The sequence below is a fragment of the Bombyx mandarina genome, chromosome 04, assembly GCF_030267445.1.
Source record: "Bombyx mandarina strain Sakado chromosome 04, ASM3026744v2".
Classification (NCBI taxonomy): Eukaryota; Metazoa; Arthropoda; class Insecta; order Lepidoptera; family Bombycidae; genus Bombyx; species Bombyx mandarina.
Window position 1 is genome coordinate 12,500,878 of NC_143211.1, and position 57,579 is coordinate 12,558,456.

Here is a 57,579-nt window from a genome sequence, read left to right on the forward strand (position 1 = left end):
TTCTTTTTTGTTTTACCCTCCACCTTGAGAATCGTAACCATATATGATTTATCTCCATTTGCTTCTGTCCAGCTTCTGTTCAGTTCTGCTTCTGTTTAGTAGGTATATGGTTGTAGAGTTTTCCTGTTGTCTGTACAATATCTTTATACTACATTTCATTACGCTAGAAACCGACCCCTAAAGAAAAAAATAAATAAACTAACAGATACCTAATTATTTGGGTACCTAAATACAAAGTAGTAATCAATCAATCCACATTTATTTCGTTAGTCCTTACTTTAAATCAGAAACCATCTTATGAATCTTAGATAATATATAAATGTATAATATAGTACATATATGATATTTGCTATGAACATAATCTACACATACTCTATACAATATTATAAATGGGTGTTTGTGTGTTTGGAGGTTTGTTACACAATCGCGAAAATTGCGTGAACAGATTTCTATGAAATTCCGCAAAAATTAGTTGAAGTATATCTTGAATTAACACATAAGATCATGAACATGACCCGGACAACGCCGTGTGGGTATATCTGCTGTAATAAACACGACAGTGTCTTCGCTGATTCGTGATTTTACTTAAGTACCTGCCAATAAAACGACGCGACTGGTAATGGACAAGAAAGTGACACAATCCCGATAAAATGCAATGTAGAACACATTACATTGTATAAGTGATAAATAATATTCTATTATACTCGTAATATTCTATTGCTCGTGAAAATCATCAACAAAGATATTTCGGTTTTTCATATAGTCTTCTTTAATTTAAGGTACCATACGTACCTACATACCATATGTACCATTCCGTTGTTATGTACCTACCATAACAATCAATCAATACCTATGAACTTACGTAGGTCGCGAATACGGTTCGAGAGGAATATAATACTAACTTTAAAAGTAATTAGGTATATTATTATTTTAGTATTATCATAAAAATATGTAGGTAAGTAAAATGTTAATGATTAAAATTATAACAGAATCTACTTGCGTTATTACTTATTAAAAAATCGTAGGTACTCTAGTAATTAAATACCTAAATACTATGTCTAAAAATCAGAAGTAAGAAGTAATAATTCTGTATTTGTGTTTGTATTAAAACCTGTCACCACAAACACGGTAGGTAGACGGTACGCGTCGCGTTTTGTTGAAGGTTGGATGGAATGTCATAGCTGGATGTGTGCGGTGTGAAGGAGATGGGGTGGGGCAAGCGGTAGCGTCGACACGTGGAGGCCCACCGCGGTTTCGAAGCGCGCGTGTGAACTCTCAACAACAGAGCGCGTGCGTAGACTCAACTCCTCTCGCCGTCTCCCCACACTTGATTCTTTGGTAATGTCTGTCTACCGTAACATAACAACAACTATGTTAAGCAAGTTTAAGTCTACCTATAAATAATGTCGATTTATGTAAGTTATTGAAGTGTAAACAATACTAAATCGAGATTCAAGTAACTATGTAGTAAACAACTTACTAAGGTACACAGTGCCTACCCCAGGGTGTAACTAAATTGGAGAAATATAATTAAACATTCAAAGCAGTTTCCAAATTTTGTATAATAAATGAATTCGATAAAACGAAACTATGTAACAAAATACATATTACGTAACATGACATAGTGTATGTAGGTAACAAAATAGGTACATACTAAAAATATCTTCTCTGAACGGTATCTATAAAACAATGATGCTGTCTGTTTGTCCGCTTACTTTAACCTGCAGTCGATTCTTTCGATCGATTCATTAATAAAAATAGGATAATCGAGGAAACTTTGAGTGCACATTATACAAAATTTTGTTCAAAATGGCTGAACTATAACTGTATTGTATTAAAAAACTAACTAAAGTAGGTACAGGTTGATTTCCTTCCTAATATTGTTTTAGTTCACTGAGATACAGAGGCAGACGAACTCACGGTAAACTTGGTGTTAACTGGTTACCACAGCTCAAAAAACACCACAACGAGGCAACATCAATATCGTAACTACACGGACCCATCTTAACGCTAATTAAGTCAAAGTGTAATGTAGTACATATATCCCATGAAGGGAGTTTCTAGTTCGAATGAAAACAACTGTCTTGTCCAAGCGTTGGTTTAATACTACCTACTTCCTTTCTTATTACAAATGACATGACTTATAATTATGTAGGTACTACACTACAAAAGTCTTCAAATATCTTAGAATATAGTAATGTGATTTTATATGGAAACTAGCTTTTGCCCGCGACTCCGTCCGCGTGGAATAGTTACTTTGGCATAATGCTAAATTTTATCCCCCACTTCTTTATGTAGAAAGTGAAAATATTTTTGAATTATAGAATGTTAAGGAGTTATTTAAACCCCTATTTTGAAACATCCTTTATTGGTACTCCACTTACCGTGTCCGGTCTTACCATAATGCTATATAGCCTATAGCCTTCCTCAATAAATGGGCTATCTAACACTGAAAGAATTTTTCAAATCCGACCCGTAGTTCCTGAGATTAGCGCGTTCAAACAAACAAACAAACACTTCAGCTTATAATATTAGTATAGACCAGCGGTGTAGTATATCTAAATGTATAAAAAAAACAATTAGCGTAGACTACCTCGCGTATCGTACGTTGTTGATACTAATAAGAGAGAAACCTCCTTGAACTACCAACAACAAATAACTAAAGTTTCATCACAATCTTATGAGCGATTTAGGAATGCATAAGGCATAAGTACATGATACTGTAATAAACAATTACATATTCGAATCTGATTATAATTCATACATCAAGAAATTTGTTTGTGGACAAGTACCTAGTATGTGTACAATAAAAGTTACATACTTACCTATGCGTCTAATTGCGGTATTTCGATTCGGGGATTTCGAAAATTTAAAACCTTTTCTCGGGATTTAAACTGAGGCATCCGAGCATGTCCTGAGATGAAACTTCAAGAAATTCACAAAACTAACCGCATACTTTTTTGTTCTGTTTTGATGAGTGAAAGAGCTCCAACTAATATTATGTGGTTTCAGAAGATACGATATCAATGCCGAAATCCACCTATAGACATGAAATCAAAGTCTCCTCAATATAATTATGTAAAATTGTTACAGTTATGCTACCTTCAAAAACCGGAGCGCATGTCAACTTCTTGATAGAAAGACCGACTGGTGGTACCTACCAATGCGGGCTTACTACACTTCTTACCACCAGTAAATACGCTCTTCATTACTGATCGTAGAGCGTATTGAGTGGTAATCGCAAAATTGTAATAATATGAGCGGTGAATGTGGATCATGAAGACAAGTCGTCGTGACCTAAAGGATAAGACGTCCGGTGCATTCGTATCTAGCGATGCAACGGTGTTCGAATCCCGCAGGTGGGTACATATTTTTCTAACGAAATACGTACTTAACAAATGTTCACGATTGATTTCCACGGTGAAGGAATAATATCGTGTAATAAAAATCAAACCTGAAAATTATAATTTGCATAATTACTGGTGGTTAGGACCTCTTTTGAGTCCGCACGGGTAGGTACCACCACTATGCCTATTTCTGCCGTGAAGCAGTAATGCGTTTTGGTTTGAAGGGTGGGGCAGCCGTTGTAACTATACTGAGACCTTAGAACTTATATCTCAAGGTGGGTGGTGCATTTACGTCATAGATGTCTATGGGCTCCAGTAGCCACTTAACACCAGGTGGTCTGTGAACTCGTCTACGCACCTAAGCAATAAATAAATAAAGGATCGTGCTGGAACCACCAATAGAGACGTCCAATATGTGTGTGTAGGTCTGTGGGATTTTTTTTTCCTTTTTTCAATTGGTAAATCGACTTCTTGCGATTTCATTGTTGCCAGTATCGAGTCTATAAAAAATTTCAATTCTTAAATTATTTATTATTATATTATACATACATATGCTGTAAACCATATGTACTGTAATCGATTGGAACTGAATGTAACAGTCCCAGTAAAATAGTGGTTTTATCTATTTATCTATCTATCAGCCCACAGATAAAATGGTGATTAGTGACTGAGAATTCAGTGGACTTTTTGGGAGTACCCAAGAAGGCCAGTCCAGCGGCTTTGTTTAATTTCCCCCCATTGGTACACTTTTACAGATGCAAAACGGTTAATAAGCCACCGTTATTACGTTTAAGCTTGAAGAAACTAATATAGTACAATAACACAATTCGCACAATTTCGCTCCTCGCGTTCCCGCAAAAAGTCTGGGATTTGTTTATGCGCGTACTAAGCCACCGATGCAATAGTACTGTGAAGTAGTACGTACTTACAAAAAAACAGGGGTGTTTTGATTATGCAGCTTTATTTAACAATCTATCACAAAATATTTCATGTATATGTCGATTTTATACCGATTCTAAAATATAAAGAGAGCGTGTTCTTTTAAAAAAATAAGTTATAACTTACGTTAAGTTAGAACTTAGAAAAACTTAACTTAACTTAGAAAAATTTTAGGAAACAATTGTAGATTTTTTCTGACTAATCCGTAGTAGAATATAACATTCACCGTTTTTAAGGATGTTTTCAATCAATTAGGTCCGAGTGCTTATCCTTCACTCACACTAGTTTTTTTTTTTATTGCCCTTGCAGGCAGACGAGCATACGGCCCACCTGATAGTGCGTGGTTACCATCATCCTTGGACTTCAGTAATGCCAGGGACAGAGCCAAGCCACGGCCCATCGTTAAGAACTTTTCACAAGCCTCGTTTGAAGAAGGACATTTTCTCTTTAAAAGGAGTGTTTCACATTTTGAAACAAAGTAAATCGATTTCCTGAACAGACTACTTATCTTATGAATAACATTGGTTTAGTCCCGCATAAGTACAATAGTATAAAGGTTCGGTTTCGGGTTCAAAGTCCTTTGACTGCGTTTAGCTAACAGTGTCTTGTGCTAGTGAAATTAGCTCAGTTTTTACTCGAGACAATAAAACCAAATATCCTTTATAGATTTTGATAGAATTATGTGACGCTTCCACAAATAGATAAACGTTACACTATATTGGCTTAGCGACGACATAGGAAACACACTTATCAAGCGTTGATTTTTGTTATTATTGATGGCAAGGGGCGGTACTGTAAATCAGTCGTCTAAGATCAAAGGTGGCAATCTGTGCATTTGGACAAAAAAATGTTATTGATATGTCAATACAGATTGATTTGAATATAATCGTCTCCTTCAAAGAATACGGTTCAAAACCTGCATTAAATAAAGGTTAATACTTAACCTGTTATTTATCTAAGATGTCGTTCAGGAGAGTTTTGTGACTGCCAATGGAATACGAAGTCAATAATTCGTTTTTCTGATTTACCAATAATTGTCCAAAAGTCACATTGCCGGCTTTGATAATGGTCGACTCACATATACTATATTTTATAGTAATTAAGTATTAAATATCTTACTTACTTAGTATTAATACCTTCTCGGGGCAGAGAGTGTGCTCTTCAAATAGTGAGTTTATTTTAGCGAAGTCCCACCTTTCATATGTAATTTTTCTGCTGATCTGTTTTCTATGCAAATCCTGGAGTTCAATTTGGAGGTTAATGAGCTCTTGGAAAACTACTGATTTTATTAGTTCAGAGCTATTTCTCTACTGGTTCAGTAAGACTTTTTAAATTAATTTATAAATTACAAATTAATTCAGAACCGCAAATATTCTATCCATCATAGGGCCAATCAATTATTTCGGCCAAGCTTCGTAAGATTTGTCGTACATTAATTACATTCCTGTTTGGGTCTGCGCAAAGTTTAAAAAAAAAGAGCTCGGTCCGTGAGAATATCAGAATGATAATCAATTTTCTTTGTCTTCTAAGATAGACGAGCTAACCACTAACCAAGTGGATATTGTCACACCTACTTTCAATAATGCTAGGGATACTCTAATCTAGTTTCTACTATAATTTGTATACAGTAAGGGCACACAATTTAGTCGTCATAATATCTTCAGTATTACTAACAAGCTATCGTACCGCTACCTCCACTTCGATAAAGCGGCACGACACGAGAACCCTCTCATCGTGGCCGCCGGTAACTACATTCCCGATCCTGCGGACAGAATGGAAAGCAGTCGACGTCGCCCAAAACACGTCATCTCGGATCCTCCCGATCCACTAACGGTGCTTTTAGGTACTTCAAGCACCGGTCACCGTTCTCGTCGAATAGCCGCTCCAGGCTACCAGCTTAGGTAGGAAAAAAAACAAAAAACTAGTTTCTACTATAATTTCTATACATTAAGGGCACACAATTTAGTCGTGATATCTTCAGTATTACTAACAAGCTATCGTACCGCTACCATACCATCTGTAGTGGCACGATAATTGTTACAGTCCTTTAAATCGCGTATACTGACGACTCAAAGTTTTAGCAACCAGTACAAGGTCACCAAATTCAAAAAATCCACACGATCTTAGCAATTTATTTATACAATTTTGTTGTTCCGTAACGTTACCGAGCTAACAAGCACGCTGAGATTAGATTATAAAAAGTTACGAACTTAAAATTTAATATTATAAATAAGTACGTATTGTTATCGCTGCACTGGCTTTTTATTTGTGATGACAAACGTATGTATGCGTATATTGCTAACGCCGTGTCTTAAAAGGTCGTTTTGACGGATACGATGATTATGAAGACAGTTGCCGGGTGAATTTTTTCCCTGTCCTCGGCTCGATGGCGGCGGATCAGTACGGAACAAGGTGTAGGTACTCTTTCATTTTCACTTCGCTGCATCCTTGTAGTGGACTGGAAAAATCGCTAATGACTTTTCATCACTATCGAGCATCTCATCCGTGGTTTAAATAGTAGGATAGCCGTGCAGCACTAACTCCGTGAAGTCTTTGGCCACCGGTTACCACTAAAACCACGTGAACCATGAGCTACCTACTTTTCCCAGATACTGTAAAACATTATTTTTTTTATTCAAAGGTTCATACATATAACATTTGTCAAAATTTATATAAGGTAATTTCTTATATTAGGTTAGTGCCTTGCGAAAAGTTAAGTATGTATTACTAAACTACATATGTTTTACAACAAAATTTTCATCATATTAAGTAGTAAACGATCGAATTAATATTTCGAAATATTCAAATCTAGATTATAATAATATGTATTTCTTGTTATGTTTATGTGGACTACCTAAGGAAGAAGCTCACGGCCCCTCCAATGTTAAATGGTTACTTTAACAATAAACATCACACCCAGAATGCCTACATTTAGATAGATATTAATTAGGTCGAAATTTAGACTAGGCCTCAGTTGCATTAAAATAAAGGTATTTAACGCTCTTCAAATCGAAAGGGATTTTGCGCTAAAATAGTCTGGATGATGGGAGCAAAATGTGTGGGTTCGCTAGTATTGAAGCAGGAACGCGACGAGGCGGGGATTTTAAATCCATAACTATGTAGTCTTTCATAACTTGTGAATAACATTCGTATTATTAATTTAAGAAGCTAATTTAGTAATTAATACGCATATAGGTACGTACTGACTGCCAGTCGGTACATAATGTGCACTAAGTTCACAGTTCACTTAAATCATTTTTAGAAACAGCTTGAAAAACGAGGAGGGTGCAAGGAAGAGAGCAAATGGCGTGAGCGGTGTGCGGGGCGAGGGAGGAAGCACCGACACGCGTTGCACGGTCACCGAACGAACGAAACCGTGGTAGTTGAGGCCGGCGGCTCGTGCACCCGATTCAACCTTCCTCAACGCGACCGCAACTGACCCGCGCTACAGAACTCCCCGCCCCCCTCACTTCCTCTCCAACGTCTCCGACTCTGAAGTAGTCTGACTGACTGAAGTAAATATGCGCACTCCTCCTTATACATGGACATACTTTTAGTGTAGGTATATAAGTAATAATATTTAGTTGAATTATATTAAATGGCTATTAGTAATTTAATCGTAACTTGTAATTTCTTTTTTTTTTAACGTAAACGTTTTGTAGGTATTCATAGTGGGTTATCGCAACCCAACTTTTTAAAAGACTCAAGAAGTATCTGTATAAGTAGGTAAAAAAACATAAGTTCAGATAACATTTTATCCTCTATTTCTCAACCGATTTTCTTTGTTTTTTTAATTATTTAATGGAAATGAGGTTCAGTGCTACCAATAAAAAAATGGTAGGTTTTTTTTCAAAATTACTATGGCAATGTAATTGAGAAAATTTAGGTAATACCATTAATGTAAATGTTGAGCTATTAGTGAATAAGGTCGTATTCCGATTATTGGGCGGAAACTAGACTTTTTAAAATCGTAGTTAACAGTTTAATATGTAACAAACATTCGGACTATCCTAAATCTATTCGGACCCTACTGGTTCTAAATAGAACGCTCCACAACGAAAATGGCCAACTTTGGTCAGCTGTATGTTAATCGCGGTTTATTTCGGTTGCCTTATTAAATTTCAACCCTCATAGTTTTTATTTTTTCTTATTTAATTAGGCCGATTATGTGGCAAAGAAAACGATGCCTGTACAATTTAATTTTATAACAGCGGCCGGACTTATATCTGGTAAATGTAAAAAGAAAAATGAAAAGGATTAAACTAAAGAACATTAGTTTGTAAAAATGTTAAAAAAATATTGTAAAAGCAAAAATGTGTAAATATATTTGATTCTAAACATCCTTGACGAACATCGATACTGATGTGGTAACTATTAGACAAAATACAATCGGCACCGATGTAGTTCCATCCTCGTACAGTTTTCTTATAAAACATAGTAAATATTTTGGTATTTTCATTACCACTAAAGTTACCCAGAGCTTAAACCATTTTGCGGGGTCAACTACTTTAGTAAGCTCTATCTACAAAGCACACGTAGATTGGCTTGTTGAATTATCTCACTTTTTCAATGATTTGGCATTGCACAGTTGCAGCATTTTGCATTTAAATAGACAAATTTTATACAATTGAATGAAGGCGGTTCCTGATTGCCATGTTTCATTACATGTAACATGTAATACGTCTACGCCATACTCCCCGGTTGCTCAAACGGGATGGCATCTTTCCCAGAGTCTATGCCGCTTATCATGGCTGTTTATAATGGCTCTAACCTTCTCTCTTACTTCTCAAGCTCTCTTCTCCTTTGCACAATTAACAAACTTCGTTATTTGGAAGCATTGTGACTGGGAGTCTTGAGACACTGACAGTATTCTGAGAGAGAGAGACTGACAGTATTCTCTATACGATGACCGACCTAGTTTCCCCGTCTGAGTTGATAGTGTCCCATGACCTTGATTTTCTAGTAAAGTATTAGATCCAAAGTTCTAGTAGGGGTAGAGTCATTTTGGAAAGAATTATTGACTCATACTTATCTGCATTTCTTCGTGCAGATTCCTCGAAGGTGGGTCAAGTCTTGCCTGCGCTCTTATCAGATAAGATATAGGCTGTGTTCTAGGTGTTTTCGAGGTACGTTAATCCTCTATTAATTGTAAAGTAGCATCCGTAAGCCAATATTGTTTTTTCCAGAATTGCAATCGTAGCTAATGTCTTGACTTCGATCTCTCTGTTTTTCCTTGCTTATTGATACAATTAATCCAGAGAGTCGGTGCCGTTGCAGATTTTGTTACACTAGTTCCAGTTTCATTTAAGATTTGGTTTTATTCAAAACGTCAAATCGATGTTAGTGCAAGATTTTTCTTTCAGTTCTCAAATTTAGTTTGACCTTGGAGATCAGTAGGTGATGGTCAGATTCACAATCGGCCCCAGGCAATGTATGACCATTTGTTACGGAAGTTTTCCATCTAGTTCTTAACAAAATGTTATCAAACGTGTCTTCAGTATGTTCCCTCAAGTAATGTCCAAGTATAGACTCTGCAAGGATTCAAAGAGTATTTGTTATTATCAAATTGTTATTGTCTGAAAACTATAAAATATAATCACCTCTCTCATTCTCATGACAAAGTTCATATTTGCCTGCACTTTGATTACATGCTTAGTTTCCGATCCTGTTTTATAAATTAAGTTGAGAACCCACATGCATCGATTTTATTTCACTTTCCCACACCTGAGGACTTTCCTTAATGTTCGACTTTTATTCCAAACTTTTAACCAAACTAATCACAGAAACAGTAACTTAACAATTAAAAAAATACATTATATCACTCCTCACACCTAAAAGTCTTTAAAGCTTTGGAATCAGAATTGATTTTTTTCACACCTGTACTTTCACAGTATAGAAGGTAGAAGTAAGGAGCACCATGAACATTAAATCATCATCATCATCAGTGCATTAAAAAGTGTCGGCTGAAAGGAGCCAATTGAAGTGGCACTATAGTAGCAATTGGAAAGATTTTTAAAAAACAGCGCTATACACTCTTAGAGTAGGATATTAAATTAAAAAGGCAAGTAATACTTCTTACTTGAATAGAAATAAAAATAAATAGTCGGGATTTTAAATACTGCATATTTTTTAAGTTCACAACTCACGAAAAATATTAAATTATCAACCCACCACACTTCCCTCTGTTTAAAACTGCTATGTTTATATCATTTCCATTTCCCACACTAACGCTACTTCGGCGAGTCTTCCAATAATAGCTTGCTGGTTACAGGTGAACTCTTTTTCAACTTGTCTCTTTTAAAAAATGGTACTTATTACTTCTACCCTACCCCATATAACCCATATTTCACAGATTGTAAACGTTCATTAAGCCACCATTATTGTCCGTATGGTATGGACTTAAGTGTTTAATTTATGGTATGGACATGTGATGAGACGAAATGAAAATGAGGTTGGTAAGAGAATGTTAACTATGAATGTGGAATGATATAGAGAAAGAGATAGACCTAAGAAGAAATGGATAAATGGACGATATGGGTAAAGGGGAGTGAGCGAAGAAATGGTATATGATAAAAGAGTATTGGAGGAGAAAACATGTTGCGCTGACCCCAGGTGACTGGGAGAACGGCAGGAGAATGATGATGATGAAGATATTGTCCGTTTATATTTGAGAAAATATTAACAAAGTAAAGCTATTTGCAAGACTTCGCTTCTCGCACTTGCCTTAAAAGGTCAAATCGAAGTCTTTATTTGTGTGGCTGTTTAGTTTAAGCATATTGCAATCAAGGTAGCTTAACCATTTATGTGTATTAACTATGAGCTTACATACAGCTTAATATATATGCAAGTGCGTCTTGGAAAATAACACACAAATTCCCAGTCGTGGCTGATCAAACTCCTCCAAAAAATCTACTGAAGTTTCAGCAAACTCATTTTGTTTCATTCAATTTCTTTCATTAAAAATTATTACATGTTCAATTAAACGTCGTTTTATACAAATTCACATTTCGTAAAACAAACATGGAGTAGGCTTTAATTCAAAAGATTTTTGTTGAATGAATATAGAGTACCTATGCTCTTTTTTCTTTTGCCTGATTTTGGGGAGAAATCGTGGAGTTATACTAAACTCTATGGGAGATTTTTTTAAAGGGATTTTATGACCTGGTAACTAAGACTTTTAGGTCGTCTTATTTTAACTTATATTCTTAGTTTTATGAAAAATGATAATATGGAGTAAAATGAAATGAAGATGATTAATTTGAGACATTAATCAACTGAGCTGAAATTAAATGAAATGAGATGAGATGATATGGGATGAAATATAATCTCAGTAAAATGGTGGTTATTTACTGAGACTTTTTCAGAGGGCTTTTTCTCAGGATCCTCCGATCCCGAGAAGTTACATCCAGCGGATTTTCCCACATTTGTGCACAGATATTAAACAATTAATAAACCACCGTTATTACACATTTAAACCTAAAGAAACACTAAATAGACAAAATAAAACAAATCTCACAACTTCACTCCTCGCGTTCCCGCCAAAAAGTCTATGGGAGAAATCAACTTTGACAGCCATAGATTACAGTAGGCTGATAGCTGGCAACCCTTAATTGTCACTGTTTTGATGTTTTGCTGCGTCCCGCGTCGCGCCTTCAGCTTTTGTATCCTACTCTGCGCGTCTCTGTGTACTGCATAGATTATACACTTAATGGTGTACTGTGCTCAAGGCTCAAAGGCAACTGTCAAGTGAATATCGCTGAAGCAAATTGAAGCTTTCCATATATCTAATAATATCTTCCTAATCACTCCGATAAAATGGTATGATATATAATTTAAAATATTATTTACATTACTTAAATCTTTCAATGTGTTTATTATCAACAACAACAAACATATCTTTATAGAACAGGAAACTCAAGGGACGCCGACTTCATTTTTACCCAGACCGGCTTTTCCGCTTATATATTATAAATATTTTTATAATGTATAAGAACAAAGTATATTTAGATCTTAAATTTGTTTCAGACGATCGGCAAAAACAATAAGATGCAACAGCATATTAATTATAGAGTAAGGGTTATATTACAAGACTCTCGTACATTTATTGGAACTTTTAAAGCTTTTGATAAACACATGAATTTAATATTAGGTGATTGCGAAGAATTCAGAAAAATTAAATCTAAAAATAGTAAAACTGCAGACAGAGAAGAAAAAAGAACTTTGGGTTTTGTTCTTTTACGTGGAGAAAATATAGTTTCATTAACAATCGAAGGACCTCCTCCACCAGAAGAAGGATTGCCTCGTGTTCCCTTACCGGGAGCTATGGGCGGGCCTGGAAGTGCTCGTGCTGCTGGTAGAGGCACTGGCCCGGGCGGAGTACCTCCGGGTCTTCAAGGTCCTGCCAGAGGAGTAGGCGGGCCATCTCAACAACACATGGCACCAGGAAATCGTGGTCAACTTTCTGCTCCTCCTCAAATGCGAGGAGGCCCCATGATGGGTGGCCCTCCTCCAGGAATGATGGGAGCTCCTCCTGGCATGGGTCGTGGTGGGCCAGGACGGGGTCCTCCAGGAATGCGACGCTATTAGTTTAAGTGCAGTGCAGTGATTTGTGATTTATATTATTAAAAACAGTGCTGTATCAAAAGTTGAGAATATCCTCTGATTTTGTGTATGAAACATGAAATTTGTACTATGGTGGACATGCTGTCTTGTAAAGTGAGTCCAGGTCAAAATAAACAAACTACTGATTTAAATTGCCAGTCTATTTTCTCTTTTTTTATTGTGTTAATTGGAAAGCTTTTACATTAATGAAATTTGTTGATGATTACTGATGCTGCAGCTACTAGTGTAGGGATTCAGACTTCGAACTTGTATCTCAAAGTAGGTGGTGGCATTTACATTGTTGGTGTCAGGTTCCAGTAATTGCTTTACACCAGGTAGACTGTGACCTTGTTTACCAGTCTAAGCAATAAAAAATAAACTGATCTTTATCAACTCAAGGAAAATTATACAATATATGAGGCTTAATATGAAATTGTTTTACACATTCGCTCCCTATTTTTCAAACCAGTTAATCATTCCATAAGGCTTGCAGGATTGTTGTATATAGAGGCCCAAGACATTCGTTACTGCCAATAGTAATATATAAAACAAATTACTAATTTTGTAACTTTTGTTATGTTTATAAGATGTTTCAAATGTAATTGAGATCTATAACTATGAATATTGACACTTGCCCACTGATATTTGCTACTGAATATAGGCTTTTCCTCAAGTTCTCTGCCTATTTAATGAGACTAATATAAATTTACTGCAGGCCATCTGAGATATGAAGTCCTTCAGCAACTGAAGTTGTATTTTCATAATGCTGGTCTTACAAAATTAACAAATATCTATTCCCAATAGAGCAGTGCTATGTTCTACGACTGCCAATTTTCAGTTTCATAACATTTATCTTTAAATCAAACTTTCTAGTAATGCTTTCAAATCTGTAAATATAATAATGCCATAGATACTATTATGAAAATTTTAAATTGGTGCACAATAGAATTACTATATTAAATAATTTTTAGTTTATTTTAGATCTTGAATTCCTGAGTTACTGCTGCTAAACAATTCACCCTCAATGTTGAGAGTTGGGCGTTCTGAATTGAAGAGTGGTAACAGACAGTGAAAGAAACTAAAAGAACTTGTTCATTCTAAAAGAAAAACCATTTGGAATTCTGGAGGGAAAATCACACTCTTGCATCCTGCATATCATTGTACTTGATTTTAAGTGATTAGATACCAAAGCCCATAGACATACCAACCTAAAAACTTGTGCTCTAAGTCCCAATTCTATAGTATAATGGCTTTGCTACCTTTTGAACTGAAATGCTAAGCTGCATTGATTTAGAATTGGGAGTGATGGCTATATCTGTGTGCAAACTCAATATGTAATGCATATTATTCATTATACCCCTACCAATGATGTTATAGTAAAAAGAGGTAGATAAGTTACTTGAGTACGTAAAGTGGCGCCGTAAAACTGAGCTAATTAGCGCACTCAAGCTTAGTCTCGTGAAAGCATTGGCAATGTTGACTGTGTTTTTTGTTCCGCGAAATTTCTTTAAAATGACGTCCTGTGTTATGCGACACTGTAGAAACTATACAAGTAAGCCTCCCAAAAGTCTAGGGATGCCATGTCATGCGTAAGTATTAATTTTAAATTGATTTGCTTTTATATTGTTTAAGAAATCCAAAATAGCTTAAATTTATTAAAAAAGGCTCGAGTGCGACGGCATATACTCCGGTCACCAAGTGTAAGAGAGATGTCTGTCAAGATTAAAAAGAGTAATGTAACAGAAAGGACATTTCCATGATATTGCCTACACATTAGCTCACAACAACCGAAAAATGAATTAACAAATTTGATTTTATTTTTAAAGGTTTCGGGCAAATGAATTAAGGTGTAACCAATTGATAAATATTGTACGTAGACAAAGACATGAAGAGGATTGGCGGCCAAATAATAATGAACTAAATGAAAATAAAAAAATAAAATTATTTGTCCTTTGCTGTTTTATTTCTTAAAAGAATAGTCAGGAGTTAATTTTAAATATATCAATTCTGCTTACTAAACCGTAGGCATCAAACAATTTTATGTTCGTTCTGTGACATTTTAATTATTAATCTATGAAGTAAGTCGTGACATCGCAACGACAATGCGTAATATATATCCGTCTTATTTACGATCTTGCTAGTTAGCATGCTATCTTTTTCACACATTACAACCTTGTCAAGTTAACTTTGTTCACGCGGCTATATGATATTATCATCAACTAATTGTCGATTTAATTCGTCCGCATAATATCGTATAGCTTAGTGTGTTTATAAATATATATAGGTACATACGCCGCGGACAAGCTTGACTTCGTATTAGTACTAATATAACGTATCTACCTCTTTTTACTATAACATCATTGACCCCTACCCCTACAACTAAAACTACATAATACACATGAAATATCCTGTCAAAGTACTATTCGAAATGAAAACAATTCTTATGAACGACCAGGACTGCATAGCAAAACTTTTAGTATAGAAAATTACAAAGTATTTAGTGAATATCTAGTTTTAGAGACTCAGTGTTCCATCATACTGCAGTAAGTGCGTGAACTTTTTTAATTGCAATAATAAAACATTTAATTTTAATTATTTATTAAATAGTCATAAATTACATTATGATGGTAGAAAATATTTGATGATTGATATATGTAAGGCAGCTACCTAGCTAGCCTAGTTACAAAAACTAACAATAGGCAAATGGTAACAATATTTTTCCTGTTTTATGTGTGCCGCAGTTACAAAATAAGTAGCTTAAATTTACTTCCTAATCTAAAATTTTTTCATCTTAGAGAGTCCGATAATCATGATTCTTCTATGGGTTTTGATGCACAAATTATTTTTACTACTTGCTTCTATATAATCCGTTAGTAAAATCACAGTTACTTTATCTCACACTGCTTCCATTTGGCCCCCGTTCTATTAAATTGAACAAATGAAGTCCATCGAACGCAAGTTGTTACATTCTAAAAATTATCTATTTTATTTCAATTATAGCTTTAACACTTACAATTTCATTTTCAAATAATAACGTTCATTATAATTATGTATATTGTTTATTTTTATTTACTACTGTTCGTCCATCGATCAACATCCGCATTATCATTTATCACTTCTACATCCCCAATAATTTAACTCATTTTATGTATTGCAATGTTCTCTCTGTAGTTTAAAGACTAAAAAAAAACTGATTTTCTTTAAATTTTATTTCGTTGATAGTACTAAGTTCGTGTAGCAAAAGATCGTAAATGAAATCGTTGATAAAAATATGATTTCAGAAGATAGCTTAAAGACGAAATGCAATTGATTCATATCATAACAGATTTGATTGTGATAATTTGCTAGATGAACTATTTATACCATAAAAGTCGTTACCCAACAGTGCCCAACACGCTTGGCTCGCAGTGAGCGGTGAGCAGTATTGCTCCAACTGATATATGAGCACAAGCTCCATATAACAGTTTATTGAAACCGGTGAATAAAAGTTTTTGCAATTACACAAATTAATAAAAAACGTAAAAAAGATATAAATTTAGCCATTTCATAGTTGATATAGATATATGAGATAGATACATATATCCCTATATGTATAGAACAGTATAAAATACTCAAAACAATTTAGGGCCCACCATGTTTTTTAAATGAATTTTACAGATTCTTTTTCTTTTTTCAGTTTTTATGATTAGGAATGAATAAATTAAGGTTTCCGAAAGTGTGTGAACACTTTCGAAAGTAAGTAAGTTTTGATAATTTTATGGACTTTAGTCAAAATTTACAGTTTTTAGGAAAGTTGACAGAAATTATTGATTTAAGTAAAGTTTGATTTTGATTTTTATTATTGACTAAATCAATGAGTTTGATGGTGCTTAATAGCGAGTAGGTCCTCCTCTATTCCATATGCACTCTCTGAATCTGTCTGGGACACTTTCAATCGAATGGGTGAGGTTTCCTCGGGTATTCGCTCCCAACACAATTTTAGGGCGTTTATGAGCTCTTGTCGATTAGTCACATTACTGAAGTTCGATTTGAGGCTTTTTTTCAATTGGTCCCATAAATGTTCAATAGGGTTAACACCGGGACTCATGGCCGGCCATGGTAAAACCGTAATATTGGCTTCAGAGAAAGCTCTCTGTGTTGTTGTGTATGCGGGCGAGCATTGCCTTGCATAAAGACGAAGTTTTCACCCACTCTTGTGAAAATGGGATGACATGGGGCCAAATTATTCGATCGACATACAGGGAGGCAGGAGCCTTCTTCCAGAATTACCAGCTCAGTTTTACCGAGCAAGCTTATTCCAGCCCACACCATAACATTTGGAACCTCCAAAACGATCCCTTTCGCGTATGCAAGGTTCTGAAAAACGTTCTCCTTCTCTTCTCCACATGCGCACTCGACGATCATCGCAGAAAAACTTCACTTTACTTTCGTCCGTAAAGAGTATATTTCTCCAGTTGTCCATTGTCCACTTCGCATGCTCGCGAGCAAACCTCAAACGTGCTGCACGATGCGCTCTTGTCAATTTTAGACGAATAACACGAAATCTGGAACGTTGTCCGTCTTCATGGAGCCGATTTCGAATGGTTTGATCACCGATTCGTGTGCCAGTCGATTTTGTAAGACGCGGGCGGGAATCGTACGCTCTCGACGTGCAGTCAATCTGATATACCGATCTTCCTGGACGGTTGTAGCTCGCGTTCGTCCTGATCCAGGTCTCCTCGTGATACTACCTGTCTCTAAAAAACGTTCCCACGCGTTTCGAATAGCTGGTCGCGACACACCAAGACGTCTTGCCACTGATCTCTGAGATTATCCCTCCTAAAGCATAAACACTGCTCTTGTTGCTGTTTCCACATCCATATGACGCCGAGAACCACGCATAATGATCAAGAGTAACACCGAAATCAACTCAAAATGAAAAAAGTAGACGTGCGACTGTAACACTCAGAATGTGACTGAGGGTACAAGTGACTGAGAATTTGAGTAATAAATGTTTTTTGGAGTACTTCTCTTTTTTTGTCTACACACCATTGAATTCCTGACTTGAAACATTGATAACGTTAGATAAACATGTCAACAATACTTCAAAATGTTTAACTTCACTATTTACTACCCAACAATTTTTTTTAGACGAAATACGAGATTAACTTAAAGTGGGCCCTATTTTGTTTTGAGTAGTTTACTTTAATAGTATATATCTAATAAGTATAATTTAACTTTTTTTTACTAATTAGTAACTAAAATTGGTTTTTTTATTGCTTAGATGGGTGGGCGAGCTCACAGCCCACCTGGTGCTAAGTGGTTACTGAAGCCCATAGACATCTACAATGTAAATGCGCCATCCACCTTGAGATATAAGTTCTAAGATCTCAGTATAGTTACAACGGCTGCCCCACCCTTCAAACCGAAACGCATTACTGCTTCACGGCAGAAACAGGCAGGGCGGTGGTACCCACCCGCGCGGATTCACAAGAGGTCCTGCCACCAGTAATTACGCAAGTTATGATTTTGCGGGTTTCATTTTTATTACACGATGTTATTCCTTCATCGTGGAAGTCAATCGTGAACATTTGCTGAATACGTAATTCAATAGAAAAATTGGTACCCGCCTGGGATTCGAATACCGTTGCATCGCTCAACACGAATGCACCGAATATCTTATCCCTTAGGCCACGACGACTTCAAAAGACAAGTAGGTATCGTAATATATAGTATTCGCTAACAACCAAGTAGATTAGATTTTGAGTTTATTTTAGTATTGTGTTATTGAGAGAGGAATGAGGTCGACCGAAGAAGACGTGGATGGAGTGTGTGAATGACGATAAGAGAGAGGAGTGAGTGTTGAGATGACTGCTGATAGAGAAAGCGAATGGAATAAAAAAATTCGCTGTGCCGACCTTACCTAGTGGGATAAGGTGGAGACAAAGAAGAAGATTATTGTGTTATTGTGTAATTTATGTACCTATATTAATGTTGTACCGAATAAACTGGGATGAAAAAGCATGAGCATGTGCTCTAGGCCTTTAGGTGGGCAGACGAAGTCGCCCAGTGTTCATGAAGTCTTGTAATTTTTAAAAGCTGAAGTAAATAATATTTTGATTGATGGAAATATGTTCTGGGATTTGAATGTTTATGTATAATGTATACGTTATTTTGTACATAATCATCAATGTACATTTTTTTATAAGCGAGCCGCGATGCATGAGCTTAGCTGAAGTCAAGAACTGGGGTATTAACATCAACCCGGCCGCGTGTACTTCAGCGGAAACATAGACACGAAGGCAGGCAAATAGAGTTACACAACAATAGCGGCTTTAATACGAGCCACAGATGTCCTAATTAGCACTAGTAGAGCGAGCCGAGGCAGCATACCACACATCCTAATTAATAATCGGACAGACTGTTATGATCAACATTTAATGACAATATCCACATGAGGGATGGCATCTTTTCCCATCAACGCCACAACGGCAGCCGCCGCTTGTGTCGCCACGCCCCGCCTGGCCCCACCGTCGGCCGCGAGTTACCCAACATATTTCTGTTTTGCATGCTGAACACTTGACCCAATCGCATCCCCATTTCTTCGTAATAATAGCCTTGCATTCCGGACATTCCAAAGCTTCGCCTTTCTTTATTAAATTTAAAAGTAAAGCTCTTGTACTGTCGTCTGTGTGGTCAGGATTGGCATTCGATATAGACTCCAGCTTGACTCGATGTTGTTCGCATGTCTCGCCTTCATGAATACTCTGCAAATATGTAAAAATTGAAAAGTTCATTGAGATGTTTTTTTTTTGCAGAAGAGTGGTTTCTTGTTAGATTTACACAATATAGAATATGAATAACAAAGTTCTGAGCTGAGCATTTCATAATTGAACGTACCTGACAGGGTACGCAGTTGATTTTTTTGCAGACAGGACACGGAAAATGCCGCACGCCCGGCTCGCAGAGAGCCCATCCCGTGCAGTCTCTTGTACGACAGTGGAATGAGTTCCGCGTGCCATTCTCTGCCGCGGCTAGACCGCGAGCCAACCACTTTTCATAATCTTCCGAGGATACTAACGTGCGGATTTCACGCTCTTGTAGTAAACTGCGACAGGCCACCGCCGGACATGAAACGTCCGGTTCTTCGCTATGACGTACGATGTCTGTTAAGCATTCTCGACAAAACGAGTGTACACACTCTCGCAATATTACACCATTCCCCGGAGCACATTCTTCCAAACAAACACCACATTCGAATGTTTCTGTGTTCGCTATCAACGCCTGTTGTTCGAGTTGCACTAACTCATTGTATACATTGACTGATTCGTGAACTTCTTTCTTGGTTGTGGAAGTTTCAGTCTTATCGTTTTTTAATTCTGTTGATGTTTTCGTTTCTGAAATTATATTTACCGGAATTATCGGAGATGGCTTGAAAACTGACGCAACTTGTCGAAGTTGTGATTCTCAATAAGATAGCACAATAGCAAATCACGTTCTAAAAATTATTATTTACTAATGATTTTTTCAATTTTATACTGACTTTTAGTTCCCGAATGAACACGGGACTGTCGTGCTAGATACTAACTAATATATACGACGTATTTTTTATGATTGGTTCAGTACATGAATATTGATTTCCATTTACGTTAGGATAGTAGTTTATACTCGTTTGGTGTCCGTGATGTTCTCTATATTCAAGAAGAAATCAATATTCGTGTTAGGCAGTTGTAATTATTAAACCCGTGACTGAGCCGTCATCTTTGAATTTTTAAATATATTTTTTTTCAGAACATAGTTCTATTTTACTTTATTAATATCACCAAGATATTCATTTATGCATATACATGGTCATTGATGATGGGTATAAACGAAACAACAACTGAACAAGGAAGTAAGCTTTATTTCTGCATAAATTCAAGGGGTAATTATTATTTTAAACATATCACTCCACTAATCATGTATTATAAAGCAGCCTTTACCATAAATTCCGTAATTTATTTTACGTTTGTAATTCATTTGTAAATACTACGTGTCTACTGAGTTTATGAAAAAATATCATTCAATGTTACCTAACTGAAGTTTTAAGGTTACTTGCACGAGGATTCTACAGAAGCAGACACGATAAAATTTAGTTCGACAAATGAAGACAAAATCACTCACCTGACTTTACTAAACATAAATAAAAAGGAGCCTTGAGCTCTGGGCCAGCTAAAGTGTAAAGCGGAGTATTATTATCGCTGCATAGGGTCCGTCCAATGATCCAACGTTGCAAATTAGTAGGGATACCGAGGGACCTCTCAGCTTCTCGACGCAAATCAGCCAAAACATTTCTCTTTCCGATGTTTAAGTTAATTGGTCCACGGGTTGCTTCTCGGTCTTCAACCCACACCTTTATTCTAAAAATGATAAAAATCCCGTAACCACCTAATTGGACTGAATTTTCACTGCCAATCTCGGTACTAAAGGTTAATAGGTTTTTTTTACGTTTTTTAGTCTTCATTCGTAACGTAATTATCTTACCTCACCTCACATGCAATTAATATTAATATCACAGGTCATTTGTACAACATCTACTTAATGCAAGGTCAATCGTCACATATATATTTTTTAATTTTTTGTAGTTTAAATCAAAATGCTTACTTACATAACTTTGCTTTCGTTGGGATTTGCTGCTGTACATAATGGCTTTTCAATTCCTTTTCCAACATTTTGCGTGTTTCGTGCAGTTGTCTCATCAACGGGTTCGGATTGTTTTTCTTTAATTAATTGTTTGTTGTTGGCGACTGTAGATTTAAGTTCGAATGGAGAGGGCAGATTATCCTTTTTATCTTGCCCATTGGCATCATTAACAACAGGAATTGTTACTACTCCGGTGCAGTTTGGATTTAAGTTTCTGGTCTCACTAAATATTTGAGAAGAAAAAGATAAAACAGAGCACGATAGTCGTAACTGAGCTAATTTGGCTGCAGCATCCGCCGCTGCTTGTTCGTCTCCGTTCGCTATTGATTTTTCGAGTTGATTAATAAGTTCACGCCGCTTCAAATGGTGATTTATATTTTCAACGTGTTTAATATTATTACTAAAGTTACTGGATGTTGAAGCGACCGCACTGGTTGAAGGAACTGGAGTTTCTTTATCATTTTCATTGATAGTTTTCTGAATATTTTTTTTATTTGAACCGTGCAATCCTTTTTCAATATTTTTCATATCATTACGAAAAATTTTGGGCTCTATCAACGTTTCTTTTGAAATTTTTAAATGATTTCGAGTGCCCTCTACTTTTACAGATTCAGAGCGTTGTTCCAAAGCTGATTTTACGTCCTCTTTAGCTGCATTATTTGGTGTTTCCAGGAGTATTTCGCTCTGTGTACTTTTTGTAACTTTATCATTTTGTAACTCTTTTGATGTTACCGCAATGTTCTCAGATTTTGTTACATTTACAGGATTTAACAGCGAAGAAATTTTTAGCGGGGTGTTCAAATCAAATTGGTGAGTGACAACATTTTTTGGTATTATTTCTTTAAATATTGGTGTCGCAAGATTTTCTGTGTTTTTAACATTGTTTGTTTGTTTCAGATCATCACCCAACAGTTTCTGACTTGTACAAGGTAAATCTGACTGATGTATTGTTCGAATTGTGGGTATTACTAGCGATTGTATTTCTTTTTTTGTTTCTTGTATTGTTTCAGGTTTAGTTGAAGTTGCAAGTTTTTCGTTTGAAGTACCTATGCGCAAAGTTGGAGTGGTGGTACTTAAGTCTGTTCCATTTAATTTTTCTACAGAAACGTTGTTTGGCAATTGATTATCATGGTTATATTTCATTTTCTTTGGAAGAGAATCTTTCATTTCTTTCAACATTTCTTTTAGCTTTTGCCTTTCATCGCTTTTATTATTTTTACTACATGATGGTTTAATATCATAATCTGTTTGTGTGTATATATTGGAAGCATTAGGAATAACCTTTTTGGATCCTTCTAGTACAGTAGAATGTGTATTTATGGTATTTTTTGGAGCTGGGCAATTAATACATATGGGAGTTGACGCCTTGTATTTTCTAAAACAAATGGTACATATCCACATGTCATCACCGGAAGTTTGTAACGATATTTCATCTGAACAGTTTTGAGACCCTTTTAGTTTGTCATTCTTAATTATTTCAGCGGCTTGCTTGTCCAACTCGCTGATACTAGGTAATAGTCTAATGGAAGCTGTTTCAACGGAATGCCTCTTTTTGCTTTCGAATATGTGTTTTAAAAAATTCTTCTCCGACCGTGGGCGAGTTTCTTTTACATTGCTTTCTGTTTTGCTATGTTTTTGAGATTTCAATTCCATTAATTTGATATTCGCTTTCAATAATTTCACATCATTTTCTGAATTAGTATTCATCGATGGTTCAGAGTTGACTTTTTTATCAGTCTTTATTTTGTCTATCGTTGTAAAGGCGATAGGCGGTGGTAAAGGTGCTGGTCGTTTTCTGGACTTTCTAGTGAGTGATGTTGAAGGACCCAGGGATGAAGCTCGTATTGGAGGTGGAGGCGCGCGTCTCTTCCCTGGTACGTGCACGGCACGGCCATGAAAGCCCTCGCTAGCAGCCCTGCGGTCTCTTCCGGCGTTGCTTAGATTGTCTGATTTCTTATAAGGCGGAAGGCTAAACGTGTCGTATCCTAAACTCTCTTGACTCTTGTGAAGTCCGTATTTACGATGTAGCGTTAGATTGTAATCATGTTTAAATCTCAAATTGCGATCATGAACTCTCCTTTTATACGAATCGGTGGGAGGTCCAGGTGGTGGTAGGACTGTTGGCTTCTTTCCTATACGATAGTGTTCGGGAGTTAAAAAAGCAAAACTAGCGGTGGTTCTATCAGATCCTATACTTGACAAACTTTCAATTGACAAAGAAGGATCGTCACGTCGGAGCCAGGAAAGCAGTGACCACAATCCCCCGGACAAGGGACGAGGACGATGCGCATCTACGTCTCCACTCATTACCCCTGCAATACATACAATTTAATTAATATTAATTATTAAGACTTACAATCACTCTGTTCATCTTATTTATTTCCGCTTTCTCTTTAAATTTGATAAAGCCGTTTAATGGTATACGTTTTGGACTTTCTATTTCTGTTGATTTAACATTAGATCTTTGATAAAATTAATGCTAATAATTATTATTACGGAAGGGAGTTTCCTGACAAAAACTATCTTTCCCCTTCAAAGAATAACTTCAATATAATAAAGCGTCGACTAGTTTGTCTTAGAATCAAATGAACATTTATTTTATTGTTATTGTGCAGTTTTTAGTTGCGATTATCAATAAATAAAAAAACTACTATTTATTCATATTGATGGGGAGAGCTCGCCATCAACATGATGTGGTCGCCGGAAGCAGCGTCCGTCTTGAGACACGAGGTTTCTGTCTCAATTGTTTTTTTCCGCCTTTTAAATTGGAAAACGTCGATGCTGCGTCGCAGGAATAGACAAGACAGCGATACCTACCCATGCAAGTTAACAAACGACCCTACAACCGATCGTTACGGAGATTTGCATTTCCGCGGTTTAAATATTATTAAACATTTATTACTTACCGGATAAGCTTGTGAGTAGAATTAATTTCCAAATTATCGGGAATCGAAATGAAATGTTATTTCATAATACCTTAATTATTTAGTTTTATTTATAATATTGATTAGTTATTATTTCCTGTTCGAGAAACCTTTTATTTGCTAAATTAGATTTTGGATGAGAATTAGAATTTTTCAAACCACGAAACTATTTTAAGAGAACTTTTACAAATAAATAAAAATGTAGGTCAGTACAAGGAGAACATAGACAAATTGCGAGTTTAAAAGTAGTTTAAAGGCATTGTTTATGAAGTGAATCACGGCAACTGTACAAACAATATAATTATATAGAAAATATGTTAAGCACTTACGTTCTAACAAATGAATCAGCGACTCGCGGTCCCGGATCGCTAACTAGAACATCCCAGTTAATGTTTTCACATTTCAATACTCAAGACTTTTTGCTTTTTTAATTAAACTTATGACACGATGATACAATGTCGAAGCTAAAACGGCAAGTGTAAACACATGGAAAAGCGTTCGTTCGCAATTAAAATCAGTGTAGTGTAGTGGACCGGGCAGCGCTGGGATCCGATTGAACAAAGCGGGGCCGGGGCGCGAGGCGGGCGGCCGCGCCGTCCTCGCGCGGCTAAATTTAGCAGTTTGCGACTTCGTTCTGCTATTTTCATTTCACTCTTGAGTTTCGTTAAAAATTTTTTCGTTAAAAACTTTGTCTCCTAATGATTCTCGCATTATTATCTCTTTACTAAAACGCTTCTTCTATAAAACCTCTATTACGTTTATTATTACAATTTCACATTTAATAGGTTTCCTTTTGCTAATTTAACGTACATTGCTATCAAATAAAAAGCTTTGTGTCAAATTTTAAACATTTATTATCCATTTTATTAGCCATTTCATAAACGGTAACTTATATAATTCGACTAGATGACATACGGGAATCGCATATCGTTGTATTGACCTCATTGTGAATCTTGGGCAGATTTAGTTTTGATGGCATGTTTCTCAGTAGCGCAGTGTACGAGGAGCAGAGCGGCGGACACGCGCGCCGTCAGGTCGGCCTGGCTCAGCCCGTGCGCCCACGGCACGCGGCCCCAGCGCTCCAGCTGTGACACGACGCAATTTATCAATTAACCCATTGTCTCAGTTAATCTCGGACCGGTGTTGGTTTATTCTAGAAAATTTATTTGGTAAAACAACTACCTAAACGCACGGCCTAAAATAAAATCACCGCATCTCTTCCCACAGGTGCCGTAAAAGGCGTTTAAAGTATTCGGCCTAGAATGGAGAGCGTTCTCAGAGTATTTCCTATAGAAATATTAATTCGACCACCGAAACACACGCCAAGCATCACCATTATAGTAAAACGGTCCTAAACACGTCATTACGGTTCCTCCCGATCCATTATCGGTGCTTTTAAGTACCTTAAGCACCGGTCACCGTCCTCACCGAAACCGTCGCTTGCAACGAAGGGATTGACGAGTAAATTAACCCATAGACACAGCCCACTGAGCTTCTCGCCGGATTTTCTCAATGGATCGCCTTTCCGATCCGTTGGTAGATTCTGCCAAGCACTGCTCTTGCTAGGGCCAGTGTTAGCAATACTCCCGGTTTGAACCCCGTGAGCTCACCTACACGTCAAGGCGAAGCTGAAATAGCCTCTCAAGGCCATCAGCATATGTAGGAGAAAAAAATAGCAAAACGACTTCAGCATAGGTTGTTAAGGCAGAACTATGTCCTGTAGTGGGTACCTTATATTCGATGAAGATGATGATTTCCCTCATTTATTTTGATCTCATTTATCAAAAAGATTGCAAGGAGTGGATACCAAAGCTAAAAAATGTAAGGATGTGCAGGGATTCGCAATTTTCAAAATTACTAAAATGCTCTAATAAGGAAGCAATAAATCACAAAGATAACCTGATATTCTTCTTCAAGTCTTGCTAACAATACAGCTTCCTCGGGTACAACGCGGCGCTCCATACACGCCAACATTAAGATCGGTGACTTTAATGCCTCGAACCCGAAATTTATTGCTGCCGATAATAAATTAAAATCCGTTATGGTATAGTCTTTTATAACTAACACACTTTATATATACAGTGGTGGTCATATAATTAGAAACACTTCTTATGAATAAAGAAAGTATATCTTCAACGTACAAATGTTCTTAAAAAATACACATTCAATAATAATTTAATAATCATGCAATAATATAGTCACTCAAATAAAAAACTCATTAAATGCATAAAATATAAAACATAATATGTACCTTACTTTTAATTACAAAATGAGTCTTACACGTGTAGCATTTTATTTTCTGTTACTGGCTGCTTAGACGCCTAATTAGAAACATTTAAAAAAAGCATTCATAGCTCGTTCTTTTTTTGGAATTGGAGAATAACATTTCCTTTTTGGCTTTTTCTATCATTTTAGCGGCAATTCAAAATTTAAACTGAATTTGATTTTTGTTCAAAATGGGCATAAATAAAAATTGTGACGCGTCAACTAGACAAATAATTGTTAATTTACATAGGTATAGATAATATGTGCTAATCATAACAGCTAAGCGTTTAAATTGTTCTGTTAAGAAAGTTTTTGTAATTGATCATTATAAAACACCTGGAACTGTTGAAAATATTCTTAAAAAGGCTTGGCCAAGAAAAACCTCTCCAGGAGAAGATACGCTAATTGTTCGTGTTACTAAAAAGTCCCAATTAAAGGCTCCAACCAAATTAAAAAATAAGTTTTGTCGCCTGATGACCCGAGAAACGTTTGGTCAAGATACTGATACGCCGAAGATTAGTGGAAGCTAAATTGTTTGGAAGAAGCTCTCGAAAGGCGCCGCTTCTTACCAAGCAACACCGACAGAAGCGATTATTATTCGCTAAACATATATATTAATTGGACGGTACGGAGAAAAAAAAGTGCTATTTTAAGATGAAATAAAAATAAATATGGTAAATTCCGATGGAAAGCGCGATGTTAGACGTCCTGTAAACAATACTTTTAATTACACAAGGAGTATAGTCAAGCACGGTGGCGGTAACAATATTAAAGTGTAATAATAGTAAAGTGTTTTTCCGGATGTAGAATTGGGCCCGTTCGGAAGATTGAAGGTACAATGGATCAACGGCAATACAAAAATATCTTAAAGCACACAATGATTCCTTACTCGAACGCTCATTTGCCTGTAACTTGGATCTTTCAGCATGATAATGACCCTAAACACACGGTGTCAAACATTTCCTTAGCGAACAGTGTATATCCGATTTGGACTGGCCAGCAAATAGTCCGGATTTAAATCCGAAAGAAAATCTCTGGTATATTGTTAAAAAGAAAGTCTCAAACAAACGTAGCACCAGTCAAAACGAACTATTTGAAGCATTTGTTGAAGCATGGAATTCAATCCCCATAGAAAAATGTATGAAATTGATTGAATCAATGCCACGTCGTTGTAGTGTTGTTATTAAAATTATGGGATACGCCACTAAATATTAATTTTAACTATTGGTTGGCTGTGGATAGTAGCTATTTCGTAAATACCAATACTAATTACTAATACCTAAGAAAATATTTAGAAAATATTGTTTTTTATACTTTTTTGTTGTTGTCTCTAATTAGTTGACCATTATAGTTCATACCTTAAAACTGATTTAAATGTTTGTCCGTAATGTAATATTGAAACTGCACTTGTGTAGTGGGATTTCTATTTTTTTTCTAATAAATGATAAATCTTTGAACATATTGTTTAATTTCAAAATATAAACGATTGTATCTTAGATAATGTCAAGGACCGTTGGTAGTGTTTCTAATTAAACGACCACCACTGTATATACACATCATATGCGAATATATGTATATCGATAATACAGTATTTTCTTCTATAACACGATATATTGGTTCTGCGTTATAAGAAACGCGTGGTAGGAGTATTCTCGGATTAGCGCTCGTGTGCATATGACGCGTTATGTACAAATATAATACAATATATCCAATGTTTTTACTGCAATCAATTTTATTTTATTGTATAACAACATAATTGACGCATTGTGCAAAGTTACGTGAAATTGATTATGAACTGTACAAATCATTATAAGTTTCAGAGTACATTCAGAAATATTAAGTCCTTACATATTATTATGAAATTGGCGTTTTGTATGGGAGGAATATAAACTTTTTTTAAAGTATGCATCGTTGTTATCTATGCACTTTTGCTATCTCATAGGTAATTCATTGATCCCTTTACTAAAAAAACCATGGGGGCGAGAATCAACAAACTCTTTGAAGGCGGTTTGGACTGCCGTATCGGAGTTGAATTTTTTTCCTTGTAAGAAGTTGTCCAAATTGTCGTCGTGGACATCCGGTGCATTCGTATCTAGCGATGCAACGGTGTTCGAATACCGCAGGCGGGTATTTTTCTAATGAAATACGTACTTAACAAATGTTCACCATTGACTTCCACGATGATGGAATAACATCGTGTAATAAAAATCAAACCCGCAAAAATTATAATTTGCGTAATTACTGGTGGTAGGACCTCTTGTGAGTTCGCACTGGTAGGTACCACCATCCCGCCTATTTCTGCCGTGAAGCAGTAATGCGTTTCGGTTTGAAGGGTGGGGCCGTTGTGACTATACTGAGACCTTAGAACTTATATCCCAAGGTGGGTGGCGCATTTCCGCTGTAGATGTCTATGGGTTCCAGTAACCACTTAACATCAGGCGGGCTGTGAGCTCGTCCATCCATCTAAGCAATAAAAACCGGAAAAAATGGTAATCTGTTGGTGCAAGATCCGGGCAGTATAGTGGATGTCGCAGACATTCCAATTGTAGCTCATCTAACTTAGTGGTTGTTTGTTGTGCAGTATGTGGTCTTGCGTTGTCGTGAAGCAGCAGTAGCCTAGAGCGATTGACCAATCTCGGTTGTTTAGCAGCTAGTTCTTCCTTCATGACTTGCAGTTGCTGACAATGGATATCTGCCGTAATCGTTTGGCCAGATTTTAGAAAATTGTAGTGAACTACACCGGCGCTAGTCCACCAAACAGTCACAAGTAACTTTTTCTGAGCCAATTTTCGTTTAGGGTAGGATTTGGCTGGGTCCCCAGGGTTGAGCCACTGCGATGAGCGCTTCCGATTATCGTACAGTATCCACTTTTCATCACAAGTAATGATTCGATTTAAAATCCCTTCATTATTGTGTCGGTTGAGCAAAGCAGTCGACGCGTGTTTGCAAGTTCGATTCACTCAATTCATGAGGTACCCATCGTTCAAGTTTTTTTACCCCATTTTATCACTAACCTCGAAGCTTGCAGCTATCCCTAAAGTGTTTTGTGATGGACCCTCTTCCACCATAGCCTTTAATTCTTCATTTCCACTTTCGTCTCCGGCCACCCACAGGGTTGGTTCTGAAGGTCGAAATTTCTAGAACGAAAACGTTGAATCCGAAAACGTACCGTGCTCTCTTTTGTGACACCAGCGCCATACCCATCAGTGATCCTTCGAGCTGTTTCTGCAACACTGATGCCACGGTAGAACTCGCACTGGTAAATATACCGATATTTCATGTTTTCCATTGTGCGGTATTAAGCGACGCCAAAGAAAAAAATAACGAGCAAAAAACAAATGAATGACTGTTTTCGAAACTAAAATGCATGTATGTACCAGCATAATGAATTTGTAATTCTTAATCAAAGATGAGATATTTCAGATCAAAGTGGTCAGTACGACAAAACGCCAATTTCATATTATAGTTAAGGACATAATATTAAGTGTGAAATCCCCGCGTTATATGGGGAAATACCCGTTTTATACGAGGGATTTCTGTTTACGAATTTTTCCTATATTAGGTTCTGTCGTTAAATAACAACTAAATTAGACTACTTCCTCTCTATATGTCTCAACTGGTTTATTAATAACTAAATATACTACAATATTCGTGGACTTGTATACTCTGATCACATAGCTAATATACGCAGACAGCTTAGTATTCTCTACCCATACAAAGTTTATTGGCGGTTCGTCAAAAAACTCAGGCGTGCGCTGGTGTTTCAAGAAACCTCGAACCTCGAACCTCGTACTCAATACGGCACTGCGCCATCCGGCGGGTCTTCCATATCAACTGTTCGGCTAGCTAGCACTTTTAATGCTAATAGCAAAATTTGTTTTTATGTTCGTATTACATACGAACTGCACTGCAATGTACGTTACATTGCGTGCAGTACAAAAAAGGTTAGCGTAATAAATAAGTAGAAACACGCGAGAACAGACAATAACATTCCAAAATCGCTATAAAAAATTCCCATCTATCTTCTTTTTTACAAACGGCTACGATACTGGGAGCAAAGGTTTACCTGTCAGTGCTGCGAAATCATATGATAGAAAATGACGAGCTAACACAGCTCTAGTTTCTGTGAAGACCGGCGGTGGCTGTATACTATTCGCTAGTTCCTGTTTGACATTAAATGTCTTTTGAAACCAGTCCAATATTGGTGTCCATTTTCTTTCTTGAAGATCCCTCAATTCTTCTTCATCCTAAATTTATGGAAGAAAAATAATTAGTATAAAAATCATAACCTTTTTTCTTAGGTCGACAGATAGAGCGCACAACAATTAGCAATAGTTGTAGTAAGCAATGCATATATTTTGTTCATGGAACATAATTATTATGTTATTAAGTGTTACACTTATTAAGTGCTAAAATTCACTTCTTAACACACTTCTGTTAGTTCCGCTTGTATCTGTATAAGCAAAGGAATCTTTTAAAGAAATTATCACTAATTCTTATTTCGCCCACTTATTTAATCCTGCTTTTTTAGTTTTCCAACTATATAATAGTATATTGTTGTGATTCAGCTGGATGTTAAATTTTTTTTTTATAAATGTTACTAAACGGTTTGCACACGCTGACAAAGGACATTTCAATTTTGCCACCCGCCTTGAGAAACAAGGTCATTGTCTCAATTTTATAACAGCTGCCCAATTCTTCAAACCAGAAATATAATAAGCGTTTTGTGGCAGCAATATACAAAGGGCTTACAATATGGTTTATTAGTAGTAATAGCTGAGCTCTGAAAATACAAACCTCAGAATAAAATAAAAGTGTGTCTGTAGGATAATATTCCAAAAGGTAATTGACAATGTCATGTGATGTCAATTTTCCGGGATTGTCCAGAGCAGTATTACACAATGCGGTCTGTAAGTAAAAAAATATATTATTTACTTTAAATTACCTTAGTCCTTGATTTATATTAATTATGTTTGGGTCATTTTAAAATTATAACACAGAAATGAAAAAAAATACAAGAAATTGTATTTTTATATTTTTGTATCAATTTTCCCAGTGTAATTTTTTGGTGTTGAATTGAACATATGGTTGATACTATTTTAGTGCATGCATGATTTGTTTTAATTTTAATTACAGAAGATTATTTTAATAACATTTACTAAAAATTTTCTATAAAACCTATTTCTTTAAACTTCGATCATCAATAGTAACTAGATAAAGGGACACGTACAAAATTAAAGCAAAAGCTGTCCGCGTGAATATACACCTATAGCTACATTCGTTTACTAACAAACGGAGAAAAAAGTTTTGAAACAGTTTTAAGTTCAAACTAATTACAACTATGGTACTTTGTAATAAAGTCACAAATCTCCAAAACATTATCTAATACTTACGATCATTCGTCACATAAAATGAGCAAAGTAATAAATTAATCCTGTCACTTACAAATAAAAAAACATATGTTAAACAACTTTTAATGTTAAATCAACCTTAAGTGGCAACAAATAAAGTACTTTTTCCCATTATTGCTCTGAAAACTAACATCGTTTTGTTTTATTTATTTTTGCTTCTTGAAGTTTTGAATTTTGTTTACTACAGGAGGTAAGGGAGTCGCGTTGAACACTAAAATAATTTATTAATGAATAAAAGCAAAAGTTTAGTTGTTTACTTTTTATGTTTTGGAAATTTATGTTTGTTAGTATCTATACATTATTTATTATTTTATTAGCGTTGCGTTTTTGTGTAATATATATTTTTATAGTATATATTTAAGTTTTCGCGACCAGTGCACATAATAAAACAACGTTTAAACGGTTTCAAGCGCGGTATTTTTATTACAATGTTTCGGCCACGTTTCAGTAGCTGTGAGCACGGAAGACAAAGATGTCCAGTGTCAATGAGCGGAGATCTTAGCTGGCTTATAAAAATCATCTCTTGTTTCTCTGGCGACAATCGAGATCCATTCTGCACACGTGATTGCTAGGAAAGCTAAAATAAAAAAGGAAAGCTAAGTATCTAATGAGAGTCCAAAAAACAGACACAAAAGCAGCATTAACCAATTTTAACCAACTAATTTTGAAGTACATCTAACAAATTTTAAAAAAATATTAAAACACAAATCTACTCCGTGCGTTTACTGTTCTGTTAAACAAACGTTTGTCCATGTGTTGGCCGAGCCTTGGCCAACATTTGTAGCGGTGGCTAAAAATCGGTAATTTTGTTCAAAATTTAATATTATTTATTAGTTTAAAGCCTAAAATATAGTTTATACTTCATGTACTTACCGAAAGTAAGATACTTCAGCCGTTAAATTGCTTTTTCGGGCATTATTTTTGCAACTTTTGAATACACACTGCGGCATTGTGAGACGGGTTGACATTGGCTGTGTTTGAAGTGAACTAAACAAAATAACAGCTCACATTTCAAGTGAGCTGTTATTTGACGAGACGGATTTTCTGCACCGACCCTGTATCTAGTTACTATTGTTGATCGAAGTCTTTAAATTTAATCTATGGATAGATTTCGAAAATGGCATTTCTTAGAACTACTCAATTGATTTCTATGTTATATATTTTCAAGGAAATAAAATTTCCATTGATAATTCAATTGATGACACATTTTATTATTTGAAAAGCCCATATTTGACCAATTATTTCATATTTGCCTGTATGACCATCATGCAAAAAGTAACATATTATAGTCTACTAGCTGACCCGGCAAACGTTGTGTTGCCTTAAATAAGATTTCTAGGGAAATTCTACTGTAGAAAAAAAACATCATTTAACAACATAATACCTCATTATAAACAAAAAAAAATATCCAAAAAATAAAAATAAATGTTTGGGGTGGACAACCCTTTTCACTTAGGGGTATGAAAAATAGATAGTAGCCGATTCTCAGACCTACTGAACATACTATTGATACACAAATAAAACCAAAAAAACATGGCTGAAAAATGTATAGTATTGTATAGCTCTCAAATTATATATTAAGTGTATAATCTATGATGTATAAGTGAGTAAGTAAGACAGGAGACCGGCTTCGTCCTCATCCCTACTACGTGATGTTTGCTGGATGAGTGGTGACACCTGGCGGGGATAGGTGATCAATTGATAGTTGATCAGTAGTCGACCGGCGAGGGCGGGAGATCATAGAGGGATGAAAAATTGAGAGTAACATCAGATTTTTAATTTAAATTCATGACGAAATAAAAATAAAAATGAAAATCTTGCCACAAAAATTAAAGTTTATAATTAACAAATAAAAAATAGGGGTTGATCATAGAGGGATGAAAAATTGAGAGTAACATCAGATTTTTTATTTTAATTCATGACGAAATAAAACTAAAAATGAAAATCTTGCCACAAAAATTAAAGTTTATAATTAAAAAATAAAAAATAGGGGTTGATCATAGAGGGGTGAAAATTTCAGAGTAATATGAATTTTTTTATTCTACGTCATGACAAAATAAAAACAAAATTCTCGCAAAAAATTAAAAAATTTTAATTAGCAAATATAAAATAAGGGTTGATCGTAGAGGGGTGAAAATTTAGGGTTGTATGTATTTTTGTATGCTGTATCATAAAAAAATAGAAATTAAAAATTTTGTCTAAAAAATTAAATAAAAAAATTTGGGGTGGACTACCCCTAACATTTAGGGGGATGAAAAATAGATGTTGGCCGATTCTCATAGATACCGGATAAGCACAAAAAATTTCATCAAAATCGGTCAAGCCGTTTCGGAGGAGTATGGCAACGAAAACTGTGACACGAGAATTTTATATATTAGATTGGATATGCTTATAAATCAATTTGCCAGATATTAAACAGTGCGTTTCCAGAAATCTTTTTTGCCACATACCATCCGGCTTTTGAATAAGCTCCCCTCCACAGTATTTCCTGAGCTTTTTCACCGAGAATCCAATGTTTTTCTTCAAACGAGGCTTGTGGAGAGTACTTATAGGTAGGCAGTGTCTTAGCTCTGCCCCTGGCATTTCTGAAGTCCATGGACGACCGTAACCAATCACCATCAGGTGGGCCATATGCTCGACCACCTACAAGGGCAATAAAAAAAAACATTTCAAAATGCATTTTTAAGCATTGACAAGAATCAGCAATAAATTTGACTAATAATTTTACTACAGATATGCGCATTGCAAAATTCACAAAAAAGTATCATTAGATTCAACTTAAGAATCGATGTTTTATAAGTATCACTAACAATGACAGTTGAACTTATTTATTACAATAAATAACCAATAAGGAGAATTGCCATTTCAGGACTTATACTAAATTAGAATTTAACATAACACAAGACACTGCTGATTCATAATTTTTTATTTATAACGTTTGACGGAAGTGTTTCAATTAAATTAAATAGAATACAACAACTTTTATTTAATAACGATGTATAGAGTTATTTAATACAAATTTTGTATAGGTATTTAATTACTCTGCCATGTCCTATTAACTATAGTTAATCAATTTCGCTCTTACCAAATGCATGGTGGCTTGTGAAATTGTTTCATTTTGTGAATCCCATTCTACAGCAACAGCACGAGCAAGAGGTTCATTCCCAACGGTTAATACATTCCCATTTGGTGTTTTTAGACGTCGATGATCCAAAGTCACTTCCCATTTGTTGTCATTCTGAATCACAGCTGTCCCCCTATAAAATCTTTTACGTGTAGCTGCAATATTATAATCTAAATTTTATCAAATATTTGGTGAGGTTAACTCAGAAACATGGGCATCTTTCAGGTTAGATTTTTATTATTGTCAATTAAGTAAATCGGCGAAAGACGTATTTGGTCTCTATTGCCCATGGATATCAACATTTCTTTAAATTAAACTAATTGTAGTGAAGCGATGGGACGTTAGAAACAGAACTCACCATATGGACGATATATACTGCATAGGGTACATCGTGTTTTCAGTAAAGTTGAAATACCAGATGCCAGAGTAAATATTCTCATTATTATAACTAGTGTTTACAATCACAACTGTAGTTTAACGTAGCGTTCGTAGGTACAGGTATTCATTAAATTGAAAATACAATTATTCTCTATTTGCAATGTGAATGTATGTTGAATGAAACCGAAGATCTATAATAGTTAAAAAGTAGTTTATGATAAAATATAAATCTCAAGGTACCTAATAAATTTAATGTAAAATTTGTAAAAACACTGATCGACAGAAGTAGGTTTTTTTTTTGGAGTTTATGGCCTTGTACTCTAGACCTTTAGGCCGAACAGAAGTAGGTAAGTGTAGGTAAAAAGTGGTTATTTACCGATAATTCCACCTCCAACTGCTTGTTTCATTTTTCCACATTTATGCTCTTTCGTAAATACTAAACAGTTAATTAACCACCATTATTACTCATTTAAACCGGAAGAAACAAGAAAATAACAGAGCAAAACAAATCACGCAACTTCACTCTGCGTTCGTCCCACGGTACCCTCGGTATTACAAAAAAAAGTAATTAACAAAAATCACTTTGTAAAAATGTGTAAGGTACCTATTAAATTGGTCCATGTTATACATGCAATGTTTTATTTCAATCCGACGCTTTAAAGAAGGTGAAAATCACGTTAAAAAATTTCGTTACAAAGATACACAGAAAAATATACCATTAAAAGTTGATTAATAATGAAAAGGAACAGAATATAATGATTTGGAATTAATTGGTAGATATTTAATGATATGAAATGAAATAAACTCTCAGTCAAATGGTAGATAGTTACTGAGAGCCCAATGGATTTTCCGGTAGCAGACAAGTCCAACGATTGTTTCATTAACCGAGATATTTGAACTTGCATCAATTCTAAACTATTATAAACCACTTTGATTGTGTGTTTAAACCTGAAACATAAAATAAAAAAATGTAAACATTTCACACAACTTGGCTCTTTGCGCTCCTATTCGAAACTAGAGTAGATACTTTATAGAAGATGACAGCTTACTTTTTGTATTCTCTCTTTTGTTTTGTATGATTGTAATAAAGTAATAAATATGTTAGTGTAGTTACTACTGGAACTACGTTAGCTTATATGATGTAGGCAATTCTAAATACTATTCTAGCTTCTAGCCACTGATTACAATAAGTAAATAATGATTACTTAACTATCAATATTATAATCGCACTAAAGAATGAGAAAAGGATTTTTCCTGAGACGAAGAAAGCTTAATAGCCACCTTCGTCGATGTCTGCTTCGACTGTGTTTGTGCAGCACCCTGATTTTTTTCAAATTTGAGCCTCCATCACTGTATTTCAAAGTCCAGACTAATGATATGAAATAATATTAGGAACTATTAAGTAAATGTAATTATGTAAACTTCTTACTTGAAACTATCAGTCATAAGTTAGGTAGGTAATTGGTAAAGTAGTCTATTACATTTCATCCCATATCATCTCATCTCATTTCCTTTCATAATATCCTATTTCATATAAGAGTTCATTAAAATTAAAATTGACCTAAAGGTCTTAGTTACCAAGTCATAAAATCCCTTAAAAAACTAAGTAGGTAGGTAGTCTATATTGTTCGTGATTGTTGTACCTACTTGTGATTCGATTGAAGATTAATTTGTTTTGAAAAACTAAAGATAGTTTAGCTAATCAAATAATTTGTTTTCCAATAGTGATTATATTTAGCGACGATGTCTTCTATGGATTTTGGTTTTTGAAAATAACCGTTGTGTTTCTGCATTCTAAAAAGTGAAGTGACGCGAGCCATTGTGTAAACCCATCAACAAGTTTGTGGATAATTAATACTAGTACTGCAACTTCTAAAACCATCCTTTTCTCCTTTTTTGTGATGTTCCCGCATTTCATCCGCGCGGAAGAAGAACAGAAGTCGAATTTGATACCGAGTGTGAACCTTTTACACTCAAAGAGAAAAGGAATATTCATACACCCCACGGCTATGTACAGAAATAATTTATGGTGTAGTATAAATATAAATGCACCGATAATAACGAGCCTGTTGATCGGATAATTTGAACAGAATAAAATCAGAGAAAATGAAACTATTGGAAAGTGGTCGTTTGGAAGCATTAAGCAGAGCTCTGTCTATTCTGAATGGCGACAGTGCTGTACAAGGCCGCGTTGAAAGCTACAGCTGCAAAATGGCTGGCAGTGAGAAAGCTTTCTATAAGAAGTTTACTGCTGATGGAGAAACTACTCATAGTCTTCAAGCATTGTCTCCCCCTGAGAGTGTTACTTATAGGTAATCACATGATTACCCTGCAGTTACTTAAAAAAATGCAAGACAATACAGTATTTATGTACTGCACATACTGTAAATTGTTATCGTAGGAACATATAGCTATATTATTTACTTTTAACACTGTCCTAAATTACTTTCTTACCTTAGATAATAGCAGTGGGATTTATTAACTACTTTACACCAAATGGTTCTGGCATTTGATGTAAAGTAATTAATAAAAATCTTAAAACATTAAGATGAAGCCTCAATTGCATTAGACAACCTTACTTTATACTTAGAACCAGAGAGAGTCTGGACAGTGTTCTCCTGTGACATATAACTAGGCCTATATAATATAGAAATTTTACCTTCCAATAAAATTTGTATTATGTTTCCTAAGACGTCCGAAGTCCATTATGAGAGTACATCGTATGATTTCCACTGCAGGTCGCTAAATTTGACTACTTCCGTTTCCTAAGTCCCATCTACAGCGCCCTCTATAACGTCTGGAACCGAACCAACAAGCAAAGACAAGCCGCCATATTTGTCATTGTTCGGCTCATAATGATGGATGTAGCCCCAGGAAGACATTATCTGGACTTCGGACGTCTTAGGAAACATAATACAAATTTTATTGGAAGGTAAAATTTCTATATTATGTGTTCCGTTTGACGTCCGAAGTCCATTATGAGAGACTGTTTGTTATCTCCTGGTGGCTTGTATTTGAAATAAAATAAGATTTATTTAAAAAGCAACAATGTGACTTATTGTGTTTAATTACGCAAAGCTTAAATTAAGCACGTAATTTAAATTAATTGAAGGTAACCGTATAATATTACCCACTGAATTCAAATCGACCTAATAAGATTTAGGACGAAAATACTGAGAAAGATTTCTCAGAATTTATATCAGTGTTTGATGCATTAATAATAAGTTTTTGATAGAACTTTCTAAAAGTATGTCAGTTATCTTTAGCTGAAATATCATTAATTTGGTAATTTCCTACCCAGTTTAAAGTTTTCACCACCGCTCTACAGCTTCCAACTGAGGCCTGAATACCTGAGTCTCCTAAAAGACTTTTTACCCAACTACTAATCCTCGCTGCAGTAGCTGGCTTAGTGGAGCCTTTAGTTGCTAAGAATAGATTAAATATTCCCACTGGTTTGCTGTGTCATATTCACTAGATTGCGTAGCCAGTATACTGCATCGATGATCAATTGGTCAGGAGCAGCCACGAATGTCCAACTGGACTGTTGGTGTGAAGATCAATTAGTTTTCGACCCAAATATCAGTAATTTAGAAGGTGCAGGCTTTGTCAAGGAAATAGATTTCAGTATGTTTCACTGTCGGGCTCGAAGCTATTTTTTATATCCGATAGAGTTTCACAAACGGACGCTATATAACAGACTTATAAACTAGAATGGTCCGGTAGGAGAGACCATGAGATAAATACAGATAACAGAGAAATCTAGCTACATTTTCTAATTCGGGTACACGAGAATTAATACATTTTCTTGACAAAACCTTACCCCTTATTCCAAATAGGGGCGTATGTTCTTATCGTAGACTCTCTCCTGCCAATGTCCATGTCCCTGTCAGCGTGTCCCACCCAAAATGAACCAAGCTTCCAGGTGTAGAATGCTGACAGCCTGGCGGTAGCATTGTCAGTGTCCACCAGACTGATGTTCAGATCTCTGAGCTTCTTGAGTCGCTTGAGGGCAGGTGATTTCAGGTCTGGCCTCCACAGGGGCTTCTTGCACTTGGGTACCACTAGTATGTACCGACCTGAGGTTGAGTTGAGGTGGTCCAGCACTCTGGATATCAGACCGAGCGGCGGAAACGGCCATGCTAGTCAGTAATGCCAAGATCTGCTGAACGCGTTGTAGAGGCAGGCGTTCGAGTTTTGCTTTGATGGGTGGACGAGCTCACAGCTCACCTGGTATTAAGTGGTCACTGGAGCCCATAGACGTCAAGAACGTAAATGCGCCACCCACCTTGAGATATAAGATCTAAGGTCTCAAGTATAGTTACAACGGCTGCCCCACCCTTCAAACCGAGACGCACCACTGCTTCAGGGCAAAATACCTACTCGCGCGGACTCACAAGAGGTAAACAGTTTTTTTTTTTTTTTTTTTTTTATCCATGAGCGGTCCGAGACGCGAACAAGTTCCCCACAGGCTGAATAGCCTAGTAGTTGCTTTTTCTGTGAGATACCACTCCAAGCCGCCGCGATTGCGTAAGAGGTGATCGGCTTCAGTATTGTACAGTCCCGGTAGGTGGTGAGGGAGAAGTACAACTTTGAGGTGGTCTATTAAGTTAAGCAATTTTCCAGTCAGATCTAGCAATTATCGTGACCGGGTTCCTCCCTCGTTCTTTATGTAGGAAAATTCTGTTCTGTTGTTTACAAGGGCTCCCCACTGAATGTCCGACGCGTCGATGATGACGTGGTTCGTGGCCATTCTCTGTGGATGAATTGGTGTGCTCTGATTGACTTTCTCTAACCACCAATCCAGCTCTGTACGTACCTCGTCCGAATACTGCTTTGGTAAATGAGGATACCTCCTGAGCTTGTTGCTGTGGTACTGCAAGGACTCGGCAAAGCAACTTTCCCCGGTGGGTGATGAAAGTCGCAAAGTTGAGATATCCTAAGAGGCTTTGCGCCTGCTTTAGGTTCCAACCGCCGGCAGTAAGTCGCACGAGCAAATTCTTGGGCAGGGACTTTGTCTTGGATTTGGTGTCCCATACGATTCCCAGAAAGTCTATCAAGCTCGTCAGTGTCATAACCGGTTGCTTAGATGGGTGGACGAGTTTACAGCTTACCTGGTGTTAAGTGGTTACTGGAGGCCATAGACATCTACAGCGTAAATGCCGCCACCCACCTTGAGATATGAGTTCTAAGGTTTCAGTATAGTTACTTGAGATTTCAACAAGCATACGGCCCACCTGAAGGTGAATAGTTACAGTCGCCGATGGACTTCAGCAACGCCAGGGGCAGAGCCAAGCCGCTGCCTACTGCTTAATTCTCTCCACAAGCCTCGTTTGAAGAAGGACATGTCATAGCGCTCGGGAAACACCGCGGAGGGAGCTCATTCCATAGCCAGCTGGTACGTGGCAAAAAAGACCTCTGGAAACGCACTGTCAATGAACGCAGCGGTTCCAGATAATATGGATAAGCTTTGCTCCGATGGCGGGAGATGTTCTGCCCTGGTGTACAAGCACATAACCACTAGTCGCAGACCCTTCTGGCGAAGTATTTCGGCTATTTAGTTTGTCACTGAAGCAAAAATCCGCGGTGGTGCAGCTAAGCCGAATGGCAGACATATCATCTGAAGTAGACGACCCTGATAACTGATCCCGAGAAACGTCATTGATAGATGATAATAGGCCTGGCTCATATCCAATTTGACATTCCAATCTGTTATAAAACTTAGGAACTCGATGGTGGAAAAGGTGAAAAAGACTGTTTCATGTACTTGTTCAATGCCTTGAGGTTGAAAATTGTTCGATTTTTTATTGGTCTTGGGAAGTATGAAAAGAAGAAATCTGAAAGATGGTGTCGGGGGTGCGGGTTCTAAAGCTCTATTGAATTAAATTTTGGATTTTGATTGACATAAAGTTATTATTAATTTCAATATTACGTTTGGTGGATCGAGTCCAGGTGTTTCGATATAGCCTTAGACATCCGCCTGAAAATGCTGTTGAGTAATTTATTTTTATTTCCTGATTTTCGTTCCACTTTGTACTTGTTCCCCCCTCCCCGTTTTTCTTGCTGAGGAATTATTTGGATAGCATCGCTCAGAATATCTGTTTTCGGCCTCTTTAGATGTATTGGAATGTGGCCTACCTCGACATGGCTTTGCATTGGCAGTACAAGCCGAGGGTTCCGGCGATGCGGGCCGGATGCGAGTAGCAGACGGTGCCGCTTTTGTAATTTATCAATACCACCAATTTTCTGTATATATGCCAATAATAAGTTGGGGTTAAACATAATCACAAGAAGAAGATATTTTCTCTATATCTTCCCTGATATATCTATCCTTTAATTTCTTTATGAGGTATCTACGACGCTATCGTATAACCTCGGCTCGCTTAACGAAAATTATTTGAAGGATATCGTTAGAAACTTTTATAGGCGAAATCGTTACCGAATAGCGGTTTAAACTTTTCGTAAAAGGCGGAAGTATTAAGCTGAACATTCTCTGAATTTGACCCGTCGGCAAGGTTTTGTATGGCAGCATAACGCATTCGTTCTGTGCCAAAAGAGCATTAGATAACGCAGGAAAACATTTTTTTTTTTTTTTTTTTTTGAACCTCCGAATACTGCACCGCATCCCAAGTCGGCTAGTCAAATCTTTGCATATCTGGTTCTTTTATAGAAATGCTCAAATTTCAAAACCTACCCGCTTCTGGTAACGGACGGTCTGGTGGCAGACGTAAAAACTATTCGTCGTTGTCTAATTTCGATTGGAAGTTGAAACCAGATAAGACATTATTATTATAAGATGTTGGTATTTGTAAGTATAAAGGCGGGACCACTGGTGCACGACCAGCAATAGCATGATTCGAAGTTAAAATAATATTCACATGACTCACCCATTATTGCGACAGTAAGTCAAACCTTTTATTCAGATCTCGCGACCAGTCACTTTTTCGAAGTTTTCTTGCTGGTCCCTAGTCTTTATTTTCCGACGAACCCGAAGAAATATCCGAAGAAATCGAAGAACTATCCTCACTTAAATTTTACTTTGAAAGGCGCGATAACCTCGTCACTCATTGTAGAGCCTTGGAGGTTTCACGAAACGGAAGATAATCATAACACTTGTTTGAAACAAACTTTCTACTTCAAATCTCGAAAGTTGCTTATAACATTTTAAATTACTAACTTCTTAAAACAGTAACGACCGCACGTGGGAAAAAACGACGCAACAATGACAAATATGGCGGCTTGTCTTTGCTTGTTGGTTCGGTTCCAGACGTTATAGAGGGCGCTGTAGATGGGACTTAGGAAACGGAAGTAGTCAAATTTAGCGACCTGCAGTGGAAATCATACGATGTACTCTCATAATGGACTTCGGACGTCAAACGGAACACATAATAATCTACGTATAAAATATATATTTTCAAAAGTCCACCCAATTTGATGACAATATTCTAACTATAAATATTATTATTAATAATGTTATTGGTTTAATTGACAATGACATACAGTTTTCTGTGATTATGAAAAACATTCAAAATGTTGGAAATAATGGAAGGACAATAAAAATCCTGAGATTAAACCCTAAAACTAGTTTTGATTGTGTATGAATTGCAAAAACTGAAAAGAACATTGATCATTAATACTCATATTGAAATATTATTTTAGCCGGAGCTTGTCTGGTGACGAAGATGGTGTGTTATGCGACACCATTTCAAGGAAAACATTGTTTTATCTCATTGCTACATTGAATGCTGCTTTTCCAGACTATGATTTCTCCATGGCAAAGGTACAGTAATATTAATATGTAGCAATAGAATTTAGGAATAAGCAACAAAAAAAAAAAAAAAAACAAATTGTAATAATGATGTTCATATGTCATTAACATTTTTATTACCTTTTACAGAGCAGTGAGTTCAGTGCTGAACCATCATTGAATTGGGTGCAAAGTGCAGTTGATGCTGCCTTATCTGCAGTAGGTGGTGTGCGTTGGCGCCAACTGCGTCCAGTCTTGTGGGCTGCTGTTGATGAAGAAGTGCTCCTACCAGAATGTCGTATCTACAGCTATAATCCAGACCTAGCTACTGATCCATTTGGTGAACCTGGATGTCTTTGGGCTTACAACTTCTTTTTCTACAATAAGAAGTTGAAAAGGATTGTTTTTCTCACTTTCAGAGCTATAAGGTGTGTTTAATACATTACATCCTGATTTGTGTTACAATTAGTCATCATTTCTAAGAAGATTTTATACATTACTAGTAAAACCAGACTTTCGATTGGATGTGACTGTCATTTCTCAATAAAATTTACTGTTTCATACCTTTCACAACTCCTATTGGAAGTTATGTATATTCTTGTAATGTAAAATTTCGAAACAACTAATATAATTATGTGTACTACTAATTTTAGTAAAATCAGTCCAACCATTTTGGAGTTTAAGTACACTGAACCTAAATGCATATTAATGTATAAAATGATATAATAATGTTTTACAACAAAATAAATAAATAATTTTTTTACTATTAAAAAACTTATAGTATCTTATGTGTCTGCCAACAAATCTGAATATACACTACTTACGTTTTACTATCATAAAATACTATAATAATCTTATTATTTGCAGCCCTGTTTGTGCAGCCGACTCTGGTGTTGATTTTGCCATGGATGAAGATGAAGATTACAACTGATAAACTCTTGTTTTTAATAAATGAAAGTGTTTTTCCGTTATGGATAATCCATTACTAGGTACATAGAGTACATAGATTTTATGTGAACTACTATTATATACAGTTGGAAAGAATATTTATTTATGGAAAAAAGCAATAGATACTTTTTTAATGTTTAAGACATAAGATTCACACAACAATATAGATCAAAATATTTAAGTATGTACAATTCCTATTTGTGAATTCAGGAAAAGCATAAAGTAATTGTGTGTTTGTAGTCTTAACATTTACTTGATGTTCAGTAATTACAGTATTATAGTATCTTACATTTGATAAAATAATAATTTTGAAAATGACCAAAATTTAAAATATTCTGGAATTGAAGAATGAAAAGATGCAGATGAAAAGATGAAAAAATTAATACCTTGGTTATATAAATTTGACTTTATTATGTCTAAATAATTATTTTATCATTTTGACTCTTCATATTGTGCACTCAGTCAAAGAGCAACCAGCAAATTAACTTTGTCTAATAAATTCATATGCAAGCGAACACATTGGACTTGCACATATATTATACACACACCTATTATATTCTATTACAGTTTAATCATATGAGAATGGGTTGCAATCGACCCACCGACAGCATTGAGAGCAGTAAAATTTAATGAATTATATAACTTTCTTCGACTTTTATGTTAACAAGTGTGTTCCAATTATTATTCTGTTCAATGATAGTCCTTTGTGTCCTTTGTTCATTTAAACAAAGTAATTAATAATTACATTAATTGAACAGATACTTTCTTATTCGCTAATAAAATTATTGGATAAGTTGATTACCTTCTTTATTTTTGTTATTTTAGATTTAATTATATATATTTAGATATTGGCATAATTACTATCAACAAATAAAAAAATAAAGAACTATAATTTAAATATCTTAAAATGACCAGCATTCATTATTTTATATAATAATACTAAGACATGTTTTGATTTAAAAGAAATATATTAAATAATTATTGATATAAACATTACAGCTACCCATAATAGAATTTAATATAAACTAAAAGATTTATACATATTTACTTTTTTTTAATTAATACTTTCTCTAAAATGTTTTGTAGATATTAATTTTTACTATTTTTGCTAAGTTAAAACAATAACACAGTCGATAGTGTATGTACGCAGTATGATAGCCACGTCTGTCGTCTCTAGTTCTTTAAAGAAAACGTTTTGCAAGTAACTGGTTATTACATTTTTCACATTTTTGTTGCGTTTTATCTAGTATTCTCTATCCATTAATGAATATTTCGGATGATACATACATTAATATCTTTGTTAATTCGATAAAAATGTTGAAATTATATAACTGATGTCGTGGAACCTTAAGATACAAAAAAATATAGTATAATTTGCAAATTTTCATAGCTCGATAGTTTGTAAATTACTAATTCAGTGAAATTTCATGTTCTATGAGCTTAAAACGGTTCTAATATTTCTTTTTTAATATAATTAGTTAATTCTTAGCATATTTTGGACATATCTGTAACACTAAAATAATTATTAAAAATTATATAAAAATTTTCAGTTTTTTCTATTTTCAAATTCCTCATCTCCAACAAAATTCAGTCTTTTCGAACATTTATTTTATTAGGTTTTTACCTACAAAATTGCCGTTTAGTGTACAGAAAGTTAGTCATTTTTTATTTCTATCAATTCAATATGCGCCTAGCTTATTAATGTATCTGTGCCGACACAATGGTAATTTTTAAATGCACTTCTTGAAGAAGTCTGGTGTACGGAAGCCAACAAACTAATATAATTTTGTGCTGCCTCTCGGATAGATATTAACTTTTTTCCGTCAATTTGTACAAAGTTTGGAGATTGTAGAAGTCTGTCGGTACAAGGTCTAGTGAGTATGGTGAATGATGCAAAACTCTCAACCCTATTTCTTGAAGTTCAGAGACCCTTTGTTGTGTCGTATGAGATTGAGCGTTGTCTTGTAGGAGCAGCGGGGACATTAACAAAATCTGGCTGGAGATTCGCGAGCTTCACTGCCAAACAGTGGGCAGCAGCTTGGCTCTGCCCCTGGCATTGCTGGAGTCCACGAACGGTAACCACTCACCATCAGGTGGGCCGTGCCATGCTCGTCTGCCTAAAAGGGCAATAAATAAAAAAAAACTAACGTTTTTTTTACGAGCTTCTCTGTCCTTGTGTCCAGTTCCTCACAGTACACAACGGTAGTAATGCTGGTGCCATTTCGTAACACGCTGTAATGAATTACACTGACTGACTGTGATACATTTTGCGTTTAGAACTATCTGTTGAACCAGCTCTAACCAACATAATGACCCCTTACGATCATCAAAAGGAAACCATTTTTCATCGCAAACGACAATGCGGTTCAAAATGCCTTCGTTTCTATATCTGTTATGCAAGGCAAGGCATACCCTACCTTAAAGCGTTCGTCGCACTGGTGACCGTTTATTTCAAATTATCAAGTTTTTTATCTTTCCAATTTGACGGAAATTGACAAATAAATATTGTTTTGATGTTAAGTAGAAAGCAGCAGTATTAGCTCAGCAGTAGATTGATCGTCACCTCCACTATAATTTTTAGTTCGTCGTGTTGTCGTTAGTTTTCGAGCGACCACGGGAGTTAAATTTTAAGATCAAAATTTTCATGCCCGAATCGTTCAAATCATTAACGAGTCATGCGTACATTTGTAGGATTCACTCCGTACACTTCATTAATGTTTTGGGCCATTTGTACGGCATTGTTACCGCCACGGAACTCTTATTCTATATTTACTCGTATCTTTATCCTATCGATATTTATTGAAAAGATACGAATGTAGTGAAAACAAAACGCTAATTAATAAACAAATGAGAGAATTTGAAAATATAATTCCATATTTTTTAATTAAAATTCATTTTAGGTCAATATTCATTTGCCAGCTATGCATAAATTACGTTTCAAATGACCAACCAGTACTGTAAAACGGCAATTTCATAGGTAAAGACCCATATTTTTTTGTGATATGAATCAAATGCATAGAATGTCTATTCGATCTATACATTTATGAAATCGTCACATAGTAAGTTAGAAAAAAAAAATCCAACGACCTTAATAATTTCGCCATACAAATCGTAATAGAACTAACTATACATTATCCAGACAACCAGCTGTTTAGTTATCTAGAATTAATGAAAAAATAAAAACAAAAATAATAAAAATAACTAACAATATAAAATAAAAGACGTTTTATTTTCTCCGTTTATGCATTCTTAAACAGTAATTTAAACGTAGCTTAAACGGGAGTTTAAGAATGTATAGTTAAAATGTTTTCGGAATACTTTATGATTCAACACTAGATAGTTGATCACTTATCAACGCAGACAACTTCACAAATACATTTTGGAAACCTATCAAAAAAGACAAATGGCCGCTCATCTGGTGTAGTTGACCTCGACTATGTTGGACGTCGATAGATGTTATAATGGCACAGATTCTTTAGTAAAATATTTTGCATATAATTTTATAAGAAACAGGAGTTTACTGATGTTAATCAACAAATAATGTTAACCATTGTTAGTGTCGTTCCGTAACTTTTTTATTTATTTATTAAAGATGTGATCCATTAATCTAGTTTTAGTGGCATTGCATCAATTTAACCAGACCTATGTACAGTATACCAGACAATAATCTTAAAAAAAAATTAGACTACTTGTCTTTGTTTACATATTCTTAAACAACTTTTTACTTTTTTACTAGTTTCTGATTTTTCTTAACCTAACATTTATTTTTTCATATTTTTATTCCTACCAAATATAATTCCTATAATCCCATAAAATTTAGTAGTAATTGGTTCTATAAATTTACTAAATTGATTTTAAACAAAATCGTACAAAATTATAACTAATAAAAACAAACAGATCAGGAGAAAGTCGGGGAGGAAGTTTCATAGCAAGATTCGTTTGGGTGATCTAGATCCTTTCGGATTTCGATCAATAAAACACAAGCTTTATGTAAAAAGTAAAAGTAGATTTTTACAAAATATAATAAACAATCAAAACATAATAAATCTTTATCATCTATACAACAGGGATCTCAAAACGAACCGAAAAAAGAAAAAAAACGATACGTAAAGAATGAATGAGCCATGTAATTCTGCTAAATATATCCAGGTGGTCATCCGAGCGTTCGCTGCGCGCGCACACATCACTCTTGCAAAAATGTTATCAAATTACTTATCGAAAGTAGTACATACCCATAGAGCGAGGTAATCGTTTGATAAGTTTTTGTTTTCATTTCTGTGGATCGAAGCGTGCGCGCGCAGCGAACGCTCGGCCGAGCAATTGGACAGGAGCGGAATGCGGATTAGGTCCGCGGCGGGGGCGCGGGCGAGTGCGGGGCGGGCGCGGGGTCGGGGGCGGGCAGCGGCGCGTCGCGCAGCTTGTGTCGCGGCCGCCACGCGTCCAACAACGACTCTACGCGCTCGTCCGTGGGGCCCCACCGGGCGAACCCCGCCGCGTTCTGCAGCCACACTACCACCGTGCCGCCGCCCCATCTGAAGTACACCTCGTTCCTGACACCAAACGATCTACTTTAAAATGTACACGTAAATGGATTAGATTACTCAAAAGAATCCATAGCTTAAAAAAAAGTAGTTTAAGAAACAAAAAATAATAATCTATATATATAAAAATGAATTCCTGTTCGTTAGTCTCGCTAAAACTCGAGAACGGCTGGACCGATTTGGCTAATTTTGGTCTTGAATTATTTGTGGAAGTCCAGAGAAGGTTTAAAAGGTAGATAAATAAGAAAATGCTCGGAATTAAATAAAAATAACAGTTTTGTTTTCCCTTTGACGTGTACCCTGTCGAACGGATTCCTTTTGTTTGTTTTAAGTTTATTTTAGACAAAAGCTTAGGTCTTGTATTTATCGATTGAGGCACTACGAAGTCTGCCGGGTCAGCTAGTCCATTATAAAAGAAATATGATGACATAATACATAGGTTCTCGGCAAAAATAAGCTTTATAGAGTGAATACCAAATTATTACAAAAATTCGGTCGGTTCCTTCATAGCACTAGTCGTTCATGAACACTAGATAAATCCGTTATTCTTTAGAAAAAATGGATATCATGATCGCCATAACTGCAGAACTACAAGTCTTCTTTATTAAGCGATGGACATTTAAAATTGTTTTTCTAATGAGTGGCAGGATTTAACTTACTTTGGAAGTACATGCTGGAATCCATGGCGATATTCGTGTTCGAATGCCGGTATCACCACCTAAAATTTATTTTGTTTTGTTAGTAAAACAGTTACAATACTAATTTTCATCCGTTTCATTCAAATTTTATGAATAGTTAAATAGATTTGCATTATGCACATTGTCTAGATTAAAACTATATATACTATGCTATACTATTAATATTGTAGTACGAAATAGCTATTATCACAGAATACTTTTGCAAAAACCCTTAGTAACTAGGCAACATTGCTAATTCCTACAGATAGTTCAATTACTAAATCTTTTATTTTTTATTGCTTAGTTGGGTGGACGAGCTCACAGCCCACTTGGTGTTAAGTGGTTACTGGAGCTCATAGACATCTACAACGTAAATGCGCCACCCACCTTGAGATATAAGTTCTAAGGTCTTTTTTTTTATTGCTTAGATGGGTGGACGAGCTCACAGCCCACCTGGTGTTAAGTGGTTACTGGAGCCCATAGACATCCACAACGTAAATGCGCCACCCACCTTGAGATACAAGTTCTAAGGTCTCAAGTATAGTTACAACGGCTGCCCCACCCTTCAAACCGAAACGCATTACTGCTTCACGGCAGAAATAGGCAGGGTGGTGGTACCCACCCGCGCGGGCTCACAAGAGGTCCTACCACCAGTAAATCGAAATATGTTCACAAGCTAAACTAATGCATAATAAGCTATCCCTTCCAAAGTCACTCGATTATTATTAGTAAAGCGAAACATTTTTATCTCACTCCCAGATATTAATTCACGCAAACGATATAAAGACGTTTAAGAGACATTGATACATATATTGATATTGAGACATACATACAAAAAAATGTACTTATTATTCATCTAATCGCAATGTCATCTCTAATAATAATATGAAGGTACCTGTTTCCTCTTAAAATGGCTAGCTTGTAATTTGTGCAGAGCGTGTGTAGGTCGATCGGGCCACTCCGGCAGCACCACGACGAAGCTCAGCGGCTCGGCCGAGTCCTGCAGCAAGCGTTCCATGTGCCGCAGCGCCGCCTCCAACAGCTCCTCGCAGTACGGCGGGTGCGCCACCATAGACCCGGACACCGGACGGAGTTCCAAAAAAGGCCTGCAACACGCATCATTATTTCAATATACAACGCGCAAACAATTTTATACACGATTTAACAAGGAACGCAAACGTCGTTCTAGGGTGAACTAGATGAAAAAAAAAAGGTGCGCGTGCAAATTATAACTATGTATTAATACGCGAAGCAAAAACTTTGTATCCCTTTTTACGAAAATTGCGCGGACGGAGGAGTATGAAATTTTCCACACTTATAGAGAATATAGGAGAGTGCAAAATGCTAATAATTTTTAAAATAATGCATAAAAATACATTACACACACTAACATGTATTTGACACACACGCGCATGTGTACTATTTTGTTTATTGTTAAAGTCTGTGGTCAAGTTGAGACGAGATTTAATGCCTATTGATTTCTTTAATATTATTTGTCTTTAGCCTCAGCGAAATCTATGATTAGAGAAGTATAATATAGTCTTTGACAATAGAACCATAATAATGTTCAAACTTCAAACTTATAATTTTAATTAATAATTATAGTCGAATTTTGACTACCGGGCGACCACTAGTCTATTTAAATACTTCATTAAAATATTGGATGCTACTCGTTGCAACGCTCGCGCTGGCCTGTAACAGGTATACTACGCGAATGCATTCGAGTGCCACGCATTCACTCTCGCTCTGTCTCTTTCTATTCCATAATAGCGTTAATCGTTTAACGCAACCTTGTTGGAAATCGCATTAGAAGTTTCATTTCAATAAAAGGAAAGCAGGTACAAGATGTTATTAAACACATACATACTTTTTAATAATGCTTAACGTTGATATTTATAAAGGAATAATCACCCGCGAGATCCGAAATATGAGTCAGTGTCGGCGAAAGCAGAGCAATACTGTCTGAAGTAGCAGTCGAGCGGACTCGCGAAACATTCGAATGTGACACCAAACGTCCTGTGCAGGCACTCGAGCACGGAGACAGGCAGCGCCATCTGCGTGATGTGCGCCTCAGAGCCGGCCCCCACCCACGCCGCGTACCGTCTCAGCAGGCACCACACACGACTCAAAAACTGTTCGAATTTCTTGTCGTCGAAACAGCTGTACCGGTAAAGACATTCCTGTCAAAACACATACCATGATTAACGTTAGTTGAATATTATAATGTAGTTAATTTTAGGAGTCGAGTTGTTGTTAAATGATTATCTACTTTAGTTTATGTAATTATGTTATTCCGACATTGAGGCGAAGTTGTAGTAATTATAAGGAATAACAAGAAAATCTAAAACGGCTTTGGCAACAATTTCTAAAAATTAAAATTCATTTTCGAGCAAGTACTGAATGCGAAAAATGACATCTTGTATTTTTAACCATGAAATTTTACTAAACAGTGAATTTGTAGTAAATTGCTTAATTGAAGTAGTGTCGATTTTTTAATATGTTAATTGATTAAAAAATAAACTCGTGAATAAGTACCGATGATATATAGATAGTGTTCGGTGGGAAATTTTGCATTTTGTATCAAAATGTAATGTGACAAAATATATTATAATTTTAAATATAAAAATAATAGAATAAATACTTTTTGAATTAATGAAATAATTTTTTGAAAAAAAAAAACTATAAATAAACATTCTTAGTTTAAAATACTTTTATTTTTTGGGGCGGGCGCCGAACCTCCTACGAGGTTCCCGCGCCTAGACGGCGCGCGGGTTATGTGGGACTGTTCCGCGACTGCGAAACCGCGGGCCCAAGGATGGTTTCAGGACCTTAACCACTAAACGACTCCCCTGCACTCTGCGCCCAAGCGTCCGAACCCCTCCGAGGTCAGAACCCAGATGAGGTAAGGACGTTATCGCAGTCAACACTACAACCAGACGGCGCAGCTCACCCCAAGGACGCCCGACCGACTAATCACTGAGCCTTCGTGGCGAATCGAAGATTCTGAAAGTCGGCCGTCTCGGCACGGCAGCCCGTCGGGCCACCCAGACGGTGCCGTTGGCGTCCCGAAATACCACGCCGGACCAAAACCAGCCTGTCGGGTCGGGGCGCGATACACCGCCAACCGGTTGCTCTTTTATCTCGAAGATATTCCGCCTTGGCAGTGCGTTAATGCTGGTAGCACGCCGGGCGGCCGCGACGGCCTCAGGTCAACCCATGACTTTCACCGGGGGGGTTAGTTTAAAATACTACCACGTGCGTTTTTTTAAGTTTCAAGTTTTTTCAAACTTCCAGTGGCCCAGAAAGTAAAGCAATTTGAAATTCAATTTGAAAATTGAAATTGAGTTTGAAAATTCAAAGTAAAAAATATATTACATTTTAAAGGCGTTTCATTTATTACAATTTAAAATGAACCTTTGGTGATTGAAGCTATGTTTTAGACGGGACTTCTCTTCAGCTCAATACCGACAGTTTTGTTTATTCGTGAAACCCTTTTATGCGAAAATCGTATGGAATCTTTTTTTTTTATTGCTTAGATGGGTCGAGCTCACAGCCCACCTGGTGTTAAGTGGTTACTGGAGCCCATAGACTTCTACGACGTAAATGTGCAACCCATCTTGAGATATAAGATCTAAGGTCTCAAGTATAGTTACAACGGCTGCCCCACCCTTCAAACCGAAACGCATTACTGCTTCACGGCAGAAATAGGCAGGGTGGTGGTCCTACCGGTGCGGACTCACAAAAGGTCCTACCACCAGTAAGTACGCCAATTAAAATTTGCGGGTTTGATTTTTATTACACGATGTTATTCCTTCACCGTGGAAGTCAATCGAGAACATTTTTTGAGTACGTATTTCATTAGAAAAATTGGTACCCGCCTGGGATTCGAACACCGGTGCAACGCTCAACATGAATGCATTGGACGTCTGATCCTTTAGACCACAACGACTTCAAATGGAAGTAGCTGTTATTTGGGAGCCCCGGCCCAGAGGTAGGTGCAGTTCTCCACGTGAGGCCGGACCAGCGCTTTGTAAAGCGCAAGTCTTGGCCCAGGCGTGAAATACCGCTTCGCTCTGCTAGAGGCCAATTTGGCTTTACCTTCCAAATTACTCCTCTACATATCGACACCCAGAATCCTTATACTCGCGGAAAGCTGCAGGGATACTGCTTGAAATTGCGGCGCTATGAAAAAAGGATCCTTCTTCACAGTGAACACATAAACCTATCTTCAATGGGTTGAACTGAACAGAATTCAGTTCACCCAACTTTGAGACCAAGGCAGTTTTCCACTTCAGACACAGGTTTTGATCGTTTCTCTTGTACCACGGTTCGAAAGCGACACTGATGGCCGAAATTTCACGCATCCCCCGTGCTATCATCCGCATAGCATGCATGCCATCAATGCAAGTCATTGATATGCAGTATAAAAAACGTGAGGGAGAGCATCGAAACTTGTGGGACGTCAGTGTTGATGGTCATGGTATCGGAGTAGCAGCCGTCGACGATGGCTGTGATGCTCCGTCGACTCAAAGCCAGCGATCCAATTGCAGTCTCTCGCGGTTTCCGTGAGCTGGAAGCTTTGATTGAATTGCTCTATGCTAAATCCTTTCGAAGGGCTTTGCGATGTTAAGTCTTACAGCGAGAGCCTCGCCCTTGCTTTCCAAGGCTTCAGCCCATTGATGTGTGAGGTATACAAGAATATCGCCAGCTGAACGAAACCGTACTGCCGGTCACTGATCAGCTGGCGATCCTCAAGATGAACTGGATATTTATGATTCACTCCATTACTTTGGAAAGCAAGGAAATTATCGTGTCAGGTCTGTAGTTCGACGGGTCCAACCGATTACCCTTCTTGAGAATATGGTGAACATGAGTGGCTTTCCATGAATACCATGAATACTTTACACCTAAATAAAAATATAAACTCATTGAATGAAATATCTTACCAATTTTTGAAGGTATGCTGAGTTTAGAATTTGAGTCTCCCCGAGATAACGCAGAACAGTTGTGTCACGATCAACAAAATGTTCTAACAGAGGTGCGCGAGGTGCAGGCAGAGCAAACTGTACTGGATAGCACCACACCTTGCGAAGTGCTGCCTGTTGCAATGGTGCTGGTAACTCCTATATATCCCGTACACTCTTTATTTTTATACAGCAATATAAAAAGTTCCAATATAGTCTTGCTAATGAAAGTAGTCATTATTTTCACATTTCATATTTTAGCTTGAGATAATTATTTGATTAGAATACCTGTATGCCATTTTCTTTTAGTAGTGCACTGTGTTTTTCTCGTATTTTTCTTGCATATTCAGCTGATAGATGATAAATCTTCAAACATATTCCTTCCACAGATGCTTTTACAGTCTCTGCTAAATGTGGCTGACATTGTCTCTGAAGTTGGTAAATATTTTAAAAATTTAAAATTCCTTGATCACAATAACAAATTTTGGACAACAGAGACAGCTTAGCGATTTTTTTCTGGTTATTAACTAACACTAACAAATATTTGGCCAATGATGTCTTTCATGTCTTTGTTTAATTTATACCAAGATTACATTGGATGTAGGTGGCAACGGACCGGCTGCACTGGACATCAGTTGGAGAGGCCTATGTTCAGCAGTGGACAGTGGACAGGCTGAGATGATGATGATGATGATACCAAGATTTCACAAACCACTTTAGTCTAGAGTCAACTATTTTACTGCACTATTGAGACTTCGACTGTGAATCTTCAGGTGGCATTCACATTTTTATTGCTTCAGTAACTATTTAACACCTAATGGGTCATGAATTATATAAGTACTTAGATTAAAAATCAAATGAAAATTATATTAAAATTTTTACAGTCTATCACACATGCTAATCATAGTGCAAAAGAGGAAAAATGATAAAACTAATTGCAGTGTTTTGAAATTACTTATTTAGATACTTTTTATATATATATTTTTTTTATAATTTTTCAAACTGGATTTTCTTAAACCAGGATGGAGTTATAATCCGTGGATGTATAAACTACAGTTAATTTTGAATATTTTAGAAGTTTATATTGCCACCACAGTCTACAATCTAAATATGTTTATATGTACAAAAGTTTATTATATAACTTACTAATTATTTATGATTACTTACCCTAAGATGTGCTAGTCTGTCTTGAAAATCATCGTAAGTTGCTCCAACAGTTCGTCGTAGCCACTGAAATGTGTCTTCTGCATTCCATTTGACAACTTTGCGACTTTCTGGTGATGCATTTCTTGATTCTATCATTTTTTTAGCAGCTTCAGCATATTTTGACAATTGTTTTCTGGCATCTCCAGTGAATTTAGGATTAGTCAACTTAATAGGAATGTCATTCATGATTTCCTCATACATAGTATAAGAAATCTCTGGAAAGCAATGACTTGGTAACAGTGGATCTGACCCTCCCTGGTCATTTACTTTTCTTTCCATTAACCATCTGTTAAATGAATCTTTAGGGGCATCTATACCCTCTCTTGTGTGACATAATTCTTGATAGCATTGTCTTAATTTATTAGCAAGAGTGAATCTAAACCCTTCTATATCTGGATTAGGATGAGGACATATGGTTGGTGGTCTTTCATATATAACTACATTTGTAGGTACTTCTATATCCCAAGGTCCAGCTAGTACAAATTTCTTTGGAGGAGGACCACTATCTTCTGACGGTCTCCGTTTATTTGGTCCTGGTGTCATATTTCCAGGATTAGAAGGTCCTGTGTGACAAATACCTAAAGGATCTGTTATTGGATCAAAATCTCTCTTTACAGCCGGAAGCTCCCACATAGATTCACCCGATAATTTGTTCCAAAAATATGGCCTGTTTTCTCTTTTCGACCAGTATTTACGCCAACCTTGTTGAATAAGATCTGGATGTAGGTCAGCAGCTAGATGGGGCGCAAGTGGTGCCGGAGCTCCAGGAGTCTGGGGTGTCTCACCACCAGGTCCCAATGCTGTTTGGTTCTCTGCACAGCTATCAGTTGGAGAGGCCCCACTCTCCCATGTAGAAGATCCAGGAACGACTTTTTCGCGAACATCGTTCATATTGGTAATAAAACAAATTACTCGTTTAATTTATTAGTTGTACTTAGTGTTGAGAAATTTACAAATTAGTTTCTAGTAAGCTTGACTTTTTTATAAGCATCTTTAAATTACTGTCATTGTTTAAAACTATGATGTATAAAAATCCTTCAAAAAATATATGATAATGCATGGTAAATAGCACCATTATAACACATAGTAAAAATATAGCAGGGAAACATTTCTATGAAAACAAAACAAACACTGTTACGAACGTTTCACAAAAAATTAGCATAGCCCCCCAAGCTTCGCCATCACTATAATAACGACCACAGATTAACTACCTAATTATAGAGTTTTGGAGATGATGAGTTTAGACTTTAGACCATAGACTTCATGCTCTGTTCGTCCAAGAAGATGTATGCAAAAAGTGTGGAAGTATCGTCCGATAACTAAAAGTAATATGAGATTATATTCTTATGGGTAAATAATCTCAAAGCCTGTCTAATGCTGAGCAGTTACAAGAGCCTACAAACACCACCATATAAATACCACTACAAAATATTTCAATTATTTGAAAGACTAAATTCGACTCTGCCACAAGTGCGAGCTTACTTTTAAAATAAGAAATTTTTTTTTTTTGTTTTGGTCAGGAGGAAATCGCCGGACTTCCGCCCTTTTCTGGGGATACTGGGCGGGGTATGTCAGAGTCGAACTGACTAAAACCTCCTGTCGCTCAACAACCAACGTCCAAACCTCGCATGAGACAGAACTCATGACAAGGCAAAGGGGGGAAAGTGAAGCGTTTAGTGCGGAGCACATCTCTCCCATCACCCTCCCCCTCGGGACGCCGGACTGGCGGTCGTCGGCGCCACGACCACCAGCCCTCTCGGTCGGCAGACTGTCCGAAGCCCGCCTAGATGGCACCGGTTAGAGTGGGTTACCCTACGGAATACCCCGCTGGGCCAGAACCAGCGTGGGT

The 57,579-nt window shown here is 36.4% G+C and overlaps 5 protein-coding genes across 12 annotated transcripts; 2 read left to right on the forward strand and 3 right to left on the reverse strand.

The window, feature by feature from the left end:
* Positions 1–11,943: 11,943 nt before the first annotated feature.
* SmB (small ribonucleoprotein particle protein SmB) lies at positions 11,944–13,039 on the forward strand. The gene is made up of 2 exons (XM_028182424.2): positions 11,944–12,104; positions 12,312–13,039. The coding sequence occupies exons 1-2, from the start codon at positions 12,102–12,104 to the stop codon at positions 12,870–12,872; spliced, it is 564 nt and encodes a 187-aa protein (XP_028038225.1). The 5' UTR covers positions 11,944–12,101; the 3' UTR covers positions 12,873–13,039.
* A 6,246-nt stretch (positions 13,040–19,285) lies between these two features.
* Positions 19,286–23,855, reverse strand: LOC114248945 (uncharacterized). The gene is made up of 4 exons (XM_089740336.1): positions 21,514–23,855; positions 21,030–21,265; positions 19,767–20,263; positions 19,286–19,633 (listed from the first exon to the last, which is right to left on the reverse strand). The coding sequence occupies exons 1-4, from the start codon at positions 23,853–23,855 to the stop codon at positions 19,304–19,306; spliced, it is 3,405 nt and encodes a 1,134-aa protein (XP_089596462.1). The 3' UTR covers positions 19,286–19,303.
* A 1,447-nt stretch (positions 23,856–25,302) lies between these two features.
* l(2)k14505 (ATP synthase mitochondrial F1 complex assembly factor 2 homolog l(2)k14505) lies at positions 25,303–38,764 on the reverse strand. 4 transcript variants are annotated; one of them, XM_089740364.1, is made up of 8 exons: positions 38,310–38,764; positions 36,027–36,598; positions 35,631–35,841; positions 35,234–35,427; positions 31,535–31,645; positions 30,804–30,984; positions 26,372–26,487; positions 25,303–25,557 (listed from the first exon to the last, which is right to left on the reverse strand). In XM_089740364.1, the coding sequence occupies exons 3-8, from the start codon at positions 35,710–35,712 to the stop codon at positions 25,414–25,416; spliced, it is 828 nt and encodes a 275-aa protein (XP_089596490.1). In that variant the 5' UTR covers positions 35,713–35,841; positions 36,027–36,598; positions 38,310–38,764; the 3' UTR covers positions 25,303–25,413. The 4 variants fall into 4 exon arrangements, with proteins under 4 accessions (XP_089596490.1, XP_089596491.1, XP_089596492.1 ...); XM_089740365.1 differs by lacking the exons at positions 35,631–35,841; positions 38,310–38,764 and having other exon boundaries at positions 36,027–36,174; XM_089740366.1 differs by lacking the exons at positions 35,631–35,841; positions 38,310–38,764 and having other exon boundaries at positions 35,234–35,405; positions 36,027–36,170.
* Maf1 (repressor of RNA polymerase III transcription Maf1) lies at positions 37,274–45,885 on the forward strand. Its single transcript, XM_028178394.2, has 4 exons — positions 37,274–37,962; positions 43,307–43,427; positions 43,545–43,822; positions 44,262–45,885. Exons 1-4 carry the CDS (start codon positions 37,757–37,759, stop codon positions 44,323–44,325), a joined length of 669 nt encoding a protein of 222 aa, XP_028034195.1. The 5' UTR covers positions 37,274–37,756; the 3' UTR covers positions 44,326–45,885.
* A 2,442-nt stretch (positions 45,886–48,327) lies between these two features.
* Pcif1 (Phosphorylated CTD-interacting factor 1) lies at positions 48,328–56,988 on the reverse strand. 5 transcript variants are annotated; one of them, XM_028178385.2, is made up of 7 exons: positions 55,692–56,988; positions 54,813–54,953; positions 54,507–54,683; positions 51,472–51,740; positions 50,456–50,666; positions 49,543–49,601; positions 48,328–48,892 (listed from the first exon to the last, which is right to left on the reverse strand). In XM_028178385.2, the coding sequence occupies exons 1-7, from the start codon at positions 56,619–56,621 to the stop codon at positions 48,685–48,687; spliced, it is 1,995 nt and encodes a 664-aa protein (XP_028034186.1). In that variant the 5' UTR covers positions 56,622–56,988; the 3' UTR covers positions 48,328–48,684. The 5 variants fall into 5 exon arrangements, with proteins under 5 accessions (XP_028034186.1, XP_089596473.1, XP_028034185.1 ...); XM_089740347.1 differs by having other exon boundaries at positions 48,328–48,907; XM_028178384.2 differs by having other exon boundaries at positions 48,328–48,910.
* Positions 56,989–57,579: the final 591 nt, after the last annotated feature.

Bases quoted from the DNA above. Each gene is read 5' to 3' on its own strand.
- LOC114248945 (XM_089740336.1), bottom strand. From the start codon at position 23,855: ATGAGTGGAGACGTAGATGCGCATCGTCCTCGTCCCTTGTCCGGGGGA. The intron at 21,266-21,513 runs GTAAGTAAGCAT...TATCATTTTTAG, and splicing joins CCCAACGAAAGCAAAGTTAT to AATAAAGGTGTGGGTTGAAG. The intron at 20,264-21,029 runs GTGAGTGATTTT...ATATAATTTCAG, and splicing joins TTTATGTTTAGTAAAGTCAG to AAACGAAAACATCAACAGAA.
- Maf1 (XM_028178394.2), top strand. From the start codon at position 37,757: ATGAAACTATTGGAAAGTGGTCGTTTGGAAGCATTAAGCAGAGCTCTG. The intron at 37,963-43,306 runs GTAATCACATGA...ATATTATTTTAG, and splicing joins CCTGAGAGTGTTACTTATAG to CCGGAGCTTGTCTGGTGACG. The intron at 43,823-44,261 runs GTGTGTTTAATA...TATTATTTGCAG, and splicing joins CTCACTTTCAGAGCTATAAG to CCCTGTTTGTGCAGCCGACT.
- Pcif1 (XM_028178384.2), bottom strand. From the start codon at position 56,621: ATGAACGATGTTCGCGAAAAAGTCGTTCCTGGATCTTCTACATGGGAG. The intron at 50,667-51,471 runs GTGATTATTCCT...TGCGTGTTGCAG, and splicing joins TCATATTTCGGATCTCGCGG to GCCTTTTTTGGAACTCCGTC. The intron at 49,602-50,455 runs GTACCTTCATAT...AATAAATTTTAG, and splicing joins GCCATTTTAAGAGGAAACAG to GTGGTGATACCGGCATTCGA.